This window comes from Miniopterus schreibersii (genome assembly GCF_964146895.1).
Source record: "Miniopterus schreibersii genome assembly, chromosome: 18".
In the NCBI taxonomy this organism is placed as follows: Eukaryota; Metazoa; Chordata; class Mammalia; order Chiroptera; family Miniopteridae; genus Miniopterus; species Miniopterus schreibersii.
In genome coordinates, this window is record NC_138121.1 from 10,772,399 (window position 1) to 10,844,487 (window position 72,089).

Below are 72,089 nucleotides of genomic sequence, written 5' to 3' on the forward strand. Positions count from 1 at the left end.
TGCAATCAGTTATTACCTGCATTTGAATAGGAGCGTGTGTGGTGCTGAAAGAGCATTCATTCAAGGAAGGACAGACCAGTGCTACTGATGGGAGTGTGCTTTCGAAAGGATTTTGCCTTGAATCTGTATCTTAAAGACACGTGTAAGCCTACATAAGAAAACAAATTACCCAATATAATATGGGCAGAGGTCTGAACAGGCTCTGGACCAAAGAAGATATACAGATGGCAAATAAGCATATGAAAAGATGCTCGGCATACTATGTCATGAGGGACCTGCAAATTGAAACAGCGAAGAGACGCCGCTCCGCACGTATTCGAATGGCTGCAGTGAAAGCTCTCACAGCACCGAGTGCTGGTGGGATGTGGAGGACAGGCCGTAAGCTATTAGGGAGGACCAGTGGGCAATGTCTTACAAAGTTAAAGTGTTTTAACGTACGATCTAACATAGCAGTTAGACGTTTATACTAGTGAGTTGAAAACTTACGTCCCCACAAAACCAGGCGTGTGAATGTTTATAGCAGCCTTACTCATGATTGCCAAACGCTGGAAGTAACCAACGTGTTCTTCAGTAGTTGAATACATAGGCCAAGTATATCCTACAAGGGGATACTATTTAGTGATTTGAAAAAAGGAGCTTTCAATTCATAAAAAGGTAGGGAGGAACCTTAATACATATTGCTAAGAAGCTAATCTGAAGAGACTACAGAGTCTATGGTTCCAATTATTTGACAGTCTGGAAAAAGCCACGCTATGGAGACGCTCAGTGGCTGCCAGGAGGGAGGCATGCACAGCGGAGCAGAGGGCTTTGAGGGCCCTGATCCATCCTGTGTTACACGGTTATGGTGAAGACGTGCCATGCATTTCTCAAAGCCCAGAGAACTGTGCAGTGCAAAGTGGATATCCTAATATGAATTATGGGCTTTATTTAATAATAATGTACCCATATTAATCTATCAATTGCAAGTAATGTACCACACTAATGCAAGATGCTAATAACAGGGGAAACTGTGTGTCATGATTGGGGGAGAAGATATGGGAGCTCTGTACTTTCTGCTCAGTTTTTATGTAAACTTAAATATACTCTAAAAACGTAAACCCAATTTAAAAAATCATCATGTGTCTAGCAGGAAACAAGGAGAGGCACTGGATTAGAAGCGATGGCAGCATTTCTCATCCAAGTGGGAGCAAAGAGTGGGTGGATAGACTATATTTAGAAGAAGAAGAAAAAAGCCTGAAGTAGAGTCTCCAAAGAATGGCTTAGGAAACTGTTGGTTCTGGGCAGGGATCTGCGACGTGAGTTTTAGCTCAAGTTAAGTTGTGGAAATGAAGACAATCCAGCAAACTGTGGAGAAAGTGGGAGAAAGGGCCAGAGTCCAAAATAAATCTATTCTGAAACAAACCAGGGCAAATGCAAAACCAAAGAGAATTTACGCTTCTGTTCTTTCTCGCCTACGACTCCGATTTAAACAACAACAAAAGAAAACAAAAAATTCGGCCTGAGCTTCTTAACATTTTAGAGCCCACTATCTCAGGAATTTGTTACTAGTTGAAATTTAAGCATGTGTAAATTATGCAGACTATAGTAATTATAGAAAATGTACTTAGTAATAATTGAAACTATTAAACCCTTTTATTGAAAAATTAAACTTGATTTTAAAAAGAAAAATGTGATAATTAGTGTGTTCCTATGAAATACACATCTCCTTGCTGATGTATTCATGGGTAAAATTTAAAAAAAAAAAGCCCGATAATATATGTATTTTCAATGGTGCACAATAGTAGTTATGGCGTAAATGGGAAAGAAAAGAGCATTAAAAATTTCAGATAATATACACACATATATATTAAAATCAGACATTTATGTTAATATCTTGAAATTTGGAAGTAACAGAGTATTTTTGGATAAAAAGTGAAAGATATTTCCGAAGAGGCAATGTGGTTTTAGAAATGCTATAATTGTTGATGAGCTTGACTACAAGGTAGCTGGAATGAGAGGTAATTCCAGAGGTGGATGACAAGTGTTTGGGAGATGGGGAAGGAAAATTATATTTTGGATTCTGATAAAACCAGGATCCAAAAATATCTTGGCAGTGTGCTAAAGGAATGAGTCAAAATTAACAATACAATTTAATAGGGCAAACCATGTGTCTGCTAGTAGTTTAAAGCTGGGAGAGATGAATGCATATCAGAAACAAATAATAAAAAGTGTTAAGGTTTCAATGATTAGCTATTTCATCAAAGCCCAACACTGATGGACTACTGGACCAGCCTGAAACTAATTTACTACCTAGAAAATATTTGGCACAAATTCTCCATGTTGGACAGTCCACACTACTGTGAGATTTGGTTATGGGTCATTAACAAGAACACAGAAAAAATTTGTCCAACAATTATCATTTAGAGAATCCAATATTAAAGTTCATAAAGCGTAGCTGAAAGAAATAATTTTTTTTTATAAGTCTCAGGGAGTAAGCAAGAGCTACCTTTAAACAGTTTAAATCTATTGGGGAATGAATCAGTTAGGATTAAAACTATAGGAAGGAAGCTGCTTGCCCAGCTCGGGTGGCCCGGTTGTTGAGCGTTGTCCTGCGCATGGAAAGGTCGCCGAGTTCAGTCCCTGGTGGCTGGGATGTGTGTGGGAGGCAACCGATCGACGTTCCTCTCTCCCCCTCTCCCTTCCTCTCTCTCTAAAGTCAGTAAAGTCCTATTTAAAGAATACTCTAGGGAGGAAGCTTCTTGAAGTAGAGAGCAGCTTGACTGACTAAGGGAAGCTTCCAGGAGAAATGAGGAAGCGGGTCCCTTCGGAGGGGGTGACTTTCCCGTCACTTGGCTTTGTAAGGAAAGCCATTTTCCATAGTGATTTACACGTGGAATAAGGAATCCTGTCTAGTCCTGGCCATTCACTGGAAAGCTGAAATAAGTTACACAGAAGAGGGGAAAGGAAAAATCTAAGGCGAGGGTTACAGTGCGATGGACATTGGACCAAGTTCAGCCATAGGCTTGGTGCCACTTAAGCGGCTGCTGTGAAGTGATCACATGTGAGGGTACCCCGAATGAGTCAGGCTAGAGGGTGTCATTGCCCGTCCCGTACAGGCCCTAAGAGATGAGCTCCGATCAGTGACATCATCGGAGAAGGAGCCACCGGGCAGAGCGGGTCCCCAGCAGGCGGCAGCAAATGCCACAAGGGCGCCGGGTTTCCGTAGGTTTCGGGCAGGGCCACAGACCAGCGAGGGGGCCTTGCACTTGAGCTGAACTGCGTGCCATTGCCATCGAGTCACCTGCTGAGCTTCTGTTTTCTGTCGGCTCAATCACAGTCAGGGAAGCCCAGGGAAACCCAAGCAGATAGATCCTTCCTGCTCGCAAGAACCCTGCGCTCCCTTGGCAGGGGCGGGTGGGCGCAACAGAAATGTGACGCTCTTGCTCCGCGCGTTGGCCCTTGACAGGCGCTGCGCGATGAACGTCTAATTCACTTAGCGTGGGTTAATCCTCTTAGCCCTGTGGGTTATGCACCATCGTTAGCCCTACTTCTCTAAACTGGAAACCCGGGGCCAGAGCGGTTGTTTAAGATGCTTCAGGCTCAAGGCTAGGACATGGCGGAGGGAGCCACACCTGCAGCTGGCTTATTCCAAGGCCCATGACAGTGAGGACTGTGCTGAAGGGTAACCCTCCTGCCAAAGTGGGGGGGGGGAAGAAGGATTCTAGACGCAGGAGACATGTTTTAGCATCTAGCCAAGAGAGAATGCCAGTGAAGGTCTAGAAATGGGAAGAGCAATGATAATCGACAAGACGGTGTTTGGCCCTGGCCGGTGTGGCTCAGTGGTCAGAGTGTCAGCCAGCGGACTGAAGCGTCCCGGGTTCAATCTCGGTCAAGGGCACGTACCTCTGTTGCAGGGAGAGCCCTGGCCCGGTCAGGGTGAATTTGGGAGGCAACCAATAGATGTGGCTCTCACATCGATGTTTCTCTCTCTCTTTCTCTCCCTTCCTCCTTCCCTGTGTCCCTCCCTCCTTCCCACTCTCTGAAAAGCAATGGGAAAATTATCCTTGGATGAAGATTTTAAAAAGAGAAAAAAATAAGAAAGTTCTTGTGCAAACTCAAGGAAAGCAGCTATTTGTGTAATTAGGAATGCAAAGGTATTATAGCCACTGAAAGATCTTAAACCGCAAATAAAATCCTAGAAACACTCAGCTTATGAGACTATTTCAGAAATTACAGAATTGCCCTATTGCTACCTTTAGTTAAAATCAGGCTTCTAAATAAGAGGGTTTTATATAGGAAACAGGACAGTTGCACACAAATTGATTTATATACTAGTGCAAAGGTAGAAAATTAGGAAAAAGAAGCTGTGAGCAAAGTTTTACATGTAAAAATAATTTCATATTTTTGCATGAAGTGAGACCATTTGATCATCTGGCAAAAATCTAAACCTGGGGAGGGAACTAATTAAAAACAATAGTTGCTCAGTGTTGAGGATTCATTTTCCAACCAACCACTAAAGTCAAAATTAAACTTTAGCGAAATCCTATTAAACTCTTTGTGCTTAATGTTTTAAAGAAAAATAGTCTTTATAAGTTTGAAATTCTAAATCCATGTAATATATCTTTTTTTTTTCCTCTTGACGTAAAAAATACTTAGAGATGGGTGTTTAAAAATTGCTACATTATTTTATCACATAAAAGAAGGGTTACCTTTATTAGATTAGGTAAAAAAATTTTTTTTCAACCATAATGATGGATCATTTTTCTCTGAGAGAGAGAAATACTTTTTTAAAGTAGCTCCTGCAATTTTACAGGAAAATAAGAGATCTCTTAAAATGATAATTCCAGCTTATTACCATTTGAACAGCTTTTCTATGAGCCGAAGAAAATGTAACTTTATCTTTTACATCTATGGTTGCCAACACCATGCCCATACATTTAGATAGAAGGCAATTTTATAAATCTTAATTTGTCTTGAATAACAAAACCTCTTTACTTTAGCACAAAATATGTCAGGAAACTAAAAATGGATTGTTGCTCACTTTTTATTCTGTCCCTCAGATTGTCATCTCCACGTTTTGTTTACTGACACGGAAAACCAATTTGAGAATAAATGTTAGAGAATTTTGTGGATGGGAATAAGAGATTATTTATTTATTTGTTTATTTAGTTTTTATTTATTTTATCATTATTTTAAAATATGTCTTTACTGATTTCAGAGAGAGGAAGGGAGAGAAACATCAATGATGAGAGTCACTGATCGGCTGCCTCCCTCACCCTCCCGTCTGGGGATCGAGCCCGCAACCCGGGCATGTGCCCTGACCGGGAATCGAACCACAATCTCCTGGATCCTAGGTCGATGCTTAACCGCTGAGCCACGCCCGGCTGGGCAAGAGATTTTTTTTAAAAAGGCTTCTTGAATCTTAGATTCACCCAGGGGTAGGAATCTATAAAATGGCACAATTCCAGCCAAAGGAAATTAAAAGCCAAGTAGTTGGATACCATAAAAAAACAAAAAAAAACAACAAAAAAACTTCAGTGAAAGGTAAAAGCAGAGAGAAATTCAATAGTGGAATTTTACACGTTGGTGATAAATACAAATGGAAAACAACCACAGAAATTAGTGAACGCGACTGACTCTAAATCACCACCTGTAGTTGAAGCTCCACTGAACGAAGACTGGCTAAACCCTAGCAGGGAAACGCGTCGAGGGCAAGATGCTCAATCCAGTTGGCAAGCCCAACGCCTAATGTTTTGTAAGCTTTCTGCCTTCATGAAACTTACGACGGAAAATATCACCAATTTAAACTCTTCCGACGAATCCCCACTGCTCTTAGAATAACATACAAATACACTGCTAGGACCAAAACAGGAGCGACACACTAGTGAAAGACCTTCAAGTGTTCGGTGACTGGGTTTGCAGGGAAACTGCAGCTTGGGCTTGTGATACAAAGGTGACCTTGGGTTAAGTTTCTTTCATGCGGAATGACAGCGAGGAGAGAGGCAAGCCCACAGGGTAATCCCCTGCTTCTCTCTTACTCGACTTGACTTTGGCTGCTTGACCACTAAAACGTCTACCCAATACCTGCTTAATTCTCTAAATAAAAACTTCCTTTAGTTTCTCTCTCTTTTTTTCTTCTTCCAGTTTTAGTAACTCACCGTCGATCCATGAAATGTATATGACAAACACAAATGATATATTTAAAGATAATTGAACAGAAGTAGAAAAAGACATATAGCCACAAGAAAGGCTAAATAAAATGACCGACAATCACAAGAGCTGGCGAGGATGTGAGCCGGCGGGAACCCACTGCAGTGCGGGGGGAGTGCAGGCTGGTCCAACCACGCTGGAAAACGGGCAGTGTTCGGTGACGCTGCGTGTGGGCATGCGCTCTCACCAGCATTTCGTGACGACATGGATGAAGTTGGAAGACATTATGAAAAGTGAATAAGTCAGCCACAGAAGGATGAATGATTCTATTCTGCATGACTCCTACTTTATGAGGCATCTAAAGTAATTAGATGCATAGAACTAGACAGTGGAGCAGCAGTTTCTAGGGAACCGGGGAAGAGAGATGTGGCTGTAAATTTATAGTGATGTAAGATAAGTGCGTTCCAGAGATCGGCTGTACAACATACTGAAAATAAGGTACTGTGAACTTAAAAACTTATTAAGAGGGTAGCTCTCATGTTGAGTTCCTACCCCTACCCCTAAAATAGGGACCCAAGGAAACTTTTAGAGATGATAAATATGTTTATTATCCTGATCGTGGTGATGGTGATAGGAGTGTATACATATGTACGAACTCACCAGGTAGCAAACATTAAGTGGGTACAGTTTTGGGTGGTTGTTTTTTTTGTATAAAAGTTATACCTAAATAATGCTAGAGGGGAGAGAACAGAACTAGGAAAAAAAAAAAGGTGCCAAGAAGCTAAAAAGGGGAAATATACATTTAATCATTTAGCATAGTGCTTAGTAAATACATAATAGAATTCATTCATATTGTATGTCCACTTTTTCTTTTTTATTCCTTCTGTCCTTCTCTTACTCATCTGTCCCTTCTACTTCTTTTCTCTCTACCCCTTTTGAGAAAGAGGGGAAAAAAAAAAAAACCATCACAATTTTCAGCATCAACTTATTTACAACATTTAATAATTTAAAAAGAAAATCCCCAAAGAGATCTTTTGGAAAGTTTGCAGAAGCTAGTTTTTAAGTGACAGAGTTCATCTATGCTCTGTCAGGTACAATCGCTACAGTATATTCAGTGCAAGAAAATAAATGACAAGTGACATAAGGAATAGAGACACACTTATCCTCAGAAAACCCGGGGAGGAAGCCGATCTGTGAGGAGGTTGCTAATGACTGCCATCAGCTGCCTGCAAATCCTAATGGCCATGGGCAGCGGAGGAACAGTGTTCAAAGCACTGACCTGGAGACTTCAGGTAGGAAGGAGCAGGGTCGAAGGGCACTTATCTCGGCGGTGGTGCCCATCAAAGGGCACAGCTCTCAGCATGTGACCCGAGCACGCCCACCGGCCAAAAGCAGGCTCTCACTAGTGGGAAACAATAGTAATCAAAGACCATTTTGCATTTCACCCTAATGCTCCCTCATTTGCAAAAGCATATTAGTTATTCATTACGTTATGATTAGAGAAACTTTTTGTTAAATGTCCCTCTACTCCAAGCCCCCTCCTGTGAAACGCAGTGAGCACATGATGAATTTAAATTAGCCTTTTATTAAACAGCATTATCTCTGTACTCTGGGGGGCTTTCATTTTGCATAAAAGGCCATAGCTGAGATATATTCTTACTAAAAAGAGGGAGCTCTGAGGTCTGTTAACCGTTGCCTCAATGTGAGTGCAATATTTTACAACATAAAACACGACTCTAAGAAAATGTCATGTTGATCTGAAATATGCACCCGGAAAATAAAAGGACCCTTCCAGGCTGCGGATGGCAGTTTTTGGAAATGTTTGATTTGGTGTATGAGTTGGCTTTCTCAGTTGAAGTGAAGCTTCCAGATTATTCTAGAGTTGTTTCTCAATTCTGAAACATGGTATATATATATAATTTTTAATATGTCTTTATTGATTTCAGAGAGAGGAAGGGAGAGGGCGAGAGAGAGGGAAACCTCAATGATGAGAGTCATTGACCGGCTGCCTCCTGCAGGCCCCCGACTGGGGATCAAGCCCACAACCCGGGCATGTGCCCTGACCGGGAATCGAACCTCCATCTCCTGGCTCCTAGGTCGATGCTCAGCCGCTGAGCCACGCCGGCCAGGCTGAAACATGGTATATTTTTAATGATGATGTGTGTTAAGCCAAACAGTATTGGCTCAAACTTATGCAACTTAACTTTTGTTTATTTTAGTGTTAATATTCTAATTTTAATTAATGTTAACAGTAATGCCATTTTGGTAGACTCTTAACATAAAGAAAGGGAGATGGTTCTAGAACGGAGAATTCCAACCACTCTCCCCAGTATTTGAATATTCCCTGCTGCAGCTCTGAGTGGTGGTTGCCTAACCTCTGTTTAAATAGCCCCAGCTCCTCTTGGAACGAGACAAGGCTTGTAGAAGGGCGAGCTGATGCGGTCACCAGGGCCCTCTGTCAGCTTACTCAGTCATGTCGGGGCCTCCCTCCCGCAGCAGTAGGTCTGGTAACCGCCGTAAATGAACTGTGCTTAATTTTCACTTGTTCCTGGAAGAAGACCAGTCAGAAAATATTTGCTGAGTTGGGAAGGAGATACGGGCTCTGGAGTATCCACTGTGCTCCAGACACACTCAGTCCACGGGGCCAGAGACAGGGGCTGAGTAAGGCACAGCCACCTTTCGTAAAGGACTCGCTGTCTCCTGGGGCAGACCGATGGCAGTACCTTGTGACAGGTGGTTTGGCAAAAGCCCCCAAGTGAAGCTTTGGGGACATAAGAGAGGGGACTCACCTATTCATGTGATTTAAATGGTGGGTGCAGAACTGTGGGCCTGGTAAACGGGATAATAGTCACCCACAGCAAGGCTCAGACACATAAAAACGGATGTCCATGCAATTCCTAAGAGACTCCTGTGTGGCTGCTTCTGGCCCCTTAGAACTCTGTTCTCTAGACAGAGTTTCTTACAGAATGTTTGGTGCCTTTTCCTGGTAGAAGGAAACTTGAGGTTCTACATCTTCTTTAAAGTCGGATATCTGATAGAGGTGAGAGGAAGATTACACAGGGGTAATGTCCATCATAAGCAAAGATGTGAGGATAGGAAATAACTTGCATATTTGGGGAAGACACGTAGGGGAAGCGTGGGGAAGAGTTAGGTAGAAGTAAGCTGGAGAAATATTTGGGAATATTGCTTAATGGGTTGAGTGCAATAATTTCACTTTAATAATCAATGTGAAAAAATATATGGCATAAATATGTTGTAAATGGTAAGGTTTTATTTGTTCTTTTCTGGACTCTAGAATATACATATATTTTTCTTTCTTTTTCCCTTTTTGACAGTTTTATAAATTGTCTTTAAAGGAATTGTATTTGCGCCCTGGCTGGTGTGGTTCTGTTGAGCAGGGTCCCGGGCACCTCGAGGCCCCGGTTTGATTCCTGGTCACGGCACCCGCGCAGGTTCCCAGGTCATTCCCCAGTAGGGGGCGCAGGAGGCAGCCGAGTGATGTTTCTCTCATAGATGTCTCTCTCAAAAATCAATAAATACATATTTTTCTAAAAAAGAAATTGTATTCGGTCTATTATATAAAAAATACAAATTACAAAAATGATAGGTGAGGTACTATTGAAGGCTTGTGTGTGAGGGATGTTAGAGAAGAAAGACCAACGGGGAGAAACTAGTCCGATATTATTGTGCGTTTAAATAGTTAGCATAAAAAAACTTAGGTCTCTTCAAGTAAACATCTTATTACCGATACAAAATGATGAAGTATTTGGGTGGAGAAATATATAATACGCTTGCTGAGAATACAGTCCTCATTACAACTGCCCCCAGCTGATAATGCGTGGTTTTGGTTGGTGCCCAGGCCAAAAGGTGGAAGTAATTCTACAAATCCACACCGGAGCCGTATCTAAATGACAAGTGTCTGATTCTAGAGCGTAAGTGTAGTTATTATGCAAAAATGACCTTTATGCTTGCAAATATGGTAATTCCATATAAATGACACTCCTATCCAGATTTAGTTATAAGTAAATATTTTCTAATGTAAACCCGAGCCCCAAGTCAAACCAAGATATCCTTTCTATATTAAATTGTTCTATTGCTCTTTTTAAAGCAATTCTGTGTATTTCGAAGAACCTTCTCTTTTCCCTTAACTTGGAACAGAGGGTATTACTTATCTCAGGCTGATTCAACCCTTCTGACAAAACTCTCTAGGCGGTTGCTTTACTGTCTTCTGAATTTAAGTGCTTCCGAGAAGTCCGAGGGCAGCTGGAGTTTTTTTTTGTTTGTTTGCTTTGTGTGTGTGTGGGGGGGAGGCGTTGTTGTTTTTTCCCCCCTAAATGTATGCAGGACATTGTCTTCCTTATAATAAATATTAAAAGTATTTGTCTAGGCATGCATGAGTTCTTTTAAATTAATTGATTAATTTCTTTAAGTCTGCATAGCTGATTTTTGTCCAGCTTTAGAAAGATACCGTCAATTATTGGCAGCAGCATTTCCCCCCAAAAAGTTGAGGGGTTTTATTTCATCATTAAGTATGTTAATGGTAGGGCTTTCTCTAAGGGCCTTTATCCAGCTGAGGCGTTTTCCTTTTATATGGAGTTGCTGGGAGTTGTATTTTATCAAACTATTTTTTTCTGTTTCTATTAAAGATGATCGTGATTTTTCTTTATTCGGTTGATTTTGTGACTTTGCCTTATTTTGTTTTTCTAACGTGGAACCAGCCTTGCATTACTGGAAGATGCCCATTGTCAATATATTCCTAGATGGAGTTACTGATAATTTGTGGAGGATTACTGCATGTATGTCCTTGAGGGATTTCAGTTCGTCATTTCTTTTTCTTAAATCCTTTTCAAGTTTTAGAATCTGGGTTGTTACGTTGTTTTTACAAAAAAAAAAAATGAAATAAAAAATAAAATTGGTGAGAGAGTCTCCCTTCTCCTCCACTTTCTGAAACAAAATTGGGCAGAACTGCTGTTATTTCGCCCTGTGGTATCTGATGAAGCCACCCAGGCTTTTATTCTTCATTTCCGGGAGGTTTTTGGTTACAAATACAATTCCTTTACTAGGTAGCAGCTTTGATAGGCAGTCATGTTATAACAACCATGTATGATGCCAGGTGAGGACTGGAAATACCAGGGGGAACACTTGGTAAAGCGTTGGTCCATATTTTCTGTTTACTCTCACAAAATCACTATGAAATAGGAAAGCGTTTTTCATTCGCACATGTTTTCATTCACTCAGCAATTCGTCACCGAGCACCTACTGTGTGCCAGGCCCTGTATCAGACACTGAAGATATAGAGGCTGTGGACAGTCAAGTGAGTCAGCTCCACTTAGTAAAAGCTGAAATCAAATGAGGAACCAGGACTGGCACCTACAGGTCCCAAACCTGACACCTTTCTTTAACTCGCCCAGCAAGTTCCCAAGCCCATACCGGTAGTGTAGAAGCTCCTCTAATTTCCGGGCTCTGCTTTGGGATTAAAGATTTAAAATATATATATACATATAAAAATCTTGGTATTTTTAAAGATGATCCGTAGCCAGAAATATATGTACTCGTCTGCAAAGCTGGCCTGGAAACAGATCCCACTTGGAAACCGGCTCAACTCCCCAGCTGCCAAAAGAGCCTCGTAGCAGAAACGTGACCCGGGAAGAGAGCCCCTGAGCGTGTGCGAGCGAAATCCCTGGGGGTCGTCACTGTGGGCAGCTGTGTGATTAAGGAGCCCGCTCTCCACGTAAAAGGAGCACGCATGGGAGAGTTGGCTTAGTTAAAAAGAAACTGAAGAGGAGGCATGTTACAGGCTTGGCTTTCTTTTGTAAAAGCTGCAAACTCACAGCGACGCCGTGAGGAGTGGGTGTCGCCTGTGTCCGCCCCAGGAGGGAACAGAAGGCGGAGGCCTGCCCCGTTCCCCCCCTCGGCCCCACGCCTCCCTCCCGGCTCTTCGCCTCCTTCTGCCCCGTCATCTCCCTTCTCTTCTACTCGTGCTTCATGTCACGAAATGAGCGTCGAGAACCTCTTCTTTCCAGGCCTTACTTAGGGTGTAGAACTGATGCGTGATATCGAATCAGACCCTGCCCTCAAGAATGGCCTGGTTCACAGGGAAGATTAAACGTTCGCGTATGTGCCTGACAGAACTGTGGTTCCTCGGGGCCCAGTCATTATTGACTATATGTACAAAATACATAGATGATAGATAGATGATAGATAGATGATAGATAGATAGATAGATAGATAGATAGATAGATAGATAGATAGATAGATAGATGATAGATAGATGATAGATAGATAGATGATAGATGATAGATAGATAGATAGATAGATAGATAGATAGATAGATAGATAGATAGATGATAGATAGATGATAGATAGATAGATCTACAAATTACAATTTAGTACAAATATTTTAAATAATTTTAATATTGCCTGCCTGGCTGGTGTGGCTCAGCGGTTGAGCATCCACCTAGGATCCAGCAGATCGCGGTTCGATCCCCAGTCGGGGGTGTCCAGTCAGTGACTCTCTCATCACTGATGTTTCTGTCTCTCCCTCTCCCTTCCTCTCTCTGAAATCAATAAAGACATTAAAAAATTTTTAATATAAAAAAATTATTAGAATTAACAAAAAGATTTAGTATGGTGGTCATTCTCAAAAACCGGTGAGAATGTATTCATCGGCTAAGAGAAGAGCTACGCCCAGTGCCCCGGAAAAGCCCTTTCTGTAATTTTTGGCCAACCTCTGTATTTCTCCAATCCTCCGTCCCCTCCCTAGCACTCCGCTCGTCAGTTTCTTCCCCTCTCCTCCCGCCTGGTTTCGGCCACTGGGAGTGTTTTCCTCGCTCACCAGCCATATCAAGTCGCTCTAGTGTCATCAGACGCCTTAAAACCCCGCCTGCCCTTGCTTCTCAAGGAGGAAATACCCTAGGACACGTGACTGTTGTCTCTCTCGTTGCTCTTTCTGTGCGAATCTTCATACAATTTCCAGGGAATACAATTCTCCACCATCCGATTTCTTCCTCCCTTTTATTATATTTGTATTTCACCGTGTCAGAGACGGGAAAGGTCAGGAATGTCAGCGGTTGCTCCTGGTTTCCTCGCGAAGATGACCTGTGAGATTAGAGCAGACCCCGGAAAGGGCAAAGGGAAAGGAGCAGGGGAGAACTTGTCCACGCTTTTTGTTCCACGGAAACCTTACTGAGATCCACGGCCAACTGCGGTTGGATGCCACGGCCCCTCGTGGTATTTTCTGGGAACAGCTTCAGCGCCGCGGAGAATCAGATGTGGGACGTGCGCCAGAAAGACAGAGGGAAAAAGATCATCTTGACTGTGTGGGACCGCTCGTCACACGCACCCGAAGGCCCCGCCACTTCGCCCCGCAGAAAGATCCCTGCGTGTGCTTGGGAGGGGACAGTGTGAGCGCCCGTCACTTTCAATCCGAAAGGTTTTAACTGTTTCAGAATCTTACCCTGGTTCTGGTAGGACGGCTCTCCCATCCCAACTGCGCACGTGGTGAAACGGGGCCTGAGAGAAACGGGGACTTACAGTTCAGAGAGGTGAATGCAGGGCCGTTGTGCGTGTATCTGTATAACACGTGCGGAGATTTTTCTAGGAAAAGAAACCTTGTGGCCTAGGGTGTCACTCTCTAAATAGAAATAGTTCTTACTGGCCCTGGCCTGGTAGCTCAGTTGTTTGGAGCACTGTCCGGAGACACCAAGGTTGCAGGTTCAATCCCCAGGCAGGGTACATTCAAGAATCAACCAACGAATACATAAAATAAGTGGCGTGACAAGTTGATGTTTCTCTCTGTTTAAACTTCTGGCTCTAAATGTCTGTGCGTCTGTGGCTTCACGTTAATCCATTTGTTGCAAAACAGTTTATTATTTTAACTGTGCATCTTTTTCATTCCAGTGTGTTGATGCCCTAAATGAGAGAGTAGTTTCAGAGGTAGTGTTGCCTGAGGAATGGATGGGTGGAATTTCTTTGATGCTAGTGGGAGTGGGGTTCTTGCGATACCTCGAGAAAAGGGATTTTCTAAGATTCGCATGGGAGAATGGTTTTTATTTGTGTGAAATTATATCCCTCGGTTTGTAAAGTCCCATTTCCCTTAATCCAGTCCTGGAAAAATGGCAGCTGGGGCTTCAATACAGCTAGAAGCAAAGCCGGTGGCCAGAGTTTCCATTCCCTGGTGGAGCTGAGTCCGATGTAGCATCAGGCTAATCACAGTCCGTCAGTCCAGTGTGTGGGTCCCACATGGCAAATGCAGGAGTGTGTGCCCCCCGCGGCAGGAGTCCCAAGAGAGCCAGAGGGCCAAGAGCACAAGAGAGGGAACTTGCTTTGTCCCAGAGTTAAGTATCTCAGATTGCGAGCCCTTGCAGTGACCGCACCTAGTGTGGCCACTGACTCACTCCCGGGTGTGACTGATGGTAGGCATCTTCCCCCGTCACCCAGACCTTACTGGGCACGTGTCTATTGTCCAGTCCCTTCCTCCAGCTGTCTTCAGGGGACAGACTTGGAGAATGTTAAGTGCAGCTTCCTGCAAAGCTGTATAAATGGCATGCCTGTATCATCTAGTCTCCCCTCTGCTCCTTTCTTGTTAAATAATAACCAGGTTATTGTAACGGTATCAGTAGTAGTAGAAAGACTAATTCCGGGGCAACAAGGAGAGGCAAATTGCAACATAATTTTGTATCGCCATGACCTTGGTTTCATCTGAGTCTATGTATATAATATCTAAACATATGCATGTGAAGGCTAATGATCTAGAACAAGGGTTGGCCATTTTTTTTCCTGTAAAGTGTCAAATAGCAAATTAGAGGATACCAGGCATTTATATAACCTTTAAAAGTGTAAACATTTAAAAATGTAAAACATACTTAGCTCTCAGGGTGTGCAAAAGCAGGCAGGCACCTGGCCTGGGGTGGGTGGGGCGGAGGATCCGGCCCTGGGCCACAGTTTGCAAACCCTTGATCTCAGAGATTAAGATTCATTCCAGAGAGACCTTTACAGAAAGGTTTTTGGCCAAAGGAGTAAATAACATGGAGTGAGAATTAAAAAGTAGTTCAAACAACAAGATATATATATATATTTTAAAATTCAGAACTAAAGGACTTGGAAAATATATTTATTAAAAAAATTTCAAATGCCCATTTTCTTCAGTGCTTTTTGCCAATTCACTTGGTCAAATGAGGCCTTCAGCCTTCCCTTTGTAGAGGCCGCCCCTCTGCCTGAGTCTGGAGACGGTGTGTGTGCAGCCCCCGTGCCCCTCCTAGGCAAGGAGTTGGCAGAGCCGCCCACTCTCCGGTCCCTGTCCCTGTCCCCGCCCGCATTGTGCATCCTTTCCCTTCCTCTCCTCCCTAACGCTCACATTTTGTTATTAGAAGTCTCATGAATATATTATTGAAAAGTCCCGGGGTGGGGTGTTTAACAGCCTCCTGATAATCTATCACCTGGGGGGAAAGAAAAAAAAAAAGGTGACCCAAGGATGACAGTTTATGCTGTGAACACTCCAAGGGCAGATAAGAGATTGGCCTGTGTATTTTCCCCTTTCCGCAAATAGCATCGCTGCACTTGGGCGATGACAGTTCCTTCCGAGAGCACTTTCTGGGAAACCGTGTGTCATCCGAGTGCTCTGTGAATATGAAAACGGGAGCTTCTCTTAATTACTGTGGTTCCGCCCCGTGAGGCGCAGAACCAACTCTCTGCCTACTTACTATATTCTGAGTGTTACTGCTTAGCTGAGTTGTGGCACAAAACAGTAATCTCTCCCCCCTCCCCTCCCCCCTCCCCCTCCCCCTCCCCCTCCCCCTCCCCCTCCCCCTCTCCCCTCTCCCCTCTCCCCTCTCCCCACACACATACACACCAATAGGAATATGCTGCTTTGATTTCTAGAACATTTTGTTCCCTTTCTCACTCATCCTTTCAGTCTCTTATTTCATTCAAACAAATAAGAGCTGCTCAGTGCATCCTGTGTCCTAGGGACACCGCGTCGCGAGAAAGGCCAGCGCAGCCCTGTGGAAGGCAGAGGCCTCTCCCCGGACGGCTGCCGGGTGGCCCTCTCCCCCCTCCCCGCGCAGCACTTCCCCCCCCCCTTCCTCCGTGGGATTTCCTAAGCACCATGGATCCCTGGGCGTTTCGGTTGATAATTCTGTTTCCTCAGGTGTCGTGTGTTCACCTGCTGTGGTTATGCTGTGTGAAGGGATGGAGACAACTGGAAGGAAAAGTGAGGAGCAGCTGAGGGCGACGACATTCAAAACTGTGAACATTCTGTTTAAAACGATTATTGCTTAAAAATACAAGGTAAAATAACTGGAATCTATGACCCCCCCCCCCCCCAGTCTGGAGTGGTGACCGTGGCATCCTATTACCTGTTCTTAGACTTTTAATAGGATATACTCCAAACGGGCTGAACTGTACAAATAAAAAATAGATCATATAAAAAAAGTTATACCTTCAGTAGTGAAATGACGTAATGAGCCCGAATCAAGTAAGAATCAGAACCAAGGAAATTCTGAAGGTTATCTTGTGGTTGAATTGCGGGGGAACAGAAAGCACCTGGTCAGTGTGTAACAGACAGTGATAAAAGGTACAAGGCCAGACACAGAGTTGACCGAAGAACTCAACAGACCAAAAATATAAGAATTTCCTAAGTTTCCCTGTCCCTGGTGTCTCCTTCTTCTTCTTCTTCTTTTTTTTTTTTTTTTGATGTGTATCTAAGTTATTTATTTACTTATTTTTTCTGAATGGCTAAATCACTCATTGGTGACAGACCTAAAAACCAGCACCGGGAAGTATTCATCAGGGAGACACACACAAAAAAATGCAGTTTGGGAATGGCCTTTTTTCTTATTTTTGAAAAAAGAAACTATCTTACACTTTCCATTTGGGGTAAAAAAAAAATCTGTCAACCATTATCAAAATGATTTACTTAAGAGCCACTTAATGGGATTCATTAATTTAAAGAGATTAAAAACAGCCCATATTAAAGGACATTTTGACAGAAAAAAAAAAGGTTATATTAAAAGCTGAAAATCAGCAGTCTCTTTATCAAAGACCAGGCAGAACTCTCAGCAAAGTCTTTTTTATTCAAAGTGAAATTCAAGATCTGATTCAATTAACAGCAGACTCGAAACAGAAAATAAAGAAAATTTGCAATAAGTCAAAGTGCTAAATGTACTACGGACAAGAGCGCAAAATGTTCAGTGTTTTCCTAGGGAGACGCCTGACAGGAGACGGAAAGATGGAAACAGAGGGAGGAAAACACGCACGTTTAACGGTGGAAGGAGCAACCCGGCCTAGAGACAGAGCTAACTTTTAACAAACTGAAAACCATCCTTTCCATATCTGGTTCTCTTTGAGGCAGGCACTGCTTATAAAATTAGTGAGAGTGTCGTTTTCACTGCAAGATATGCATCTTGAGAGTATCTGAATGAAATGCACTCACCTCCTTAAAACAATCACATTTAATCTTTCTTTGTTTTTAAAAAAATATCTTTATTGTTGAAAGTAAAATCTTTCTCTTGATACAGTGCATTGCAAAGATAGATACTAAATATTCCAAAAGGACTGTCTTCGTGGGGTAGAGTGATTTTGGAATAGGCACGCATAGGAATAAGTACATGAAATTAAAAAAAGGACATATATAGAAATATGTCCATGTATCACTCATCATATATATAACTGGAGAGTTGAGGTGTGTGGATCCTTAGGAGTCTAGTGAATAACTCTGACCACCTTAGAACACCTATGTTAGAGGGGTCCTCCGGGGAGCAGGTGCTGAGATGGAGCTAGGAATGCAAAAGTATTTTTTGGGTGGGGAAAATGTGTTCCAAAGATAATAGATGGAGGAAGTAGGATCGAATAGATTGGGAAAGCTCCAAACCAAGATGCAGATCCTTAACTTTAGGAAGGGTGCAGGATTGGACAGGGAGAACCTCAGACTGGGGGTTTGGGGAGAGCTACTAAGCATTACTGTTTAAAAAATTTTTTTTTCACTCAAAGAAATCATCATGAAGAATTGCTAATTACTTGATGAAGGATACTCATCCTTAAATTTTTTTAAAAAACTATATCTTTATTGATTTCAGATAGAGGAAGGGAGAGAGAGAGAGAGAGAAACATCAGTGATGAGAGAGTCATTGATCGGCTGCCTCCTGCACGCCCCCTGCTGGGGATCGACCCACAACCGGGGCATGTGCCCTGACCGGGAATCGAACCCGCGGTCTCCTGGATCCTAGGTCGATGCTCAACTGCTGAGCCACGCCGGGCTGGGCTCATCCTTAAATTTTTAAACCTAGATTAATGAGGAGGTGATTGACGTTGGAAAGTACGTGTCTGCAATGTGCTGCTTCAGACCTGGGGACGTGGGCGTGGGGCGGGAAGTCGCCGCGGCGGTTGGCAGGATTAGGTTTGAATCCAGGCTTACACCACTTGCAAGCTCCGTGGCTGAGCTAGTTGCTCAGCCTTTCGGTGGCTGTATTTTCGGGCATATACGGATGTATTTGTAAAATAGGGTATTAGTGACACATAGCTTGTGAAGCTCAAAGGAGTTAATCTGCATACAGCATTTTGTTACACAGCCACATAGTGAATGCCCAGCAAGGAGAACTGTAATTATTACTTTGAGAAATTAATAGCTTACAGGATCCAGGGCACCGGTCTTTCTAGGCATGGCTGTGACTACATTCTCAGTAAAAATGTTAGACGGTGGGGGGCGCTCTGAACCCCAGGGATGGGACAAACAGGCCGTGGGCTGAGCTGAGGAAAGGAGCACCCCCGGCCTGCTAAAGGACAGCTGCTCCATGATCATTTTCTGTATTCTCTGTGTCTATAAAATGAGTTTTCCTAAACATACATACCTATGGTGGAGTTTAGCTTATAAATTAGGCACAGTAAGAGCTTAACAACAATAATAAAATAGAACCATTATTAAAAATACACTGTAAGGAGAGTTCTGTGAATGTGGCCTCCCTCTGCCTCAGAATATCCTGTTGTACTTGCACCCACCTTTTCACTGAAAGGAGGCTTCTCTTTGGCATATCCGAATTGCCAGCATCTCTGCTCGGGCACTTTGGGGCCATTGTCAGTGGTCACTGAACACAAGCACTGTGACGCCATGACAGCGGATCTGGTAACCCAGCTGGCTCGTGAGTGAGTGACGGGCGGGAAGCGTATGCGGTGTGGACTTGTGCCCGATGGATCACATCTGGCGCGGGGGCCGAGGGGGCAGGTGGGACGGTGCAAGGTTTCATCGCGCTACTCGGAAGAGCAGAGAATTGAAAATGTGTGAGTTGTTTATTTCTTCATTTTGTCGTTTAATATTTTCGGTTGACCGTGGGGAATGAAACGGTGGAAAGTGAAACCACGGATAAGGGGGGACTATTGTACACTGTCTCTCCTGAAGTTTCTTTGAGGTACATAGTAGGAGCTTTAGTGGCAGTGCCTTATTTCCTCTCCATAGAGGTAGGTAAGCTTGTTCTCGAATGTTTGCTCTCCCACTTTCCAACTGTAGGAAAACGACAAACTCTTTCAGCCTCGGCAGGCTCATATGTAAAATGATGAATATGAAAATAGTACCTAACTCAGAGAGGGTTTTTTTATGGTTTAATTACATAAAAATTTATGTGAATTTGTGGGGCATAGTGTTCTTATATATATATTAGTGATTTTTTAAAATATATCTTTATTGATTTCAGAGAGAGGAAGGGAGAGGGAGAGCGAGAGAGAGAGAGAAACATCAATGATGAGAGAGTCATTGATCGGCTGCCTCCTGCAGGCCCCCTGCTGAGGATCGAGGCTGAAACCCAGGCATGTGCCCTGACTGGGAACTGAACCAAGATCTCCTGGATCCTAGGTTGATGCTCAACCGCTGAGCCACACCCGGCCGGGCTATATTAGTGATTTTAAATATAACACCAGTCTTACCGGTGACAAAACTAAAAACCAAGAACTGGTAACTCTCAGGCATGGAAGTTAAGACTGGAGCCAAGAACCAATGCCCTAATTTATGGTATTTCTTTTTTGGCCACAAGCTGCCCTTTCATATATATAAAAAAATATGTGCTTTGTGTCTATGCTTTTTTTTCTCTCTCTCAAATGAAGAGACATTAACCTTTCCCCAGAGCCTGGCGAGGAAATCTGATTCTCTTTCCTCTGGAGCAATTTTGAGTGTTATTGTGATCCATTCGGTGAATAGCATTCGGCCACTTCAGAAGCATTTTCCCACTTCCATGTAAATGGTATGATTAGATGTGAAAGGTAATCTCGAGTGCTGCCGTGTTATGACATTAAAATAGTAATTCAATTGTTAGCAACCCCTTACAAATAACTATTCAACCCACTTGTGCTTAATACGTCGGCGTCCTTTCATGCCTTTTTGCTTTTTGAAACAAAAAGTGGTATTGATTTCTCTTCATAACCAACTAAAAAGTGCTTTGAGCACTTTTATCATTTCATTATGCAGCAGTAAGTAAGGAAAATAACCTACAAAGATGAAAAACAAGTTGATAGGTTACTTTTCCTGTTTTCCCTGCAGAACTCAGATGCAGATAAGAGTGACTTTTGGGTGGATTTGAATATTTTCATATTCTCAGACATCCTGGTAATCATCATGAGAGGGCCATGATGAGTTGAGGGCGTAGAGATGGAAGCCCCAGTGTCCTGGTCGCCTTGGACTGTCCCGATTAATTTCCACAGACCGGGTAGCAAGAGAATCTTATTATTTCTTAGTTCTGGAGACTGAAGTCCAAGATCACAGTACCAGCAGAGTTGGTTTTGATGAGACATTTTTCCCTGGGTTGCAGATGGCCACCTTCTCATTGTGTTCTTACGTGGTCTTTGCTCTGTGCACAAGGCTCCTAGAATCTTCTGATAAGGAGAGCAGCCCTGTTGGATTCGGGCCCTACCTTACGACCTCATTTAACTCTACCTCCTTAAACGTCCTATTTTCAAAGACAGTGTCATTGGGCGTTAGGGCTTTAACATGTGGCCTGGTGCGGGGCACAGTTCAGCCCATTCAGCCAGTTTGAAAATCAGCTCTGCCACTTACTGGCCATGTAACCTTCTTAGAAAGGGATTGGTCTCTTTTATCCCACCTCCATTTCCTTAAAATATAAATAAAGAAGCCAGACTACAGCTGTGAACAGAGGGGCATTTGCTACTGAAATGAGTGCAATAAGCAGCACCCAGGAAATAAAGGAAAGGTTAATGGGACATAGTCTACTTTTTATATAGGATACTTTTAGGTGACTCATTATCACTGTGACTTTCATAAGCCTCTGCTTCTTAAACATAAAAAAATATATAAAACTATTTTTAACTTCCTACTCCCTATTAGATTGTGTGGTTATAGTATTGAACAGACTTATACCAAAAACCTTCTTTAAATGTAAATTTTAGTACTAGCTAAGCATTACCTGTAGGTTAAGCGCTTAATTATGTTGTCCATAATCCACATCTTACCCTAGGGCAACTGCCTATATTATTGCCTTAAATTTTTATGTAAAGTGAATGAAGGAGGGTCATACACCCCATTTCGGGTTGCAAATTTGAATGCCAAAAGCGACTAGGCAGAAATCTAGATGAATACGTTGGTTGGCCGTGGTGTGGAGTGTGGAAAACTGGAAACTGTAGACCTCATTGAAAGGGGCAGAACCTACTCACCTCCAACTGAGAATTGCTGTGTAGGACTGTTGGCTCAATTTTGACAGATCTTCTAACCTTTCAAGTAACTGAATATGGGGATTTTTAAGTGTATTGCAAAATTGGTTGGCAACCAATTAAATTTCTGAAAACAATGAGGACACCAAAGAATGTGTCTCTCCTAGTTACTGTGCCTTCATAACAAGTCACCGCCAAATTTAGTTGTTTTTTATGTTTATTTTGCTCATGAAACAGTAATTTTTTTATTGGCATGGCCAGGAAGCAGGAGACTGGAATCATCTGAAGATGCGTCTACTCATGTCTAGTGCATGGGCTGGGCAAATTCAGATAGCTGGAGGCCCTAACAACATGGACTCCTTGAAGCATCTCTCTCTCCATGTGGCTCACAAGCAAGGTGGCTCTGAGCAGCCAGTGTTCTTACACGTCAGCCTGGGGCAGTTCACAGCAAATGTCTCCACAGAGCTAGCAGAAGCACATCATCTTTTATGACCTAGCCTTGTTAGTCACTCAGCATCAGTACTGTCACATTCTAGTGACTGGGACAGTCAGAATGGTCTACTCAGTTCATGGAGAACCAACGTAACCCCCATCTCTCAGTGGAGGAATCTCAATATTGCACTGGAAGAAGAGCCTATGGGATGTGATATATATTGGTATGAACATTTTTGGAAAATGCCACAACATATATACACGGCACTTGGCTCATTGACTACCAGTTAGCAGCAGCTCCAGAAATCTTGGTGTGCTCTAGGATTTGAGGAGGTATTGCTGAGCCTCTTCCAGTGGTATCTAAAATTTTTCATTTTCTCCTATAGCCTAGTTTTGCAGAAAAGCATAGCTCCACCTGTGTATATTCAGCAACCCGACTTCTTCCTTGAAGAGTTATGGGCAGCTCTAGTACTGACCTAAATGTCTAGATCGATGCTGTAATTGGTCTTGGAGACTGAGCTGGAGCAGGTCAGGAAGTTGTTTCAAACAGAAGTAGATGGGTAACTTCTGGGACAGATACTAAAATATTCCCCAAAGTGAAATAGGTCAAACTGGGAAAGATAATTATACTCCTAGCTCCAACTGGATGAGGAAGGTTCTAGAGCAGGAATGGGAGATGAAGCCAAAATATCACAGGACAAGTTGGCCATGGCAACAGCTGTGTAATGGAATACTCAGCGGACCAGGCATCGAGTAGAGGGAGATAGCAAGAGAGCAGGATGAGGTCACTTTTGAAACCTTTACAGGAATGTTGAGAACTCTTGTTGGGATAACACTGTGGTATCTCACACTACTTCTTACTGTGGCCTTGCTATATGTCGTGTGCTTGAATTAGTCTGAGCAAGAGACACCACAGGTATTCTTGCTCATGAAAGCAGATGACAATCGGGAGGATATTTTGAGGCGCTTGAAATATAAAAGCTGCAAATCAGAGTCAAATGTTAATGCAGCTAATGTGCCCGCTTTACAAAAGAGCTACAGTAGGTTCCTGGTGCAGTAGATGCACCCCACGGCAATGAGATTATGATTCCGAGTATCTGCTCTCCCCGTACATTATCTCTGTATAGATATACTTAGGCGTTCTTCATAAATATTTATCTAGTTCTCAAAGGCAATGTAACTAATCACTGTACTTTCCTTTAAATTAAAAAAAAAAAATGCCAAAGCTTAGAAGAGAGAGATTGTATAAGCATCTCAGGAGGAAAGTCTTTATGAAATACTCATGTAAATTGCCTTATCTTGTAGTGTTATTACTTTTCAGTGGGTATGTTTGATGTTCACATTTTTATTCATGGCTCACTTCTTTGTTGTGCTTTGGGATGGAAGAAGAACCTGATTTATTACACCTTGCTCTGGCGTGGGAGAAATCCCTCCAAATTGTGTTATTAAAAAAAAAAAAAAAAAAAGATATAGCAGAAATGGTTCACTTTGAAGTTGGTCCTTATTGAAAACAAAAAGTAATGCTTATTTTTATACCCAGCCTTTGCCTATGGGATGACAAAGCCAATTTAGGATTTTTTTCTTAACTGCCTCGACCTTTGTTTATAAATGTATCAATAGGGGGTACAAAAGTAAGCAATAATCCAAGAATCAGAAATATTTGGCCCTGGACCCCCTTGATGCTACTTATTAGCAGTATAAAAGTAGAAGAGTTTTATAGTTTTTAACCCTCAATTTCCTAAATTGATAAATGAGATAGATGGACTGGATGGTCTCTAAAAGGTGTTATTTTCTAATAGGCCATGTTACATAATGTATCATTAAATGAGAAGGTGCCAGAATTTCTTGCCATCATAAAAATAATTGACTTCCTGGACAGTCTCATTTAATCCCTCAAGTTTAGTTTCCAAGACAGATCAAGACTGAAAGGCAAATATTTGATGTTAGCAGTAGGGGGAAAACCTCCCACCAACATGATACTGCAGGGTGCCAAGTCGAGTTAGTTCCCTTAATCGCAAGGAGCACACGGCCCCCTGGTCTTTCCCAGCTCTCTCCATAGTTGGGCCACTTCCATCTGTTTAAGTCCAGAAAAGCATCACTTGAAAGATTCACACTGACGAACAATATTTGTGCTGACTGCCCTCAAAATCGTGGCAAACCTGTTTTCTTAGTGAAATTCAAGGATTTGTTAGGACTCGCTGAACAAAAAGCATGTGGGAGGCGAAGTGAGGGTGGTCCTATCCCTTGCTCTGGCAGGATTCCATCCCCAGGCCAGCATTTCTCTCACCCAGCTCACTTTTGAAACTGGGGAGATTTAAATTGTTTACCTGTATCTCTGGGGAATAAATAAGGGAAATTAAGAACCTTGCACTGAATTGAGACCCACGGTTTCTGAAGTGCGTGTATGTACTTTTGCATTGGCGCACGGAAGATTCCGCATATCAAAAGGCCTAACCCGAGCTCTCCACGTTACTTTAATTTTGGGCATGTACATTAAAGAAGTGCTGGAAATGCCATGATGGCAACTGGGAATATGTAGGGAACAGGGGGGGCTTACCAGAAAGATGAGTGATGGGGGGCGGGGGGAAAGGATGGTGACGGCATCTGCTCTTGGAAGATCAGTAAAGAGGAACATAATGAAATAACTTCAAGGGGAAAAGCATTTTGAAATCTGTTAAAATACGAACTCTCCGAGTATCAGTGGCTTGTAAGTGGGTTAACTAGGGTGGAGGTATTCCAAAAGCTCTGGGACCCATTTCAAGATACTCAGAGACTCTCTTTAACAAAAAAGAACAGAGGCCAGAAGAACCAGAGTAAATGTGATTTCAGTAAAGCAAAAAATAGAAGCAAAGGAAGGAAAGGCAGGAGGCCTTACCCTCACTGCCACGTGGGGCTGTTTCTCCGCTCACTCTGCACATTAATTTCAAAAGTGAATGACTTTTTCACCTTATACATCTTGCATATTGAAAATGTCCCCACATCAGAGTTATAAATACTTGATGCTTTTATACGAACTCTTCCTGATGAATTAAATTCTTAAATTGAAGCTTTATTTTATTCAGCATTGGCTGTCAGTGTATCGATGTCTAGCATCACAGAGATGCCAAGAATCTGGAAGGCAAGGAAATGTTTGCACAATAATCTCAAGACTTTAACTACATTACGGATGTCTCAGTGGGCAATTAGGATCAGGACATGGAGTAAACAATTAAAACAAATTACCGAGGGCTCAGCATTGAGAGCCGCATCTTGATACAGCAAGACTGAGCGATGCGCCAGAGTTGGACACGTCCCAAAAAGGTCATTAGAAAAATGAGTTGCTTTTTTTTTTTAATGTGCACAATTTACTCCTGAGGAAATTTGTATTTCCTAGGGATAACCACAGGATTCAGACAGCATTTAGCTAGTTCTTTATCATAGTTTTGAACAAAAGCCAAAGTTAGATGCTTTAAACGTGGGGTTTTCAATACTGGAAGCGATCTTGGAGATAACCTGTGAAGGGCCTGCTTTTCGGGAGATGGCCTGCTCAGCTGGCAGGAGAGTGCTCTGTGCTAACAGTGCCGTGGTCCGCAGATATTTTGAAGAGCTTCAGTGGAGAAAGCACTGTACCAACTTCTCTGCCTTCACGTGACAGAGAAACCATCAATTAATTAGAAGTTGCAGTTGCAGAAAGGAAGATTCTTGGGACAGGAGCGCACCACCATTGAAAGTAGAGAATTTAAAACAAACAATACATTAAAAGTCGAGCAGCTTTACTGTTGAGAAATTGGGTTTATGGGAGAGACCGAGAGGAGGCTGTGTTACCAGAAATAGGAATCCAGAGACGCTGGGGGGGAGCAGTGCTTTTATAAGTCTCTTGGAAAGTTTCCATGTATTTGGAACAACTTGGAATCCATCAGCCAGGCATAAAGTTGATCACATCTTAAACTTTCTCAAAAGAATAAGGCCTATTTTTACATAAGGACCTTGTGTTCTACAGTGTTCAAACTGGCTTTCAACCCCTGTAGAGATATATTGTTGTGCATAAGGGGTATGAGAGCCACAAGGGGACCCTGAAAAATTGGCTCACTCATTTTGAAGGATCAATTTTAACATAAAATATGAGAAGAATATATTTCAGTATTGATTCGAAGATAAAGCTATTGTTTGAAGTATAGAAATTTATTAGGTCAAGTGAGAAGTATGTAAAATATGCTTGGTTACAGGATTTCCAGAGGAAAATATGTACTCGTACAGTTCTGTGTGTTTGGAAATAGTTTGCGTTACATCAGTACAAGCGAGATATACTAAGTCAGTAGAATTAGGCGAGCATGACGCAGTCAGCAGGCTGCACATGTTTCGGTCAGCAAGATATTTAGAAATACGAGGATGATGGAAGAAGATGCTATGGTTTTGATTTTCTTGGCAACACATGAGAGTTAGAGGAACCGAGCTGGATTTTGGCAGGAGCTCGTACTGAGAACATAACGAATGTCTAATAAGAAACAGTTGGGCTGTCCGCTGATTTCTCAACAGAAACCTTGCAGGCCAGAAGCGAGTGGCAAGAAATATCCAACGTGATGAGAAGCAAGGACCCACGACCAAGATGACTGTACCCAGCGAAGCTGTCATTGAGAGCTGGAGGTCGGGCAGCTCCCCACACAAGGAAAAGCCGAAGGAGCTCATCACCCCCAGGCCAGCACTGCGGGAAATGTTGACGGGCCTTCTTTAAGAGGAAAAAATAAAAATATGAACAATGAAATGGTAATAAATACATATCTATCAACAAGTGAATCTAAAAGTCAACAGAAACAGACAGGGAAGCCAAGGAACGAGACAGACTGATGAACAGAACAGAAGCAGAGGCTTGGAGGCAGGGGACAGACTGACGGATCTTGGGGGGGGGGGGGTGAGCGGGTGGGAAGAGACGAGCCAGAGAACTTCTATGCTGCAGACACCGCCCAGGGACACAGCCAGCGGGACGGTGGTGGAGGCCTGGGGCGGATGCGGTGGGGGGCGGTGGGGGAGAAACGGGGAGACAGCTGCAATGCTCTCAGCCACACAGAGTTAAGGTGCAGTAAAGAAAGGTGAGAAACCCTTGGGAGGGTAGGTGGATCCGCAGAATGAACCGGGCTGTGAGCTCAGAGTTTCTCGGGTGCCCTTCCTGCCCGGTCGTCCTGTCGCTGGCGTGGAACCACCGGGCAGGAAAGGGAAACCTGTGAATGAACCTGTGTTTCACCTGCCCTGCCTGGCTGGCATTGGTATCTGGAGGACACTCTGGATTGGCCGACTATGGGCTTGATTCGCGCAGTGATTTTTATAAATTGACTGGATTAATGAACACGTGTGACAGTCAACCCTCCTGCTGTCTGTCTGCCTGTCTACCTACCTATCCTGATCACCTGTCAATATCTGTCTGTCTGTGTATCAAAATAGGAATATTTATTAACAGTCAAATGGTACCTAAAGGCTTACAATGCAGAGCAGTCTCCTGACCTCATCCTCAGTGGGTAAATCATTTTAATACCAGCTGGTTGATTTCATATCTACAAGCACGTCTTAATTTAGATTTCTCCCAGAGGCAGATCCTGAGACAAGGAATGAAATACAAGTCTTTTATTTATTTTTTTCCTCTAAAAAAAGATGAGGTAATGGCACAGGGAAAGAAAGGCAGCTAATATGATGTCAGTCACCGTGATGAGTGGGTAGAGACTACAGGACGAAGCTAGGAAAAATATTCAATACATTCCTCAGGGATACCCGACCTGCCGGTGGAAGAGATGGGTTATTCGTACACCTTTTCCCACCAGGCGGCGGTGAGGTCTGCTCTGGGTGGTGGGTGATTTCTTCATGGCTCTGACCGGTCCCAGTGGTGGGTAGAGCAGCCTCTGGTAAGAGCCCCGAGGCCCTGTGTTTGTGACAGTTACCTGGAGCCCAGGGCCGCAGTAAAGCCCAGGGGGCTATAGGAAAGGTGTTGACAGTGTCCCCTCCAATATACTTAGACTAAATATTTTGTTCGATCGTTTCCATAACTGATTGCTTGTTCTGCCCTAAAATAAGGATTGAACTCACACCATAGCCTCCATTATTTCCTTGCTCCCCTCAAATTCATTGTAATTGTTGTTCCTGTGTTGCTTAGCCTTGTATCTTTTAAATGACCTACCTCCTGTTTGTCTTTTGTAGCTAGAATGTTTTGATGCCTCCCTTTATAAGTTGCAAATATTAGGACCTGCCTGCCACCCCCCACAGTTCTCTATTTTTTCACATTCCGGTTCTTGTGTTTTGTGTCTACTGTGATAATTTAATTTACTTCCCTCCGTGTTCTGTTTATATCCCTTCTGTAATAGATTTAAGCCCTAAACAGTGCGCTTACCGGTTGAGTTTGTAAGTAGAAGATTATTCAATACTATCAATAAATATATGCAATCTTGTTCCAAATATCATCTAGGAAAGATTGTTTTTGAATCTCTGCAATCTTTCGTTTTACTCCGGCTTCATAACTATTTATGCCCGCCCTGCCGCCTTCATCCTGGGAGGTTCTTTTATTACTTTTTGTGTTTGGAACTATTATTTTTCTGGATCCCATGTTCACTCTCTCTCCCTCCCTCTCTCTCTCCCTCCCCTCTCCCTCCCCTCTCCCTCCTCTCCCCCCCTTTCTCTCTCCCTCCCTCTCTCTCTCCCTCTCTCTCTCCCTCTCTCTCTCCTTCCCCTCTCCCTCCTCTCCCCCCCTTTCTCTCTCCCTCCCTGTCTCCCTCTCTCTCTCCCTCTCTCTCTCCCTCCCCTCTCCCTCCTCTCCCCCCCTTTCTCTCTCCCTCTCTCTCTCCCTCCCTCCCTCTTTCCCCCCTCACTAGAACATACTCTCAAATTACTTTCTAAGTGGAGCTGTCTGAGTGAGTAAGACCTCATGCATATGAAGGTGCATTTTTTCTTAACGGACATGTTTGATCGTTGAAATAAGTCTGCGGCACTAGACTGAGCATCCTTTAATCCTTCAGACGCTGCACCCCCGTCCGTTCTGTCCCAGCGCCCTAGTTTATTGCTCAGTGCCCAGCGCTCTGCCGCTGGGTGCTGGCCCCTGTGGCCGGTGCTTTGGGGCTCTGTTCCCTGCGGTGCTGCGCGCTCTGGGAAAGTCACTTCTATGTTTTGGTTTGTTTTTCTTTAGTCATTGAATCCAGTCTTTTCCTTGCTCTTTTCTTCTGGCATAAATATGTGTAAGACATTATATATCCTAGATTCTTTCTCTGTTTTCTGCTCTCAATAACTATGATGAAGTCAGAAGATTTTACTGGCTTTGTCTTCCAACTGTAACCTATTTTTATCTCATTTTTTGCAATTTTAATTGAAAATATTTTTGTTTTATTACTCTTTAGAACATTTTGTTCTTGCTTTATGGATGCATTGTATTAAAGACTTTCATAGATAATACAGGAATCAAAATAAGAAGAAATATTTTGAGGCTACAACAGTTGGTTAACGAGTGTTTAAAATAATGTCAAATAGAGATGTCAGGTGAATTTCCACAATGACGATCATGACTTTTCTGTGATTTGATGATTCAGACTATAAGTAAAGCAGTGAGGCTAGCATCAGCTAAAAGCAGAAAGCTGCTGCCTCCCTAGTCCTTGAATATGAATCCTATCGTTAGAGACTAGAGAGGATCATGTGCGTGGATAGCAAAGTGGGAATAATTTACCAAGGCCGGTGTATTCTCAGGAAGATTCACTTCTGCAGTTTCCAGCAGCTGTATCTGAAAAAAATCACTGTGAGCAAAAGCTTCAGAAGGTAAGAATTACAGGCACCCAGGCTTGCAAAATCAGAAGCCTTTACCTGCATAACAAAAGTCTTTGTGCTGATCGGTCCCCACAGGCTGGCCAAGTTTATTTTAGCATCGAAAGTATAAAGATATACTAGTTTAAACCAATACAAAGGATGCTGGCGAAGTTTAAAAGTCACGTGTTTAGTTGAACTCACTAATGTTTTGCTAACTGCACTGAAAGTGGACGGATAAAAACACACACAATGATTTAGATTACTGGACCCTAATTGCTAGTGGAAGATAGGTCATTATTTAGTAGCTTAATAGCAGTGACCCCTCAAATAACTGGCACGTTGTGGAATAGTTTGAGATAGACGAAGCAGCCCATCACTAGAGAGCTGGCACATTTTTGTACTAAAAGAACTCTGGAAAAAGGGGAAGGGTCGGGTGTTTTGGAGCTGTGTTCTGCAACCCAGAGTGGCATCGCGTGACCATCTCCTTTGCAACATTCTTTGCATGGTTTGAGGTTGACAATCAGGTAAAGTGCCCTGTAGGGCGAAGAGCATATGAATGGGTTCAGAAGAATCTGGATTTTAATGCTGACTCTGCTTTTGACTTAGGTAATTATTTTGTTTTGCTCATATCTGTTTCCTTAGGTAATGAGGGGACTGAACCACATGTCCCCTAAGGTTCCTTTAAGGTAAAGCATTGTAGGAGCACCTCTATTAATCTAAATGTCAATACTATTTGTTGTAGATTCTTTCAGCAGTGGCTTTCAATAAATCATGATTACAGGTGACCATAAGCTTGTATGTTTACCCTCGCTCTCACTCGGGGGTTGGCCTTACTACTGTATCTGGCCAATGGGACGTCAGCAAACATGTCGCAAGCAGAGGCTTAAAAGGTAGTTGTGCATCGTGTCTTGCCTTCTTGGACACTGACTTGGAGCTGCCACAAAAGAAATTCAGTCCAGTTGACTGAAGGAGAAGAGACTTGTGTGGAAAGAACTGAGACACCCCAGCCGATCACCACGGCCAACAGCTAGACATGCGGCTGAGGTCACCTTGGACCTTCCAGCCACGTGAGTGCAGCTACGTGAGCAACCCCAGCCAAACCCGGCAGGGGACCCACCGGGCCAACTGGGAATATCATGAGAAACAGGGAACCATTGTTGTCTTAAGACATTAAGTTTTAGGGTAGCTTTTTATGGGGCAATAAATACCTGACATACCATGTGAAAAGGGCTTCATATAAACAGAATACTGAGCTCTTTCTAAATCTAGATAATGAGACCATTTTTAATTAATTACTAGACTATGGGCACTAAAAGAAAAGAGATCTCTTTTGCTTATCACTGTGTTTCTAGCACTTAATTCAATGTGTTAGCACTGTGTTAGTTTTGTATTGTTGCATGGCAAATTAGCCCAAATCTTGGTGGTTTAACACCTCACCTTTCTTCCGGAGTAGGAATTCTGGCATTGGTTATCTGGGTCCCCTGTTTAAGAGTCTCACAAGGCGGAAATCAAGATATTAAGAGGGACTGTGCCCTGGCCTATGTGCTCAGTGGTTAGAGTGTTGGCCCTCACACCGAAGGGCTGCTGGTTTGATTCCGGTCAAGGGCATATACTTGGGCTGCAGTTTCGATCTCTGGTCCCAGTTGGGATGCTTGTGGGAGGCAATCAATCCTTGTGTCTTTCTCACATTGACGTTTCTCTCTCTCTCCCTTTCCCCCCATCTCTCGCTCCCCTCCACTCTCTCCTCTCTTTCTAAAAAAAAAAGTGGGGTTGTAATTTTGTCTGAAGGCTCAACTGAGGAAAGATCTAGATTCCCAGCTCACCCACAGGATTATTGGCAAGATTCAGTTCCTTGCAGGCTGTGGGCCCTGTGGCCGAAAGTTCTTTGTCATGTGGGTCAGCATGGATCCTTGCTTTATGAAAGCCAGAAGGAGGGGGCGCCAGCAGGATGGAAGGCTCGGGGTTGTGTAACCTCGCCACGGGAAGGACTTCTCATTATTTTCACTGTGTTCTGTTTGTTGATCTCTAGGTTATAGCCCTTCACTCAAGGGCAAGGAGCAATACAGGACAAAGATTACGAAGGGCAGGGATCATGGGGGGGGGTGCTTATCTTAGAAGGTATAAGTCCATAGTAAATGCTGAATACATTTTAAAAAGACGGGTAAATGGGTGAATAAGTAAGTACGTAGTCATGGATCAACAAACATATGCCAGGCACCGTGCTGTGCGCTGGGGACCCTTAGGCAGGGACGGTCCCGTTCCCGCTTGGTAGGGAATGCAGTGAAGTGAGGGGCGCGGGGGTGTAAAAATTAATGTCATAAAAAAGTGCTAAGCGTTAGTTACTGCGGATGAAGCACAGGTGGGATTCAAAGGGATCGTAAGTAATCTTGTCGGGCAAGGCAGGACGGACTGTCTTGTAAGGATGAAAGCTAAACGAGGGTTTCATTTGAGTCATTTCCCATTCCTGCCGTTAAGCATCGTGGAAGAAGTGCCTTTCACAGGGAGGGAGGGTCATGCCGTAAGGGGGGTGTGTGTGCATGTGTGTGTGCATGTGTGTGCGTGTGTGTGCGTGTGTGTGCGTGTGTGCGCATGTGTGTGCGTGTGTGTGTGCATGTATGTGTGCGTGTGTGTGTGAAGGAGGGAGTGAGGCACAGACAGGCATTTGAACTGGCAGGATTTCCCCCCCAGATTTTTCCCGAATGAAATGCGCTCTGTTGTGAAGGTCGCTGAAGAGCCACCTGTCCCTCAGTCCTTAGGTGACTCAGGGAGGGTCCATGAAGGAAGGCAGATCGCGCCGCAGATGGAAGCTCGGGGACAGGTGCAAGGAGGGGCCGGCTGTCACGGACTGCACACCGGCCCCCTCTCCAGAGTCGTTCAGGTTAATTGCGCATTGGAGAGAATTGACTAAGTTAGTAGTTTTGAGCGAAACTGTTCCAAAAAACTAATTCTTTCAGATGGGAAAGGGGCAGTCCTTTGACACCAGGGCATTTCGGAGGATTCAGCGTGGAGGAGAGTTTAATGATCTGTAAACTTTCACATCTGTTGGCGGTTGCTCTCCACTGTTATGAGAGAGCGAACAAAATGAGAGGAAAGTGTGATTTTTAGAATGAATATTCTGAAGGATTTATTGGAATTAGGTAGGGAAGTGAAATGCATACAACTATGGAAGGGTCACCTGGGAGGGACTCTTAACTGTGTTTTGTATTGGATACAGGAGATAGGTAAAAGTGGGTTTAGAGTATTGAAGAGCATGATTCAGACTCATAACAATTCAGATTCATAAATTCAAATCCTGGTTCTAGCTATGGGTCTTTGGGTAGGTCCTTTAACACCTATGAGCTTAAGAATCATCTGTAGCCTGGCCAGTGTGGCTCAGTGGCTGAGCATCAACCCATGAACCAGGAGGTCATGGTTCGATTCTGGGTCAGGGCACAGGCCCGGGTTGCGGGCTCGATCCCCAGCAGGGGGCGTGCAGGAGGCAGCTGATCAGCGACTCTCATCATTGATGTTTCTCTCTCTCCATCTCCCTTCCTTCCTCTGAAATCAACAAAAACATATTAAAAAATCATCTGTAAAATTAAGATGTAACTACTGGCTGATTTGTGTTGAAAAGTCCATGGGAACTACTGTAAAAATGCTTTGCTCTATTAGGCCTTGGAGTATTTTTATCTTTTATGGTTTATTCCCCAAAGTTGAGGGCAACACAGAATGCTTCCTATCTTGGCCTCTTCCTGCTGAAAATGAGGTGAGCCAAAATTTTGGCAACTTGGAAAATAGTTAGGAAAGAAAGTCTAAATATGATTTGGCAGTATAAAAATAATGCAAAATTTGTTGGAAGGCTCCAAGAAAACCTTGGGAGAGCAAGTAAGAATAATAATGGTCAGTTCTCAACACAAAACCAGCATTTCATTTTATTGTGTAGAGCATGAGGCTAAAGTGTTTCTGAGACTGAAGCAAGTGGTTTGATATTTGTACTCTGAGTTGTTACGTGCGACCAAAGTTTGAATACGCCAGATTGGTCGCCACCCTGTGCTCAGATTCACTGAGCATCCACACGGGTTTCTCTCGCTCTTCCTCTCTTTCTTTCTTTTCTCTTTTCTCTTTTTGGAAGAAAGCCCTGGTTAGAGGGTGTAGAAAAAAGTGATACTTCACCTAGTGGGCAGCTGAGGAAAGTGTTACAGTTCATAGTCACACACAGGTCCCCTGCTCTGCTTATAGGCAGAAACCACACATAAGCAATTCTCCAAGCCAGCCATGCTCTGGTCCTTTCCACTGATAATTATCTCTTACATATCTGAATAAGCTTAGGCTCCGGGAGGTGTAAAAAAATGCCCTGGGGGTATAGCTAGCAAAAATTAACACTCCACTGCACATCCTAATTAGGATTTAATTAGGGAATTAAAAAAAATGCCAAGCACATGTTTTTAGCAAGAGCATAATTACTGACTTATTGCTTGTAGGTTTTCTACATATTTTTCATTGTAAATATCCAATTATAATTGTCATTTAGGTCAGACTTTTAAGAATTCCAAGTCTTATTCAAAATAATGAGAATTGGTTTCCTTAAGCATAATGTCCTTGAGTATTGTTTTTACATCTTTTAATTTACAGTGCAGTCTATAGTCTGGGCGATGTTTTCCTTGTGATGTGACAAAGCTCCATGTCTTATATTTACAACCAGTGCATAAGAAAAAAAAAGTGACAACCGCATCTGCGGTCTTGTTCCTGAGAGATCTGTGGCAAACGGCGACTGTAAAATCCCAGCCTCCTTCCCACTGTGAATGCTTTCAACGTGCACATGCCTCCAACTCCAGCCGAACTTTCGGAAGGACTTACAGCCGATCAGCTCTTCCCTGCTCCTGATAGTACTCAAATTAAAGCCACAGCTGGAAAAGAAAGTTGTGTGTGCCCTGTGAGTTCCATCGAAGGTATAGAAACCGTTCCCAGCTTGATATGTGACCACTGTCACCAGCTTTTAAAAGCCACAGCTGATGGGGACTAATGCATGATGTTGATTTCTTAATCACACTGCCATTATGGAAATAATAGGTTGCTGCAGTAATAACCATGGCCCCAGTTCTGATGGTATTTCGGCGCCTTCTACAGCTCCTCCTAATGACCGTTGAACTGTTTGGTCTAATGAGTGAGAAGACTCCACCACCTTTATTCCAAAGTCACTAATGATAATTGCCACCTATCACCCCACTCTCCAGAGCCCAGGACGCATGTCCACTGAATCCCATTATCATCACGGCGTGCCTGCATCCCAATCTTCCTCGACTCAAGCAATTAGCCCTAATTTATTCCTGATCCAAAGATGGATGCAGTGTTTTCTCTCCAGTTCATGTTTTCTGTTATGTCTGAATATCATTCAACTCTAGAAAAGAGAAAAATTTAAAGCCTTTATTGAAAAAAGTCATAAAAATGATTAGTGACAGCTTCCATTCCAGTACACTGGTAAAAAATCTGTCACTGCTTTCATGTTTACACCGTGAAGTAATGGCTGAGAGCAAGGTGTCTGCGGCGTGATAGACCTGGGTTTGGAATTCTCCTTCCGTCTCTTAATAGCCGTTGTTACTCCGGGCAGATCAGCTTCTCCGAGGTTTAGTTTCTGTCTAAAACGGGAGTAAGAATAGCGTTTCCCTAATATGATGGTTGTTTTGACGCTCAGGGTGAAGCTGTTATACTATCATCATTGTTACTACCATTAGATTCCCCACCCCCCATGCTTTTCCTTTGTATCAAAAATGAAGAGCCTCACGTCATTTTCAAAATAAGTATGTGATTGGGATCTTCTTGATGTGGAGCCAGTAACCCAGTCGTGATTGTGGCGTAGAGTGTTTGAGGCCTGGCCATGGGGATCGTCCTCTGAGCGGCCTCTGTGCCATAGACCCCTGGCCTGAATTGGAAGTGCTGGAAAACGGTAGAAAGCGTGAAGAGAAGGGGCAGAGGAGGGCCGCGGCTGGTAGACAGAATGCATGCGAGGTGGCAGGCAGCGGGCTCGTTTTCATGTGCGCTCTCCCATTTATTTCCACAACAGAATCATAAGGAGATAGCAGTATTTCTATTTCATAGCTAAATAAACTAAACCCATAGAGGTGATGTAGTCCAATTTCAAAGAGCTTATAAATAGCAGAAATAGTGTGGCTCATCCCATGTCTTGATCTGAAGATATATAAGCTGTATGACCTTTTGAAGGATTCATGAAATGCAATCTGGTTAAGGCATTTTCTTAGTGAATGAATTCAAAAAATGTACAGAAGGAAGCAACCGTGACATGTGCAGCATAAATTTGGTAGGTGTTGGGGGACATCAGAAGCCAGAATGCTTCTTTGCATATGCTTAAGTTTAAAAATACAGCAACGGGAAAATGGCATACAAAAGCCCAAATTTAATCACTTGACCACCTTTGATATTGATCAGATTCAAACTGAAAGCATTTGCCAATTTTCTCACATACGTAACGTAAAAACTAAATGGTGAGTATTTTCAAGAATGGGATGTGAAAACAGAATTTTATGGTGGGAGCAATATCGTGTTAGAGATTATCATGAAAAAAATTGTAAAAGTTTGACTGTTTGATTTTCATGGACACGTATCTATCCCCAGTACTCTGAAGCTGGAAACATAGACATGTGTTTAAGTTGCATTGATGGTTAAGATGATCTGTATTGTAAAATTTAATTCTCTCTTATTGAAAATATTAAGACTTGGCTAGGAAACGATGATATGATTTCTATCTCTATTCTGAGAGTAATTCAATAATTATATTGTTAATTATCACTTTATAGTTATAGACAGTTACAAAATGGCCATAATATTATGCCCCCTCCAATCAAGAGAGGGAGCCTGTTTCCTCACCCCTAAAATAACTGGCCTTGTGATGTCCTGGTCCTGTGAGAATCCTCAGGCCAACCCTCAAGAGACCTTGCAGCTTCTACTGGGGATACCCTTGGAGTCCTTTGACTGCCATGTAAACAAGGCGAGGCAAGCCTGCTAGGGGGTGAGAGAGCAGATCGAGAAAGGTGCCAGTCATGCCAGCCACCCGGTCCCAGCCCTCAGGCAACCTACCAAGTGACCACAAATGCAAAACCCCAGCTAGTATCAGCTAAATCAGGCCCAGACCTAAAGAACTGCCCAGCTGAGCTCCCCCAAAACGGAGACTCAGAAAATCGTGAGCTAAATAAATAGTTGTTTTCACTTGTTTTGGGGTGGTTTGTCATTGCAGCAAAGCTAACCAATAAAAATTAGTTCAAAATCACTCAAATGTCCCAGTTTTAGGAAATGCTTCCAAAACTGCAATAAAATCTTAATATTTGTGTGTGTGTGTGTGTCCTGTCAGATTTTCTACATACGCAATCACGTCATAATGCAATGCATAGACATTGTGGATAGGTCCCCCTCGCCGACTTGGCTAACACTTGCATCACCTCACGTGTTTACCGTTTTGTGTGTGACTGTTTTGCGGTGACAGTTAAGTGCTACCCTCAGCAGACTGCAGTTACAGAGCGCGGCGTTCTCGACTCCGGTCACCACGATGTGTATTAGATCCTCAGAAATCATCTCGTCCCTGAAAGGTTTTCCCTGCACCAGCCCCCTCCTGTTTCCACCACCCCCCCCCCTTCTCCCGGCAAACGCATTTTACTCTGTTTTCTAGGAGTTTGACTTTCAAATTTTAGATTCCACGGACGTGCTCTGTGCTGTCGCGATCGCTCTTTGCTGGCCTTTTCCGCTTAACGGGGTGCCCTCCGTGTCCCTCCATGTCGCTTCACTCGGCAGCGTTTTCCTCGTCTTTAGGGCTGGATCCTGTTTCATCTTCTGTATCTATCTCACGCTTCCCGGACCCATTCTGCTGATGAGCGCTTGGTGGTTGTCACTCCCTGGCTGTTATAAATAGTGCTGCAGTGAACATGGGGCGCAGGTGTCCCTTCAAGATGACGTTCCTGTGGGTGTGTACCCACAGAGTGACTGCTGGGTCACGTGGTAGTTCTATGTTCAGTTTCTTGAGGCGCCTACATACTGTTCTTTTGCAGTGGCCCATGAGGGGACACTTCCACTAGCAGTGTACAGGGGTTCACTTTTCTCCCCAGCCCGCCAGCATTTATCTTTCTCCTTTTGGAGAGGAGACACTCTAACAAATGTGAGATGCTATTTATTGCGGTTTTGATTTTCATTTCCCTGCACATTAATAATGCTGAACGTTTTTTATGTTCCTTTATGAACATTGCTTCTCTTCTTTGGAAAAATATCTGTTCAGGTCCTTGCCCATTTGTAAGTTGGTTTATTTTTTTTTTCTATCTATCTATACAAGTTTTGTGCATACTGAAATGCTAAAATTTATATTTTCAAAAGTTTTGTTGAGGAAGCAGATAGTGGATTATCACTGGTTAGAAATAATAGCTAGTATGGCAGTAAATATAATTCCCCCCCAACAAACAGAAATATAAAGTATCACCTGAAGAAATGACACTAAAGAGAAAACTCAAATTGATTTCAAGAGATATTAAGGTATAATAATTGATTTGGAAGTAAAGGGGGGGGAGACGTTAAGGATGGCTTCTAGGGTTCTAATTTGAATGACTAATTGTATTGCGATAGCAGAATAAGATATAGAGGAAATGCAGGCGGGGGGGGGGGGGGGATGACTGGAAACTGTGCCGGAGGGGTGGGTAGAGGTGCCTTATGAATTGGGCTTTGGTCCTGTCGGATCTGAGCTGCCAGCGGGGTGCCTGTTTGATGATCCCACGGCACAGTTGGGGGTGAGCGCCTGAAGCATCCGGTAGATTGAGGTGTCAGTTTCCAGGTCATCCGCGTAGGGAAAGCTGTTAAAAGTACAAGCAGAGCTACACTCTGAACAGACACCGAGATCAGAAAACCTGGAAAGTGCTGCCAAGAGTTTGACCTGGGGGAAAATTCAATGAAGACATAGAAGACCAAGTCTCCATGTTAGCAGGAGAACAGAAAGAAACTTTTATCACAAACACAGACGAGAGTAAAGATGGGGAATAATCAGGCCTAGTCAATGCAGTAGACTAAGCTGACCAGGGATTTCTGTGCAAGAAGTCTGTAGTTATACTAGATAAATGCGTTTTTAAAATACTCAGTCAAGCTTGCAGGCAACAAAACAAGTGTCCGGGAGACTAGAACTCAGAAGAAACTAAAATTTAAGACATAGGGAGATTTGGGCTAAACAAAGATTACTGAGGGTTTCCAAAGGAAACTATGCATTGTTTAAGCGCACTCTTCTAAGCTTGCTGCTTCTAACTTTTCTTTGCCTTTGAGCTATTTGACAATTCTATAAACTGTAGAGAACTGATAGCAAGGCAAGAGAATTCTTGTCTAGAGACCTGCAAGTATATTCTTTCAGTGAAGGTTAAATAGACTCCCCTCCCCTTATGGAAAGAGAGAGTTTTGCATCTCTATGTAAATTGACGCCAGTATCTCCTAACCCTACCCGTGTTTTCTTCTTTCATTTCTCCTTTGGAGCTACTGTAACAGCTGCCAGGTTTACTCATTAAACAACAAGTTAAATATTCAACACATTTACTATATCTTATAAGTCATAATTTGATCCCTTTAAAAAATATACACTCTAACAAAAGTGAAGGATAGTTCAGCCTGAACCAGGAGTCAGAGTGTTGTGGAGCCACGTACTCCTTCGGGACTGGTGTATTAATTTCTATTCAAGGGCAGGAGAGCAGATCGCAGGCCCAGGCATGGCAGGAATAGGGACCTACGAGTCTTTCCTGTCCACACAAAGAGACTCGGAAGAGCTCACACCCTGGCCGTGTTGCTGGTGGAAATTAGGCTCCTAAGCTAGCGGGGTGCCGGACTGCGGTGCAGATGTGGAAAGGAAACCCCGGGCCCCGGCTCTCATCCCAGCTCTGCTGAAGCCGAAGCCAGGTGTTCCTCGGCGGGACACGGGGAGATGGGACCGTGGAGACTCAGGGCTTTGAGTCCACGGAAGTAAAGCTTCCTGCAATATTTCACCCTCCTGTGCAAGTCTCAGAAAATTCTTTTTCTCAGGATATCCCAAGAATTCCTCCCCCACGGGCAACACGTGGGGGGGAGGATGTCTCCCCACCGGTGACGGGTGTGGAGCTGAAATGAAAAATAGTTATGAAGATGGGAGAGAGAGAGATTGATTTAAAAGAGGCAGATTAAATAATAATTAGAAACTTTTATGTGTTATAGCTAAAAGAAAGATCGAATCTTAATGCTATTCATTTTCTACTGAAAATGAAGTTCCTGAGTTTATCAGGCGAGAGTAACACATTCCTATCCAGGAGAGCCTGTCCTGAGGACGTTCACATAAGGATCATGGATAATGTGATCGCTCACAACGATTTTAGTGTTTGCCAAAAATAGGGACTCTTTTTTTTAATATATGTATTCTTTTGCGATCACCCAGAACATAATATCAAATCAAGATTTTGAGTGACAATTCATGGGACAGATTAAAAGATTAGATGACTTTGGGTATGGCATTCTCTGGTTACTTTTTTTTTTTTTTAATAAAATGATAAAATTAGAGTATCTTGTGTTGTGGATTATATTTAAGAGGTAATACTGACTAAGTTGGCTACTTTTCTACTCAGAAAATATTTGTGTGAGGTGGGGGGAAAATTTTTTTAAAATAGTCATTTTCTTTAAAAAAAACACACAACAAAAATTTGTGCTTGTATTTCTAACATATTTCTGTCAAACCATTTTCGAAATTACATACCACCATCCACAAACATTTCTTGCAAATATTTATTGTATTTTATATCACACATGCTGGGTGCATTTTTTGAGTATGAGGTTGGAAGGTTTGATTTCAATGCTTTTTAATTTTCTGCAAATGTATATGACATTGTTTCCCATGGCGTTGAATTGTGTCAAAAATAAACTAAAAAGAGTCCAGGTTATTTTCTTCATACATGAAAGAAATATCTAGGCTTGGGGACTTGGGAGACATTTAGAGATAATTACTGGGTTGCCTGAGTCAAGAAGCAAACTTTTCCTTGTGAAATGTGGTATCTATTAAAATATCTACATTCTCTGCCTGACAGTGACGTGAGCTGTTGGATGTAGAGAGAAATGCTATGCTAATTTAATTATCTTTGGTACTCGATACCCAATGGCAAAATGATCACATGTTGATTTGAAAATTAACCTATTTTAAAACCAGAAGGCAGTATGGTGGCTTGAGAGAAAGCTTTGTGCTAAGAAAAAAACCTGAATTTTAATTCTGGCATCTCTTATCAAGTTATTTTTATCAAGAAATGGAGATAAAATACTTACCTTGTAGAATTAAAAAATTAAGAGTTAAGTGAAATGTAAAAATGGAAAGGCTCTCCCACCTTTTGTGGGCCCAGGGTTACTATATTTTTGAGAAACTTGCTTAAGTATTGTTTATAGTTGTGTTTCCATCTATATTAAATGAGTATCCTCCGATCCATCCTGCTTTATAATTCTCTCTTCTTCTCCGCCTCGGTGTAACTGTCCTTTTTTAAGTTTTCCTTTCCGCTCACTGAAATATTCCAAGTGCTCCTAACTCCCTAGTCACGTTCTGTATTCCTTTCAAGTCTTTTCACTTCGTCCTCCCAGCACTGAATCAATCTTCCTAACTTTCAGCGCTGTAATCAGGCGCCCCTCACTTTTCTCCAGCCCACCGCCCTGGCTGGTGGTCACTGTTGGCCTTCTTGTGGCAGGTGCTCCCCCTCGTCGCTCCTCAGACCCTCCCCGCAGCTTTAGGACCACCTCTAGCCACGTGTAAAAACCCTGCGCTCCTCTACCGCTTGCCCCCCTTGGCCGCCCACCCCCTGCCCCTTCCCAACGGTGAGCTTGCTACCCAAAGCTAGGTTTAACTGGAACTTTCTCTGGAGTGGTCCTCAGGAATTCACAGGCTCAGGATGGCCTGTCTGCTCACGCGGCTCCGGTATGCTCCTGATCCCCTTGGTGCACCGCGGCCCTGTCCTCTGTCGCAGGGCAACTGGAGGGGTGGCTGTTCCCTTCTACCCCGGGGTTTGGAGTCCAGCACAGTCATTAAGCGCCAGCCGTGCAGAGGATGGCGTGAGCCACATGGCAGCATGCATGCTTGTGCTGCTGATTTAGGGGAAATGAGTATTTATAGAATTGCCCGTCAACGAAGAGTAAAATGCAGGCAGTTGGCTCTGCTCTTAGTATTAGTGCCCAAGAGTCATCCAAGCGGCCAGACTGAGTGACCCCAGCCCTGGGGGCCTGGCTGCAGTGGGGCCGCCCCTTGAGGAGACCTTCTATAGGAAGGGGAGCCGTCGGGAGCAGACTCTGTTGGAGGGTCAGCCTGCTTTGTAGGTGACCTCAAAGCCCCGTAATCACCTCAGCTCACCTGGAAACCTAGAGCCCAGAACTGATTGACTGTGTGGCCGAAGGTCTTCAGGGTTAGCTTCTAAAATCTAAATCTGAGCTGTCTAGGAAAAAAATGAGTCAGGACTCGTTTTAATTAAGTGGCAGAATTTCCACTCCATGGAAGCCCGTGGCATTAATGAGAGTTATTCCTAAAGGTTTGTCTGTCAGCTTTGAACTGTCAACAATTTAACCAGGTTTGACTTGGTCTGAATTGAAACTTTCTGAAGGGCCTTTTTAATTCCCATAATTTGAAATCTCAGTGCTACAGAATGTGTAACACAGATATTACTTTTTTTTTTTAACTTTGCATGGCATTTTATACCAACTTCACATGTACACATACCTCGGCAGGCTTTGCAAGTTTGTAACTAGATACCTACCACCTTTCCTGACAGGTCTCCTTATATCCAATTGCTTATTTTGATGTCGTTAGGTTCTGTGATGGGATAGCATGTGGTGTTCACACTCTCTTCTCTATACTAAACTCTTATTTTTTTTCCATAAAGTCAGCTTTTTACAGCTTAAAATTGGTTGCTAATATGTTAACCAATGAACATTTAGTTAAACATAAGGAGTACAGATGTATAGCCTGATTTCATATTGATTTACGTCAAATTCTTTCCCATTTGCTAGTACTTCGAGTCAGGGCTGGCCAGAGGCAAAATTGTGAAGTAGGTTAAGTAGCTTTTAGCTGTATCCAGCTTTTTCTAAGGGTCTGGAGATGAAGCTTTATAAAAAGAAGGCTCTTTCTTTACTCTGGATGAAATGTAAGGGAGATGGCTACCAATGTCAGGGGCAGCCTCTGGAATTCTATATAGTGGTCCTTGCTCCGTTCCCATGGGACAGCACGTAGCTCTTTGTTTTTATTTGTTTTGGTAAAGAGCAAATGGAAGAGAACTTTAAAGAGCTTGGCAAAGCCTGGCCGGCGGGGCTCAGCAGCTGAGCATCGACCTAGGATCCAGGAGATTGCAGCCAGGGTGCGGGCTCGGTCCCCAGGGGGGGCCTGCAGGAGGCAGCCGATCCATGACTCTCTCATCATTGACGTTTCTCTCTCTCTCTCCACCTCTCCCTTCCTGTCTCTGAAATCAGTAAAGACATATTTCAGAAAAAGTGCGTAGCAAAAAACATTGCAGAGGTGGTTTTGTTTGCTGATAATGAAAATACCATGTCTCTTTGTGTGTGCGTGTGTGTGTGTGTGTGTGTGTGTGAGAGAGAGACAGAGAAAGAGAGAGAGCACTGCTCACTCTAATAGGATGAACACCAGAAAGTTATAACATTAGGCAGAGAGACCAGACAGCTACAGCTCCCTATTTATAATGCCAGCTCTATTACCAATTATCACAAAACGCTTTGCGCGATATAGCAGAACTAACTTCTCTGTTAAATTCAGACATGCAACCAAGGAGTCTTATTTTAACTGGGAATTAGTATGAGAGAATGGCAAGAAAAGTAAAGTGACAGAGGTGCTTTTACAGACCTATATCCCTCTCTCTGGCTTAAGACTTAGTTGTCTTATATATGTACGTGGGTGTGTATGGGATATGCAATATATAAATCCATTTAACATTCCACCTTTTAAAGGAAGTGATTAGAAGCACAGTCAGCTCTCTTTGTCCCCGGATATTAATTTAGTACCTATTTTGTTATTACCTTTGCATCCATTACTGAATCTTCACAACAACAGTGGAGGTATTGGTTAGATGGTGGTCTGGCTGCATTATCTCTGGATTTTCTCACTTAATTGGACCGGTCTGGCTGGTAAATGGGACCCATATGGTATCATTCAGACTTTATGGGAAAACAACCGAGATGCAGGGAGGCAGGAGCTCACCCAACACTACGCAGCTGGTAAAAGGCATTAGCTAGAATTTATACCACTCGGCTCTTTTTTATTCCCATTCTCTGCACTTCATTTATTCATTCAGCAAATATTTATTGGGCTCTTACAGTTTTCCGTGCGTTGTTATAGGCTGTGAGGATATGGACATGCTCATGAAAAAAAAAAGGACAAAAATATATTTACATGCAGTTTATATTCTGGTGAGAGGAGACAGGCAATTAAAATAAGGAAAACTATACTACTCCGTATGGTCGTGGAGAAATCTAGAACAGAGAAGGAGAACATAACCGTTATGGGCTCGGTAAGAAGAAAATATGTGATAAGGGCTTGAAGAATGTGAGGCCATGGAAAGAGCCCAGATTATCGGGCAGCCAGAGCGCTGCGTAAACACCGCATTCGGCCGTCAAACCGCTCATCTCAGAACGTAACCGCGCACGCGTGGATCAGTTGCCTCCTCGTCAGCTTTCCTCCCAGCAGATCAAAGCGTGTCCCCAGTTCCCTCCAGCAGCCACCTCCTGTCCTGACTCATTTCACCTTCTGTCCTCTGGCCTGGACGCGTCTCTCTCCTCTCTCTCATGCCCCTGTTTTGGTTTTACTTTCCTTCTAGCATTTATCCACTTTTGCTAACATCCCTAAGACAAGTCCTGTCCACACACACAAACACAAACACAAACACAAACACAAACACAAACACAAACACAAACACAAACACGTGCTCTGAGCAGCTCACTCATTTAAGCCACACGTCCGGGGTGGGAGGAAAGCCAAGCAAAAACAAAGAGGGCAGGCGTGTCGAAAGTTGTTTCATAGGCTGATGCCTGATTACCTTTCTGATATTCCAGCTGGCCTTATTTCTTTTAGATACTGAAAATATGCTAATTCTCATGGCAGATCTACTGTGTGTGTTTGCAAAAAAGTAGCAGTGTGCTCAGCTGAGATGGGAGGAAATATTTTGATAGATACCAGCTTTCTCAACCTAATTACAGAGACATACTAATTTTACCCATCAGCCATGCATAAGTTCATCGCTATTTCTAACGCTTTCCCCAAATTAAACTGAAAGTATTTTTGACATACATTCCTTCCCCAAATCATACATTAATATTTGCTCTGTTAAAAATAAGAAGTAGGAAGGCTTTTCAACTAGTTGTTTTAACATTGTACAGATTATTATTATAGTTAGGGGTTTTGAATACCTACTATGTGCTAGGATTGTCATAGGCATTTCCTATACCTTATTTTATGTCAATTTTTTACAAAATGTAAGTGTGTGTGTATATATATATATCAAATTGAGAGATGAAAAATTTAAATGCACTGAGTTAAAGCATTTACCTGCATTGCTTAAGACTAATTTACATATAGTCACATTGGGATTTGCAGAAAAAAATTATTTGACCTACAAAAGGGCCAGCCAACCAGTTTACTGAATCCATTCTTTTAAGATATGACTGTTTATGGAATAACTTTAATTAAATGTTGAATATTGTTTTGCGATTAAATTTGGGGAATGAGAGTGACAAAGAAACTATAGGAAGGATGGACTGATGGGACTGAGAACTTAGGGACTCGTAGGATTTTAGTCCCGACGGTTCTCATCATATCTGGTAATGTCTGTTAGTAGACAGTACTTGTGAACTGGGTAATGCACAGCATTGGGCCGGAGTTATTTTGATAAGTCCACCTCTCAACCGTTCCCCACATTGTGTTCTGAAAACAACAGTTATTATGTAAGAGGCTAAGAAATGTTCTACAAAATCATACTGATACAAATAATAAAATCAGGAAGTGCTCTGGGCTCAAATGAGAGAAATCCTGTGCCTGGTGTTCCTGACTCTCCTCTGTTGATTCATGATACAGGTTAACAAATGACTTAAATCTTGCAATGAAGAAGCCTAAAGCCTACTCTATGAGGTTTCTTCCCCCTACCCCTGCAAAGATTATCAAATGCTTTTAGTATGGGAACATTCCTCACTACGAAGGAAGTAAGCACCTACTAATACCTTATAAAATGTAAGCATTCAATAGAAAAATATGGTGTATGAGGCCAACAGTTTTTAAATGTTTTTTTAAATTCAATTTATGGGGTGGCATTGGTTAATAAGATTATGCAGGTTTCAAGTGTGCAATCTATGATACATTATCTGTGTATCGCATTGTGTGCCCACCATCCAAAGTCAGATCTTCTTTCATTGCCATATGTTTGACCCCCCCCCAGCCACATGGGAAAGAATGAAACTAGACTACTGTTTGTCACCATATACAAAAATTAACTCGAAGTGTATCAAAGGCCTAAATATAAGACCTGAAACAATAAATTACATAGAAGAAAACAGAGCCTTGTTTCATAAAATACTTTACAAAGTAATTTTGATTGTGCTTAGTACAGCAGGGTTATTTACTTATGCCCAATTATTACCTGGGGGGGGGGGGGGTAAAGTCTCCTAGAGACCAGACAGCATAAAGATTAGGCATTGAGATGCAAATGCTCTTCTCGGTCCAAGACCTAAGTCTGCCCGACTGCCCCATGCATCTCCTTGGGGTCCTGAAAACGTTCACTTACTGTGGAGAGAATTTCCAGCAAACTCTAGGACACGTACTGTTACTGTTTCTTAAGAGACAACTATTCTCTCCATCACATCTTTAAACCTGAGATTTTTTTTCTATATGGAAGATGAAAACCCTGAAGATATAAAAATAGAAAATATATAAAATTAAAAAATTATTATACCCATTGTTGACATATCTTCTATAAATAGCTTTTCCACTTGGAACTTTCATATGGTATTTAAATATCTGTTTTGTTTTTTAAAAGGTTTTAGCTTGTTTAAAGTTAAATTTTAATATAAGCATGTATCATGTCATTGAATTGTTCCTAGAGATAATTTTAAAATGTTGAATATTATCCTATGTGTATATCAGGTGTTCCACAATTAACTTAGCTATTAACTCATTTTAGACAGAAAGGATATTCCTGTTTTCACTGCACTATAAGTAGTGTCACGGTGAACACTTTTATTTTTAAAGCTTGTTTCCCCTAACAGTAGACTCCCAGAAATTGGATTCTGGGTCACAAATTGTGAATCTTTGTTCAGCCTCTCAAGGTACCAATTAGCACTTCATTAACATAAGTGCATCATAAGTAGTTGAGACCACCGTTTGCATTAATACTTGATCCTACACACTTTTACTGATGTGAGATTCTTATATTTGAAAACATAGAAACAAACGAATCATTTTATGTTTCAAGGCAACTTCCCAATTTTGCACTGCGATGATTCATTGTATGTGTCACCTTGCCTGGGCCACGGGCTTCTCGAATTCGGCATCACTTCTGGGTGTGTCTGGGGGGATATTTCCGACTGAGGTTAGCATTTGAACCCGGGGACTCTGGGGAGTAGATTGTCCTCCCGCCCACTGAGCCGCCCGGCCAGGGCTGTTGTGCAGATTGTATTTTTTATGATTGATTCTATCAGGAAACTTCTCCAGCCAATAACTGGTTATCATTAATATTTTTTGGTCTTTATGTTTTATAAAAACTAAGCTCAATTGAGTCAAAACAATGGTATAATTTATACAGAATAATAATTTATTTTGAAATAGATTTCAGGTTATTTAACTACCCATACATTATTTAAAACGGCTTGTTATCTATAAATTTAGATGTTTTGCTTCCTAGAACTTCTGTGGAAACCAGAGTCCTTTCACGTGGCAGTTTCCTATATTCTTTCCTATTGTTCTATTTAAGGGAAACACAGGTAGGTGCAGGGAAGACTGATTGAAGAAGAGCCAGCGAAGGGGGCAGATACCAGGGGCGATTTGTAAAAGTTTGAAAGCAGATAAGAAGGTGAGTGTTCCATTTCTGAAAGCGTAGAACACGGCAGGAAATTTTGTGTGTTACGCTTCCTGTTGTTATTTTAAATAAAAGGACATGAGAGAGAAAAGGAGATACTAAAGATTGACAAGTTCCCATGTGAAGTGGCTCTTACGGGAGATTTGTTTTGCCCAACAGTCGCTCTCGTCTTTCCTTTTGTCCTGGGAGTCCTCCCGACTCAGCCCATTTACAGCAGCCGATCAAGGCAGTGTATTTATAATCACACGATTACCATCCTCGGTGCAGGGGCCTGGCTAATAGCAAGAGCCAGCTTGCAGCGGGCAGGGCATCTCTGATATGGCCTCTTGGCACTGGAGTGCATGTTGGACCCTCTAAAACCAGGAGAAGCCAGGAGAGGGTAAAAGAGTGAAAGCAGGAGCATCGGTGAGAGGGGAGGGCGCCTGCAACCCGCTTGAGATACGAGGCTGCTCTTAGGGCAGTTGGTTCTCAACTCCAGTCCCCAGAGCTGCCACCACCCCTCCCTCTGTATGTCTAAGGAAAGGCAAGAACTCCCTCCGTCACCCGGCCGCCAGAAGCCAAGGCCACTCCAGCTGTTCCCAGAAAACCTCTCGGACTCGAATCCTTCAGCACACAGACTGTTCACTTGTGTGGCCCAATTAGTATGTGTTTAAAGTACGCCCACTTAATACAAAACTTTCAAAATGCAGATCGTACAGTTAAAATCTGAGGACAGAGTATTTCCATACAAATTAAAAACTGTTGCAAAAAAATTAATCTATCCTTTACATGTGCCCGGAAATCAGCTCACGGCACAGTCGTGGGTTTTTTCCTTTGGCGACGTTTGACTCTCAGCGACTGGGCAGTGACTTTCTGAGCGAGGCCGGCAGGCCCTCCTCTGCTCCACACTCTCCTTACCTGGTAGATGGCTTGATCGGCAGTCGCCTATGTCATTACGAGCATATGACCAATACTTGGATTGGGGACGCTTATATGAAACATTATCAGCGACAAATGACATTACATCTTTCTTTTCACGAAGGGCTATAGAGTGTGTCAGAGGGAACCTGCAGGGAAGTAAAGCCGCGTTTTTCCTTGTGAGTCTTTTAATTGAAAGTGTCTGGCAAGCCACCGTGCGGCACCTTTTCCTCTCCCGTCAATATACCAACACAGATTTTTACAAGCGTGAGAAGAAACATCTGACAGTTCAGACAGGTCAGCGGGCATATTTATTCTTCCCAAATAAATGGCAGTACCGATTCTGTCAGCGAGAAGAGGGAAGGTGTGCGTGGCATGCGGGCAAGGCCACCAGAAGGTCAAATGCACCAATGACTCCAGACGATCAAAAGGCCTTGCTCCCCGGTGGCGTTCCCCTGCCCTCCGTAGGCCTGAGCGCAGTGAAGAGTCGTTTGATCACAATTGACGGAGCCAAGGGAGAGAATTTCACAAAGAGATCTCAGGTCCAAGGAGAGACGAAGACGGTGCAGAGAGAAGTTAGGGGCGGGCGGGGATTGGGGATGGAAGGGAGGCGCCGAGGGAGCGCAGGCCCCCACTTCTCTTGCGTTCCCCTTTGTAGTGTCCTCGCTAGTCTGCGGCTTCCCAAGGCCACGTCTGCAGCTGACCTTAGCAGCCCAGTCCCATCGGCTGTCCCCCCCCCGGCCTTTCAGCCTGGGGGATGACAGTGGGCCGTCGCCCCACTTACCAATCCTGTAGCTCACTGTCCCGAAAGGAAAGTGTATCCACTGTAGCAAAGGTGGCCTGTTTGGCGAGACATCAGTAATCCTATCAGTCGGCAGAGTGAGCGCTTTTTTCTCACTGTTGACAGGCCCGGGGATACTGCGTGTGTTTAGCGTGGCCGACTAATTCCTAATTAGGAGCTCATTAGCAGCTCCGCAACTGTAGAGTCTGATGGATCTGCAGCCAGTCTTGAGAAAGGTCGCAAGAGATGACCACCGGCCGAAGATTTTCCCATCTGTCCATCACGGAGCACCACTTTTTTTTTTTTAAATGCTGTAGGATTTAGTAATAATTCTGGTTCCCCTGAAAAAGCACACGGGGCCCTTTCTCTTCCAAGGTTGTTCTATTTAATTACATATTGATATTAATAATGCATCGATGGCTTTTGATTTTCTAATAGGACATTTCCGTCCCCTGAATCTCTTATTGGAAGGAAGCGCTCTCCTTTTTAGAAAACGTTGCTTAAGGGCAAATACGGATGTGTCGACCTGAGAGAGATGCCTGTTACTTCAGAACATTAAGATAAACAAAAACGGATGACATTTTGGTGATTGCCATAGCAACTGTAAAAGTGTACAACATAGCAATTCACTACTCTAAAGGGAACGTTTTACATTAACAAAAGATATGTAATTAAAACAAATGTTTTAATATGCATCATTCTTAAGAGCAAGAGGGGTAAATCTATCTCTTAGAGTTAAATTATGGAGCCCGACGCTAAAAAATAAATCACTTTCAATTAAAATTTAACAGTGGTGTGCTTAAAATTTGAAGCTATGTTCAACTTTGTCGTGTTTAAAACTATGGATTGTGGTTTTCTCTTTCCTTCTTCGTTTCTATTTCTGCCAGGCTTCTCTTTGTATAATTTAGAGAGGGTGTGAAGTTCAACGGGAAACATTTTGGAGCCTTAAGTTCCCCCATGATTTCCTGAAAATGTTCCAATCGCTGTCATGAGATATTTGTTCTACTTGCCCAGAAAAGGCACAGAATAATACACAGATAGTTTTGGTTTTTAAAAAATATATCTTTATTGATTTCAGAGAGAGGAAGGGAGAGGGAGAGGGAGAGGGAGAGAGAGAGAGAAACATCAATGATGAGAGTCACCGATTGGCTGTATCCTGCACTCCCCTGACCGGGAATCGAACCGCGATCTCCTGGATCCTAGGTTGGTGCTCAGCCACTGAGCCATGCCGGCCGGGCTAAACAGATAGTTTTACTTTAAATTTACAAGCTGTCTGTGGAAAAGACCCCAAAATCTCATGCAAAACAAGAAGGGCAGGTGTGTGTTGTTCAAGAGCTGGAGGTTTTCACGTCCTTCCAATCGCTTAATTTTAAAAATTAAGAAATTTGAGACCCAGAATTGGAGAATCACATTACCAGGTCTCCCTCCCTCCCTTCCTCCCTTCCTTTCAGTTTTTGCTCCTCAAGTAGAACTTGGCTTTCATGCCCGATGGCTTCTTCCACGTAAACCATCATAAGTTTCGGTTCTTTTTTATTCACTCGTCAAAGATACATCGAGTCCCCACGAGATGCTGGCCTCTGATAGGGCTGGGCGCGGAGACGCTGTAAGCCGAGGCTATAGTCGTCCTGTGGGGCCCGCTGCCCAGCCCTAGACACGCAGTTAGACACATGTCACGGCGGGTCAGTGGAGCTCGAGGTGGAGAAGAGAGTTTTGGGGGTGCAGAAGTTAGCTCAGAGGGGGCTTTGCCTGCGTAGTGGCCAGCTAAGGCCCGACGTGTTCTACTCCGACGGATTTTATAGATTAATTTAGGTACCTGGGCGAGGGGGGGAAACAGCCAGCAGTCCCCAGCCTGTACAAGGTCAGAGGACACATCGCTCTTAACCAGGTCGCAGACCTTTGCGCTTGACAGCTCGCTTAAAAACGTATTTCATTCAGTTCATTTCTGTCCTTATATATATATTCTTGACCCTACGAAAGAAGCAGTGATTTCTTAAGTGAGAAATAAGCAAAACAAACTCACTTAATATGTATTTAGTCAGCGAACCTCATGCCTTATGGGCTGTTAGCCAATATAAATTGAGGGGTAGAAGTTAAATTAAGTATATTTTTGTCAAAGGCTTAATTGAAAATGGAAATAAACAGGGGAAAAAACTTGATGTAAGCTACTATTATATGGTCTCATGATAGCTGAGGCTCAAAAAATAGAGTGAAAAAAAAAAAGAGATGTGCGCTGTCCAGCCATTGAATGCACGACCTTGTGAGAAAATGCACGACTGTTACTACATCGGTTACATGAAAACTGGAGCTCTTTAGAGATTAAATAGAACTGAAAGGAGATAACAAAGCCTCCCAGGTGACAGGCTTCCCCCAGGCTGTTATCCCTCTAGGTTGCCGGGACCGCTGGCAGGGAACGAGCAGCCGCTGGACCGAGAGCAGTGTTCAGATGTCCCCAGAATTATTTACCCGCTCACCTACTGAGGGAAGTCTCGATTGCCTCCTAGTTTTGGCAATTATGAATAAAGCTGGTGGAAAGGTCCGTGTGCAGGTTTGGGTGGACACACATTTTCAGCTCATCTGGATAACAACTACCAAGGAGCAGGGCTGCTCGATCTTATGACACAGGTATGTTCCCTTTCTCAAGAAACCGCCGGGTCGTTTTCCAAAACGGAGGCACCGCCTTGCGTTCACGCCACCAGTAAATGAGAGTTTCTGTTGCTCCAAATCGTCACCAGGTGTTGTCAGTGTTTTGGGTTTTGCCCAGCCTAGTCTGTTTGTAGATTTGCATTCCCTAATGCACGATGTGGAACATTTTTTTTTTTCCATATGCTTATTTGCCATCTGTACAGTTTCTTTGGTGAAGTGTGTTCTCAGGTCTTTTGCCCATTTTTAAAATCAGGTTCTTTTTGCTTATTGTTGAGTTTTAAGAGTTCTTCGTATGTTTTGGATATCTCCATAATCAGATATGTTTTTCACAAATATTTTCTCCCAGACTGTGGTTTGTCTTCTCATTCTCTTGACAGTGCCTTTTTATTTTTTTTAGAACAGAAGTTTTTTTTTGTTTTGTTTTGTTTTTTTAATTTTAATGGACTTCAGCTTATCAATGATTTATTTCATGGATAATGCCCTTACTATTGTGTCTAAAGAGTCATTACCATGCCCAAGATCACTCGGATTTCCTCCTGTGTTATCTTCTGGGGGCTTTAGAGTTTTGCATTTTACACTTAGGTCAGTGTTCCACTGAGTTAATTTTTACGAAAAGTGTAAGGTCTGTGTCTGGATACATTGATTATTTTGCGTATAGATACCCATCTGTTCCCACATCGTTTGTTGAGACTGTCTTTTCGCCCACACATTGCCTGTGTCCCTTTGTCAAAGATCAGTTGGCTGTGTTTAGGCGGGCCTCCTCCTGGCGCTCCGTATTGTTTTCCAGTTAAGCAATTACATATATATAACAAATATATATATAATTATTTTTGGCTCCAATAATTCTCTAAAAGTTTTAAATGATAGGTAATACCAATCATATTGGTTGGCACTAGAAAACAACGGATATTGCTCATTTTTAAGAAAGTGGAGTCAGACTCCCCTAGTCCTTTCATCATTGTAACTGAGGCCTAATTTATAGAAATTCATGGTGTTCAGTTTTGCGTTTGATGCCCTGCTGGTTGAAAACTTTACAATATGTACTATGTGTAGCAGTGATGATCTACTCCATTGAGACTTTATTGCTTTTCAGTAACCTGGAGTTACCATTTTGGGAAAAGTCCTACAAACATTCTGTAGTCTGCTCACTTCGTTAATTATATAAATAGGAATTTGAAATGGAATGTAGAAGATTTGGGCTGTATAAAGCAGAATTGAAGTTATTTACAAACATGGTTTTGCTAGTTTACAAACAGAACCATATCACTGATGTTGGAGGAACAATCAGCTGTCCTCACTAATGGTGACATTCGATGACGTTCTATCCACACTATCGGCTGTCACTCTTCTGACAGCAGATGTGTCAGGTACGCACTGAAAATAGACAGAACCCCTCATCTCATTCTGATGTTGACGAGCCTCTACTCGTTTTAAACCATGGGAGTGATTGGTATAATTGTCATAAAACTTGCACTGAATAGTCAAGGAAGGTAAAGAGCCTGTTTCATTAACCACTTATTCATGGAGTTTTCACTGCTTCGGCATAAATTACAAAAATAACTATTTTTTTTTTTCAAATGTGAGGTGACCTAGATCTCAACACTTCATATAAATTGCAAATTGTGACATACATACAGAAAGATACATTATTGCAAAAGGTGGAAGAAATTGTATACATATTGTCAATGTTCCTCAATGAAAATTGAATCCAATTGCTTTCTTACCAGCTACATATGGAAGTGCCAGTGTCTTAAAAATTTGAATGCTGCTTGATACAAATTTCACTGCTAGGAATTTATCCTTGGGAAATGAACATGGAAGCGTTCTGTTTTAGGATGTTCTCTGCTGTGTTTTATTTTTTTTAAAAATATGTTTTTATTGATTTCAGAGAGAGGAAGGGAGAGGGAGAGACAGAAACATCAATGATGAGAGAGTCATTAATCGGCTGCCTCCTGCAGGCCCCCTGCTGGGGATGGAGCCCACAACCAGGGAATCGAACCAAGATCTCCTAGATCATAGGTCGATACTCAACCACTGAGCCACGCCGGCCAGGCTGTGTTTTATAGAGATAAAAAATTGGAATTAGCCCATCTGCCCAAATGTATGGCATTGTTTCAATACATTCTGAGACATCCATGGAATCTGATATAATGTAGCTAATTAAAATAACATTTGCAAAGTTTCTTTCTCTAATTCTGACAAAGAAGGTGCTCACTCAATACTATTTGAATTAATGCAAAGTACATATACTCCCCATATGTGTTTTCACTGTTTCTTCCCTCAAACCGTACTGAATGCCATTTGTGTAATTTAAGGATCATTAAGGCAGAAGGTATAGAAGGGAAAAAAGGCAAGTGACATCCATGGGACAAAGAATTACGATCTAAAGCCAAATGGGATGATGGGTTAATTGCCTTACCGCAGATTGTTGGCAGACACAGGTCTAGAACCCATTTATATCCTTGTTAATTTAGCAAAACAGCATCCCTTTCAACTCCAACATTGAGGAAAGGATCCTTTCAACTCTAGCAAAATGATATACCACCAAAATCAGAGGCTCTCCCTGTGCCAACAATGGGCGACTCCCTCCTGGCACAGAGCTGCTGAACAGGCTTGGCGTCGCCCACGGTTGGCCGTGTTCCTCGGCCCCCGGAATGCTTCGCCAGCCCTGGGGGAGAAGAGAGCCCCGGTTTTGCACATCTGTATCGATCAAGCAAAGCTGGGGAGCAGATGTGGGACTCTTTAGCCGGGATGGGGAGAGACAGACGAGGAGCCATCACTTTTCGGCTTGTCACTGTAAACGATGCCCATGGGACACAGCATCAGGATCCAAATGGCAGCAGAGTATCTTCAAGGAAAGGTAAGTAAGTTGTTCTTCTTCGCTGATGTGCTTTCATTGGGTACGGCTGGTGGTTAGCTACCAGCCAAAGGAGCCAGGCCTGCTTACAAGTTCTCCAGGTTTTCTGTCCCAATGGAGGGCGCAATAAACGCATACTTAGAGGGAGAAACACATCCTCTTAGGTATTTTTAAACAACTGGTATTATTCAAACCTAGATCTACGGTTTGGAGGGTCAGAACTAATTGGCCTCCAGAGAACATTTAAGCGTCGAGGACCAGCATTCTTCAGTGATCAAATGTTGCTTCATTTTATAATAATTGTTTTAAATCCACTGTCTTATAGCAATAACTGTAGTTAAAATAGCAACTTCAGTCTTTAATACGTAAACTATCAAAGGTTGAACTATATAATTTTATGGAAGCATCTTTTTTTTTTTTTTTTTAAACATATCTTTATTGATTTCAGAGAGAGGAAAGGAGGGAGAGAGAGAGATAGAAACATCAATGATGAGAGAGGCACTGATCGGCTGCCTAGCCTGCAACCTGGGCTTGTGCCCTGACCGGGAATCGAACCCCGATCTCCTGGGTCCTAGGTCGATGCTCAGCCGCTGAGCCACGCCCGGCTGGGCTGGAAGCATCTTTAAAATTTTTTTATTATTATTTCCAATAACTATATTTAGGCTAATAAAACTTTACTAATAAAAAATCCTGCAGTTATGTCTATTATAAAAGCATACATGATATATACTATAGGTGTCAAAAACCAAATAATTTATTTCATTTAAGGTTTCTACTTCTATAAAGTTTGGAATATTTTCTGTTAAACAAAATCATTAACCTCTTCAGTAAAGGTAAATTTCTGCCCCCAGTATACATGTATTATAAGAATTTATTCTACAGATACATGGTGTGTTTTTTAAATTATAGCTTGTTGTTCTATAAAAAAAAAAATATGGGCGGATTAGTCTTAGGGATTGCAGACAACAGCCCAAACCTTGTTTGAACTCCAGTAGACTTGAAGCGCAATAGCAGTAGTGTTATTTCAGTGATTTCTAACCGCTATTTGAAAACGGTTCCTGTTTGCAACTGCATTTTGAGTTACACATCAAGAAGCCAGGAGCATTGAACAATACTCAGAATTTAGTAACACGAAACACACTCCGCATTAAACTTGGTGTGATACGGCAGAAACAGTCCTTGGGAAAATGTGAAAATGTGAGTACAATTGTCAGAAACCAAGATGAGCGAGAACAAATGAACTCCCACAACCACGTGCGGTTGGTCGGGCATGAAAACGGATAGCTGTCCCTTTCTTGCGATGACCAGAGAGGGTAGGAAGGGCCTCCCGTATGCTAAGGAAGCCGTTATAGCAAAACTCGTGTTCTCTTTTTCAGATTTCTGTCTCAGTGGGCCTCAGTCTTTCACGTCTGTACAAGCCGCCCACAGAGGTGACTGAAGTGTAGGTTTCTCAGCTCTCTTCTCTGCAGGCGCTGGGTCTGTCGGCTTAGGTTTGGTCTGTAGTATTGCATTTTAGCGAGCACCCTGGATGATTTGGACACACATTTTAAGACATGGTCTCCACTTACGTGGCAACATATATCTATTGACTGTTATTTCTGTGATGCTCTGGGTGGGAGAAGAAACATGGCAGTCGGAATAGTTGGTCACATTTTTCATCACAAAGCAAGATACCCATTTGGATTTGAGTATTTTTAGGGAGAAACTGCTTACGGTTGAGTTTTCTACGTTTGTGTGTTTGAATTCTGAGGACCTGGGGAAGCAGATGTAGCAGAATTTTCAGACTCCGAATGCCGTTTTGTATCTTATCTAGACAGCCTGAGCGTAGAAAAGTATTAAGCAACAGACATTTTAATCGCCCCCTTTTCCAACAATTGTTAACATAAGGGATGAACAACCCATCAACCCTGCCTTTGATTTTATACCGAAATTTCATCCAAATTCACATCTAGTGACTCATCCAGTAAGATTTCCCAAGACAAGAGGTGCAATCATTTTGAATCATCTCAGGAATAATGTGAGCAGGAAGGATGAACGTATCCCCATCAAATCGGATTACAAAGTGAGTTTGCTGGTTTGAATATCCAAACTCATACAGACATTTATTGGAGGGGGGAAAAATGACATTTTGGAAAGATTTTATTTCATCTCTAAAGTGCAAAGGACAGATAACTGGGATCCATCCTAAAGGGCTTTCCATTCCACATAAACAACTAACATCGTCAGAGGTTGAAAAAATGATCCTTAAAATAGCGTTTAATAAGAGCCTACCTCTCAAGCTAGAGGCATGTAATTAAACAGCAGATCTAAAATTATTAATAGCTCACCATTTATCTGGAAGCCCTCAATTCTTTATCGTAACCTCACTTCTGTAAGAAGTTTTCATACAACAATGTAACTAAAATGTTGGGTTTTTTTTGGAATATAAATGAAAGTGTCTTCCTTGTGGTACAGTCTTGGCTTAAACACTTATTTGAAAATGTATAATGTTTAGGAGATTATGAATCCTTAGTAATACAAACTGAAGTTGGGGAAATTTATTTTTTATGTATCTGATGAATCGAACATTGACCTTCAGAGCATGAATATGAAAGGAAGACCTTGGATTACTTTTCCATCTTAGAAAGACAGTTATAGAGAAGCGTGACCGACTCCACGATACCCCAGGGTATGTGCAGATTTATATCGGCTCTTAAACCTCCCTAAACCGGCTCCCACAACCTTCCCCAAACCACCACCAAGCAACCGAAGCTTCTACTTACCAGGCCTGCACTCCTTTCTTTCCCAAATGCTCTAAAATCAAATCGATTTATTACAATGAAGATTTGCTTGGTTTTTATACGATAATGTTGACTCCTGGAAGACATTTTGGGGAGGAATTCTTGGAACACCATCCTCCAGCAGTTGCAACCGGGGTTTTCGCTTTCCTGGGACACGCAGACCCCATCAGCGGCGAAGGATCTCTTGCGTGGGTGGTTGTTTCTCTGGTCAGAGATAATTTGATTGTAGCTACTGGACTCAAGCTAATGGGGTTTACTAATCTGTTTGCTGCCAAGTGATAAACCAAAGGAGATAATGCTGACAGGAAGATATCAGCACAAACGAGCAGAAGCCGATGGACCATACAGCCCAGGCGCAGCTCTTTTTTTCCCCGAGAGAGGAGGGGACGCGCAAATAACAGAGAAATCCACGGCTGATCTTTGAACATATTACCGCGCTTTCGTTCGCCGCGCATCGTGCACACTGTATCGGGTAACATTCATCGCCCGTTCTCGAGGTGGATTAGTATTTACACATGAATTAACAATTAGAATTGGAGGGGGAGGAATGGAGTCTGAGGACTGCTTAACAGAAAAGCTTTGCTGCACCTTTCCCAGTCAGCCGGAAATATTGAACAATAGCGCGCCGCATCCAAAGCTCTCCTCCTCTCCAATTAAAGTGTTGGCCCATTTAGGTCTGACTCATTTTGTTTTTAAAAGGCTCAAATTGGCCTTACACGTTTTCCATTGGTTATCGTAGCATAGAAAACCAGGTACCCGAGCTGCCAACCGTAGGGAAAAAGGGCAGGTCTCGGGAGTTAAATAGATGTCTGTCTGTAATCCATTTCTGAAAATAAATAAAATAAGACGTCACAAATCGTATTACTGCAGAAAAACAGGGAATCGTTCAGCCCACTACCAATCATACTTTACCAATCTTACCAAAAATACGTTCCAGATAAAAGCTTTGGGATTTAATTTGTTCTTGCTGGTTGTGCATGGAAGGTGCATGTAGGATTATTAAGACTTCAGATTATATTGGGGGGGGGGTGTTAGAAATAATGTAGCAACATTAGATTTGTTTCTTTAGCATTGTCCTACCTAAAACTTGATGCCTGGTCTCAGAGCAGTGATCTTTCCAAAGAAAAGATGCTAGATTCACAGACCTGGGTTCAGAAGGTGGCTCCGTGAACTCATCGTGTGACCTGGAACAAATGTCATGCTGGTTTTTAAAAACTCGTGCTCAGCCCTGGCTGGCGTGGCTCAGCTGGTGGGAGCGTCATCCTGTTCGATTCCTGGTCAAAATGATATATGAATAGGTGAAAGAAATATCTTTATGGAGAATGAATAATAAATACAGTACTGCGAGGATTAATAAATACCATATCATATGTAGGTGCAAAGTGTCTTTATAACAACACTGGCGTAAATGCCATGGAACTAATGATGAGGGTGTGACCCGTAATCACAGTCACTCCCTGTCTGTAGTGTGTTAAATGCTGGGGCTAGGCTCTCAGAGTCTCTGCTTCGACCCTCACAACCACCCTGTGAGGTAGGCGTTGCACCATTTTAAAGAGGAGGAACCCGTTTTGTGAAGTTCATCTGGTTTACATCACAGCTCCAAAGGTAGAGGAGCCTGGGGATCTAATTCTATTGGACGTGCTCTTTCCCCTGAGCCACGTGGCCCTGTCGATGGAAGGGTCTTGTCTGACTTGGCTCTGTAAAGAAGGGAGGCTGTGCTTTGCCACTGCGACGGTCCCAGAACCTAACGTCGGTATTCGATGCATTCGCTATTTTTTTGTTGTTGAACGAATGAGCAACCGTTTTGTCTCTTGCATCTAGCATAGGGTCCTGTACGTCTTAAATGATTTCCATAACGATGCTCTGAAATTTTACTTATAATGAAAACCAGTTCTTAATTCAGAGCATCAACTGTTAAGATGTGGATAGAAGTCATGTGGCAACACCCATGGAAAAGCCTGCAGGTCAGAGCCTGGCCCATCCTCCTGTCCACCGCAGACAGTCCCTCCACCGGACTGTGACAGGTGGAAGTTTCAAGCGGAACCTGGATCACAATGACAAGGATGTTTCTGTGAGATCTCTCTCAATACCTAATAACCAGGAGTTCTCTGGACTTAGGAGAAATCCCATTTTATTCTACTGTGGAAGTTATGCAATAATTATGTTTATATTTATGTTTTCCATTTATCATATATTTCATAATTATGTACCAATAAAAGCTTAAGTGCAGCTCACACTGAAATATTTTCCTCTCAATAGCTGGCTTGGCATATTTTACATTTTTTAATAGTTCGATGTTTAGTGAAAAATGTGCCAAAGGACCTAAATTAATTTGAGTAGGATTGATCCGCAGGCAACCACCAACTTAGAAGCACAGCAAGAATTTCTGCCAACCCTCCTTCTCAGTTTTGTAAGATCATTACTTAGGGCAAAGACTTACAATAAAAATTAATTTTGAATTATATGCCATAAAATGGATATTATTTTCAGCATATTTTATGGAACAGTCATCAACTTCTAAATCATCACAAAATGGATTTCAGAGATAATGAGAATTTATGATTTTAAAAAAATGTATCCATGTTATGGAAAACTCACAAGGCATATGGGATATTTATTTAAATGTTTCACATTTTAATATTTAACTTTGACTTTTATTGAGTTCAACCTATGTTACAGAGATTGCTAAGTGATAAAAATTTGACCAGACATAAAGTTTCTGCTTTCAAAAGATCTCAGTCTATCTGGGCAAACACATATAAATACTTTGCAGGAGTATCTGGAAAGAGTTATAAGGGAAAGAGTTATAAGCGGTGCTATGGGAAGACTGAGTTATCTGCGCCTAGTTCTAAGTAATCTTGAAACTTGCCAATAATAACATTATCAGCATTAACATTGTTCAGACATTTAATTAAGTTCCCTACGCTACTGCTTCATTTTTCTCTTTGCTTCCTTTGTAGTCTCTCTTTTTCCATGCTCTCCATACCTATTATTTCCCCATCTTCAAACTCTCTCTCCTAATCTTTCCTTTATTGTCTCTCCTATTTCTTACCCTTCTTTAGCATTTGCATTCTTGCTCTAACTCGTTTCATTTGCAAGAAAATCATTGCTTCTCTAAACTTGCTCTCATTATATGAAACGATCATCTTCCAGGTACACACAACAAAATAATAGAAACAACTAAGGTTAGGGGACTTGCTCTGTATCAGACACCAGGCCACGCGCTCCACGCGCCTTGTCTGACCGCAGCCCCACTCAGACGGAGGGCCGTCCCCATCTTGCAGACGCGGGAACAGAAGCACAGGTGGCCACCTGTAGCCTGTCAGGCTGCGCTCTGCGCAGACCTGGAGAAAGCCACCCGCGTGGACCGCGTGATAATCCGCAGGGCTCAGGCTGCTGCTCAGCTCGCCCCCAGGCAGGTGTCACCCACAGCCGAGGGTGGCGAGCATCGGCCCGCGCTGGAGCGGCCTGGGCGCCGGGCTGGCCGCATTCGGGTCCTGGCCACCGCCCCCTGCGCGTGGGCCGCAGGTTCCTCGTCTGCAGACTGAGGCCATAACAACAGCCCCCTCAGGAGGCTCGGGGAATCAGAGAGGGGACTGTGAGTTAAACACACACAAAAAGGGCTGTCACATAACAAACACATCACCGTTTTCAACAACTGTCCTGCAGGGCAGGGTGGACAGGGGCCCAGATCTGCAGCATCTGTTGTTTCCCTGGGGCACGTGATGCCACGATGGCCAATTCCCAGCTCCAATGTGGCATCACCAAGTACGTAGAGCGTTGGAAAGAACCGCGCAGTAGCGTTTGGAGAGCAGATTTCCACTATACAGACACAATAGATGTAAATAAGCTCAAGAGCTTTGTTTTATTTTATTTATTTTATTTTATTTATTTACTTATTTATTTTATTATTTAAAAAATATATCTTTATTGATTTCAGAGAGGAAGGGAGAGGGAGAAACATCAATGATGAGAGAGTCGTCATTGATCAGCTGCCTCCTGCACACCCCTGACTGGGGAGCGAGCCCGCAACCCGGGCATGTGCCCTGACCAGGAATCGAACCCCGATTGCCTGGATCCTAGGTCGACGCTCAACCGCTGAGCCACGCCCGGCCGGCAAGAGCTTTGTTTTATTACATGTAGTAAAAGAATTAAGATGCGATAAAATTTGATATTTCTTACCTTAGCTTGTAATATAATTTAATTATTCAGTTGTATTATTTAATTTTTAATAATGTCTGTGTTTAACAACCACAGGTCACACATTTCCTGATTATGTGATAATTGGGGAGTCTACACAAGTCAGCTCCAATGAACTACTGAGTACTGTATGTGTTTTTCTTTAGAAAAATAGATAAATAAAGTCAGATATAGTTTCAGAATGCTTCTCAATAGAGCATTCCCTATTACCAGTATATCAACAATTTTTGTAGCAATAAAATCTAATTTGAATTTTCTTATAAAAGTTTTTTATACATATCAAATAAAAAATGATAGAAAGAGTACCTTTAAGGCTAGCTCATTGAGTCCACGATTGGGAAATCTGCCCATTGTATCTCATGAAATACAACCAATAAATAACTATTTATATTCAGTACTGAGATGAATTACACAACTATTATCAGTTAAATTTAGATGATAAATCATCTTCAGGAAAAATAAGACATTGACTTATTGTATCATAAACAGCTCTGAGAATAGTTCTAGGCTCATAGGAATAACTGAAACTATCTCTTGTTATATTTATCAAGTTTCTATTAGGACTAAGAAGTGACACACAGCCGAGATTCTACCTGTTCACACAAATGGACTCCCAAGCAGCAGACCCTCTCCTGGTGATTTTCTTAGTGTTTTCTTAACAGTCAGTGCAAATCAGAAAAGATCACCTGCTGGGCCACCTTCTCAGTATTTTAGAGTGAAATTCTCAAAGAGAGAATGTCAAGATGCATTTGGTAAAGATTAGTGCAGAATCTTTCGAGTAGACGTAGACTTGCATTCTGGTGGGTGCCACAGTGACCTATTTGCTCATAATACAAACTAGGGATTAAATGTCACTTTCCCCGGAGGGTGTCCTTGGTGTATTTATGTGCAGCACGTCGCAGACCAGGGAGATTTCGGGAAGACAGCGAGGCTCTGCAGTACACTCGGTCCCTGCCCTCTTTGAACACAGAACAGCCCGGCCGGCGTGGCTCAGTGGTTGAGCGTTGACCTCTGACCCAGGTAGGAGGTCACAGTTTGATTCCCGGTCAGGGCACAGGCCTGGGCCGCGATCCCCAGTCGGGGGCGTGCAGGAGGCAGCCGATCAATGACTCTCTTATCATTGATGTTTCTCTCTCCCCGTCTCCCTTCCTCTCTTTGAGATCAATTAAAGGAAAAAAAAAAAAAAAAAGAACCACAGAATACATTCTGACAAAAGATGAAGGAAAAAAATAAAAAAAGCAAGAATCGTAACAGTTTGCTCAGTTCCAGAGCTGAAAGTATCTACTGTCTCCATTATTTTCCTGGCAAACCGGGATGTGGACAATTATGAAGTCGTTCAGTGTGACAAAAAGGCACCCAAAGTGACCTCTCTTCTTAAAATGGAGTATTAGAAAATGTAAAATGACTCTACTTCTGATGGAAAATGTACTATCACTTATATATAATCCTCTTATGTCATGAAAAAAAAAAAAAAAAAGAATCCTCTATCCCTTCAAATACTGTAATATCTGCCAGTCCGTGCCTCCTCTCTGTGACTCCTTCCGTAAGGGACCGGTGCTCACCTGGTAGCCGGTGACTCTGTGGCGCTCTCCCCATCCCTGAAGCTGACAGGCATGCAAGCTGAACTTCTGAAGGACTCCAGCCCCTTCTCCTTAACAGTATTTAAAGATTGGTTTGCGCTTACAAAATCGTGCTAAGAATTAAAAGCTGTTTTCTTTGGGTTCTCTAGCCACATCTTAAAAGTTTCATATGTATTCTGGAGCTACCACTGGGGGGATGTTTTACGAAAAAAGAACAAGACAAGGTAAAGAGATTAAAATTAAAATATTTCCCAAAGTCCAATGTCCCAATTTCAAATTCACTTTAATATGATAAACATGCATCTATATTTCATCACTTTTCTCTCTAGAACCTTAAATTAGTATCTTTGGGAAAGTTTGGTTGAGAACAACACATTTTTGTTCAAATATATTATGCCTAATACATTTTTTTCTAGTCATCTACCTTCAAAGGAATTGTTCTGTCGTAGGGTAAATTGTAATTCAGATGATAAATTTTGGATTTCTTGTTTTTATAACACCTAAATTATGCACATTTTTGTCAATACAATCCATCACCTAGTGATGTGTGAGTCATAATGTTTCAATATATATCCCAAAAATATGGGTTCTGTCCAATTTGATTATGCTAGGAACTTACGCTCCTTGGAGGAACATTTCTCAGTAGCAACTCAATAGTTTACCACTTAGTACTGAATTTGAAAGAAGGTTTTATAGAAATTAAGAGCTAAATATATATATTTTTACCCTAATTCAATAGATGGTTGATCAAGTTCCTTTAAAATGTACAAACCAAATTTGGAGTCAGGATTATTAAAATGGAGAAAATATTCATTTTCTCAAGGTAAGCATATGAACTACATACGAAGAATATACAGTAAACAGATCTAATCTGATTACGAATTCTTCCCTTTATTATTATTTTTTCCATTGATTTTTTTTTTCTTCTTAGAGTGGAAGGGAGGGAGGGGAAGAGAGAGACAAAAAGGTCGATGTGAGAGAGACACATGGATTGTTTGCCTCCTGTGCCCCAACAGGGGCCAGGGATCAAACCTGCAACCCAGGTACGTGCCCTTGATCAGAATCGAACCCGTGACCCTCCTGTCGACGGGCCGACGCTCTAACCACTAAGCCACACCAGCCGGGCCTGAATTCTACCCTCTAAATGAGAACCCCAAAGCCCCGTTAAAAGAGACAAAAATGGACAATTTTGATTAAAAAAATTAATATTTCTAAAAAATATGCTTTGAAAACTACTGGAGTAACAGTGGTTAACACCGGGTGCTCGCGCGCGGGACATTCCATGCTGGCCGATCCCAGGAGTTACCGGGTTACCCGCAAGGGGCACGTGGGAGCCCGGCGGCCCCGTGAGCCAGCTGATCGGGGCAGAGGCTGGTGCTGAGCTTGGTCCTGGCTCTGGGCTCTGCTCTGTATCTTCTCCACCAACTCTTGGCTCTGACTTTGGGCTCCGGCCCGTCCTAACACGTGCTGCAGTGGGCATGCTGGGGGCGCTGGGCTAAACTGGAAGGTGTGGACTGGCTGGATTAAGGGGTGTCCTGTTTTTTGTACAGGGTCCAGTCCTAGGTGCGCTAGATGTGGGATCTGGTTCAATAACTACAACTGAGAACTGGACCGTAGAGTGTGTTGCCTACTCCAGGATCCCCGGCGAGTGCAGTGGGGGTGCAGCCCGGGGCTGCCTGGTGCTAAGGCCCATCGTCTCCTTTTGTATCACGCTGCCGTCCACATCCAGTAACACTTGGCCGTTTTCATAAGATGTCACCCGCTGTGTGATAGCACAATCTCCCCGTGGGAAACCAATGTGTGATGTAGCTGAGGAGCGGAGAGGCGTGTGCTGTGGAGGAGCACGACCGCCGTCCCCGGCTGGGGCCGAGTGTGCCCGTGAACGCGAGTTCGGGTGTGGCCACGTGTGTGTTTCCTGTGTTCAATGTGCTGCGGATCTGATCGAAGGGAGGGCTCAGCCAGGCTCTTGAAATTATGTCACAGAAACATCCATCGCTCACAAGGACGGCATCAGAGAAGTACCTGCGGAGAAGAGCAATTAGCACCTTCGAAAATCGCCTAATTAGCACAAAAATCTATTTCACTAGCAACCAAAATGGGACTCTCATTTTAACCCGTTATTAGTCATCCTGTTTTATGAATACACCTCAGGTTTGTTTTGAGCTGAGGCAAAAAATTTTTTTAAAAATCAACATATTCACGATTTATTGAAACAGCCTCAGACGCTGAACCTTTTAAAAAGTTACCCCCAACATTCGGCGCCCAACAACTGCAGCTGAGCGATAAGGAGCCAAGGCGGACGCCGGGGAGAGGAGGTTATCAAGTAGGAGCAGTTAACTTTTGAGTATTTCTCTTAAACTCGGGGGGCAGCGTGGGTTTGAGTTTACAGTGTTGTACCTAGATGCCCAAATAATTTTTTTTTTAGAGGAAGGTGTACCTCTGTCTCAAATTATTCTTTTCTTGGGGGTATGTTGTTTTGTTTAGATTTACTTAAAGTTCAGAGAATGTAGGCTGGAGGCACCCGGTCCCCATGCTCCCGCTCCAGTTTTTGATGGGATTCGGTGAGCGGTGTCTTGGTCTCAGATATTATGGTGCCCGTGAGGCCACCCCCTCAGCACACTCTGTGGTCTCCATGCAGTTCTCACGGCCTCACACATAATGTTTTCCTCCGAAAAGAGCCAGTCCTACCGGGTGTAAATGTTCACAACTGGAGACTTCTGTTTAGGCAACAGGGAGGGTTTTGAGCTTCAGGAAAGAGTCAATCTTCCTGAGTCTCTTACCTGCAGAACCTAGGACTAGGCTGTGTAGTTGGCTGGGCTTCGAAATTCTGATCCTTTTGGGGGGCTCTTACTTGAAGCCTTTGAACTAGGTTTTGATAGGTTCCCCTCAAATTTTGAGACAGCCTAGACTCCTTTGCAGTGGGACTGAGGTTGGTGTTTCTGTTGGGCTAGAACTGTGGTCAGAACCTCACCCCTAATGGTCCCATAGAGAGCGAAGGACCAGCAGAAGGATATTAGGGCTGGCTTGTCCCCCCCCCTCCCCCCAGTTCCATGGGGATGGGAATGCCGTTGGGGAGTTCTGACTTTTCCTTTGGGATTCAGTATTGGGTTGGGAGATTCTCTGGCTTACACCCTGTTCGCTCATATAAACCACTCTGCAAGGGGGGGCAGCGTGGTCCCACGACAAGACCTTGAGCTCTTTCTACAACAGGCCTGTCGGTTACATCGTCTCCTGTCTCCTGAAGCCTCCACGTGCATGCTGCTCCCTGGAGAGACAGGAGGTTCTGTTGACATGCGGGAGGTACCTCTGAGGACAAGGACCTGTTTGCAGCCCATGCTACAGGCCTGATGAGTCTGTCTGAGGATGTGTCGGGAGTGCTTAGCCTGGCCTGCTTCCTCCGGGACCCATAAAGGCTGACCCTGCCGGTGCTGTGCTTATCTGTCCTGAGTCTGCATGTTAAGTTACTCCCCCCACCCTGCATTACTAAAAGGGGTGGCCTCAAACATACCCGCCACCACCTGCAAGCTCCTGACACTGACCCTCCTCCTCCATGAAGCTCCAGGGCCTGGGCAGAGTGGGAGGAAAAACCAGTAAGATAGAGAAGCAAGTGAAAGGCCAGAGAGCTCTTCCCCTCTTCCCATTGCAGCTGAGCAAATCAAAAACTTGTAATTGGAGGAACTTTTGAGATGATCCTGTACAATTTCCTGTTTAATGCAGAAATGCCCTCTAGAGAGACCCCCTCCTACACACACACACACAGGTCATTCCACTTTTGCCAGAACAGTTCTAATTCAGCAGTAAACATCCTCCTAGACTTTTGTTTTATACAGTTGTGTTAGTATTATTTTAGGGTACATTCCTGTATGTGGTACTGTGGGTCAAAGGGAATGCGCGACTTAACATTTGATGGCAAGGAAACAGTCGTGCATATGGGCACAGGCATGTTCGCGCCCTAGACGCATAGGGACATTTGTTCATGGCAGTCATGGGAGATGGATTATGGCTCAAAGGAATGGCTTTCTAATAGTTAAAATTGCCCCTCAACTGATCAGCCAGCCTGGATTTGGGTGTAAGTAATCAAGGATAAATTAGATGGCCAAGATGCGGTTTACAACAGTGGGTATGAGATTAGAGGAGCCCTCATTTAAGAAATAACCAGAATTCAGCCTTGGGATCTTCTGGATTCTTTGCAGACATACCCTGGGCTCTTGGCCTCTGTCTCAAACCCAGTCTAACCCATGGTTTCTGCAGCTGGGATGACCTGGGGGCTCTGCAACCCTCCACTGATAGTATCGGGTAAATCAGGAGGCTTTTGCAATAACCAATAAAGGTCTTTTGCATCTGAAAGGGGACACAGCTGAAAGGTAGAGTTCAGCCGCTGGCAAACTTCAGGGCTCACTGTGGCTCCTCCATACCTTCCTCACCACACCTGGCAGGACTTTCCCTGTTTCCTGCTACTCTGGCCTGGAGAGCTCAGCCACAGAGCCCAGCAGGGAGGGCGGGCCTACTCCAGGACACACCCTGTCTCCACCATTTCTAATTTGGATCCCCCAGAGGAGCCACTAACCACCATCCTGCAACTGCCCCTCTCACTCTGGGGTCTCCAACTGGGCTTAAAGCAGCCCCTGGGGCCTCTTTTATCACCCGCTGCTCAGAGTGACCTGTGGTCATCCCATCCCTTTGTTTGTGCCCCCTTGGGCAGCGCCTCTGCACAGCCTGCTGGGAGGCCGCGCGGGTGGAGGTGAGGGCTTCAGCGGGGTGGCCAGCTGGGCCTTTGCCGGTAGGAGACAAAGAGAGTACTAACCGAACAGATAATTGCAGGTAATCTCTTGCCTCAACTTTTTCTTTTGAGCTAAAAATAAAAAGGCAGCGGTGGGTCAGGTGCTATTGTGAATTAATGCTAGAAAACTGACCGCTACTCCTTACTTCATTTAGTTTTATGTAGTCTATTAAAATCGCGAATGTCGTTCTAATTTATTTCTGTTAACGATCATGTGTATAACAGTGGGTGAGAGAGAACTATATTTCTTTACAGGTGGTCTCTGAAAGACATTTCTGTGGAACGAACGTTTACTCAACAACATTAGGTGGAGACCCTGAGACATCAGATGGCTAGAAATGCAGTGTCCAAGTGACTGGCAGCTGATCAGCTACGTCAAGGACCTTGAAGTCACCTCCAAATAGCAGCGGATTTCTCCGTTTACATTACCTGGAGGGTGCAGAGATACCTGCGAATGGGTGAGTTCATTCCTTTTGGTTTTCTCCAGTGCTGTGCTGCAAGGCATGTGGCCAATGCTTATGTGATTTACTGACCTGAAATGGGTCTAAACGGTACATATATGTTATATGTCACTTAACAATCCTTACGGCTCGATGATAACTAATTTATTTAAATATAGCTACTCGTTCGTTCAGAGTCCAACACAGGGTGCTAGAGGATTTCCTTCCCTTGACGTGCCTGTTTACACTGTCTCTGCTGCTCCAGACAGGTGAAAGATTTTGAGCAAATGACTGCCAGGCCACACCCCCACGCGTCCTAGCAGACAAACGGTGTGTCTGTCTGTCTTCCTTGCTCTTTGATCAACCCAATGACTTTGAAGTGATCTGAGCGAGGGCTCTGACACAGCCTTATGTTCAAACCCCAGTTCTGTCCCTCCCAGCTATGGGACATTAGGCAAGTTTCTTAAACTCAAAAAGTTGCTGCTTGTTTAGATTTACACGTGTAATCCATCACCGTATTAACTTGTGGTTAATTGTGTGTGAGGCGTGGGTCAAGCTGTATAGGTTTTAGCTCTAAGAAAGCAGTGATGAGTAGTCTTAGATTTTTTCCTCAGTATGTTAACACTATATAACTTCTTTGTATCAATGATATAAAAATAGTACAATTAATATTCAGTTCCTTATTATCTAGCATCTTAATTCATCCCAATGGATATTTTAATGGGGAAAAAAACATAATGGAGATACAGTTAGGTTGCCTGACACCGCAAATAACTTGAAAACAGAACAAAACAAAGTTTTGAGTTTCATCTCCGACATTCATTCTTTGTGTCAACTTATGATCTTGGATATTTTACTTGATGTTTCGGAATGTTTAACCCCTCCCTTCTAAGGTAGAATGTGGATTGGTGGGTCGCAGGATTATAATGAAAATTGAATACTTTCATGCTTATGGAGTGCAAAGCGCAGTCCCTGACATACAATAATTGCTCCATAAACAGTAGCTGTCGTTAGTTCTTTATGCTGATTTTCGGAAGGCTTACCTGATGCAATGATTATAGGCTAGAAAAATATTTTTTAAAAATCTAAGGAAATTAGTTTCCTTCCTACCAATAATTTTAAGTGGAAGCATCTTTGAAATTTTACTACTTTACCTCTGTTATCCTATCCGTAGCTTAGTGAGTGGTGAACAGAGAAGAAAATAATGACTTTAGGTTTGTGAGGCTCCCTAGGGACATAAAATCAATCAGTTATTTCGTCAGACACCGTCTTCCCTCACTATACATACCAGTGGAGTAAGACAGCTACTAAAATCTATTAACCTGATCCTCCTCTTTAAGCTGAAGGCTGTAGCCGGCGCCAAGGACAAAAAATATTTCAGAAGGCAGATCAGGAGAGTTCAGGTGGCCAGTGCTCCAGGTTTGCCCTTTCTCGTTGGAAGAGGCTTCTTCCTTTGACACGCTAAGCAGTGCCTCCAGGAGGGAAATGAATTAATTGCAGCTTCCTCCGCAAATGGCATATTCTGAGTCTAAAGTTCCTCAATGCGGCTTAAATGTTCCTTAGGGTAATGTCTTCCAATTAAAATAAGTTGTTTAGAGAGCTCATCTGAAACATTAAAAAAAAAAAAAAAAAAAGGGACTCCGTCGCTAGGTCCTTGCGGGATTCTCAGGTTGAATTTGAAGAAATGGATTTTAAGAAAAGGCTTATTTTTGGTGAGCTGTGCTCTAATATCACTTGGTTAAATTTGTAGATTTTGCCCATTTCTGTTATTAACTGCTATGTTCTACTTAGCCTCCGCATAAGTGTGATTTTATGATAGATCATGGTACAACAGATTTGTTTTGTGTGATGTCTAGACTTCAAACTTAATTCAGAATTGTTCTGTGATGTCAGGCAATGAAGTTGTGGTATTAACTAGTAAAGGGTCGAATGGGGCAGGAATTGAGATTGATAATGAAGGGAATTAAAATATGTTTTCATTTGGAAATTGATGGAGCTAGAGATGATAAAACATACACAGGGTGAGAGGTGTTTCTGGTAATTGGAACAATGGAAAGCAAAACCTCATGCTTGCAAATGCTTATTATTTGTTTCAAGAAGAGACAAAACTAATTGATGATAATACAAGTCAGAATATTAATTACCTTTTGGAGAAGGAAAGTGTATCTAGTGGAAAGATGTGCAATGGAGCCCTCCAAGCTGTGGGAATTTTAAAAAATCTTTGTCTTTTAGTAGATAAATGGTTGCAGACATCCGCCGAAATCCTTAGAGATATAAATTGAGAGGTGTGCACTTTATTCAATATGTTATATCCCAACTTTGCTAAAGAAAGGAAAAATTTGTGGATGTATTAAATCAAAGTCTCTCTCTCTATATTTTAAATATATCTTTATTGATTTCAGAGAGAGGAAGGGAGAGGGAGAGAGAGCGAAACATCAATGATGAGAGGGTCGTCATTGATGGGCTGCCTCTTGCATGCCCCCCGCTGGGGATCGAGCCCGCCACCCGGGCATGTGCCCCGACCGGGAAAGCATCGAAACGCCATCTCCTGGATCCTGGGTCGGCCCTCAACCACTGAGCCACACGGGCCGGCCAGTTTCTATATATTTGGTCTACGCTTTCTGCCTTGAGTGTTCTCAGCACTGGTATAGTTGTTTAATTTGGTGCTTACAAAAACGATGTGAATGGTCTATGACTACACAGAATTGTCTGTGTGTGTGTGATTTGTGGTGTCCAAGGAGGAAAACATGGAGCGTCTATTTATTGCCAAGCACTTTATGTTTATCGTCTCAGTTAATCAGCATAACTGCCCTGTAACGTTTCTTAGAGATTAAGTAGGTTTCGCAGAGCTGTGGGGTGAAAGGGGAAGCTAAAACACTGATCCCAAGCAATCTAAACCCAACCCCGTCCCTGCCGCCCCCTCCTGCGGCTGGGGTCAGGTCAGCCACGCGCGTGCAGAGGCTGAGCTGCGCTCTGGCTCCTTCGCAGGTGGGACTGTGACGGGCCCTCAGAGTTGACATGCTTGCTTACTCTTTGCCTCATTTTCAAAAAGGATTTGAGGGGAGCAGGGATTTCGGGAGAGCTGGTTTGAGACGGTTAACCCTCTGGTAG